Genomic DNA, 72,089 nt, shown 5'->3' with positions numbered 1-72,089 from the left:
CTTTCATTCTATTATGTCATATGGATCATATTCTGGGGTAACTCAGCGAAACGAGCAAAAGTTTTTAGCGTGTAAGAGCGTGTAATAAGACTCATTTGCGCTGTAAATTCAAGAACGTCATGTAGACACCTGTTCGAGGAACCTTGCATTCGAACAACTGATTCTCAGTATATTTGTTCTTGAATGGTTCAAATGGCTCTGAGCACTATGGGACTCGACATCTCAGGTCATCAGTCCCCTAGACTTACAACTACTTAAACCTAAGGACATCATCCACATCCATGTCCGAGGCAGGATTCGAACCTACGACCGTAGCAGCAGCGCGGTTCAGGACTGCAGCGCCTAGAACCGCTTAGCCACCGCGGCCGGCTATTCTTGAATGAAAATTGTTGCAAGTACTATAAGTCTATTAGCAACCAATAGCTCAATACATAGTATCAATACTAGGAATAAGAGCAATCTACATAAAGACTTAATATCCCTTACCTTGGTCCAAAAAGGGATCCAATATTCAGGAACTCCAGAATGAGATTTTCACTCTGCAGCGGAGTGTGCGCTGATATGAAACTTCCTGACAGATTAAAACTGTGTGCCCGACCGAGACTCGAACTCGGGACCTTTGCCTGTCGCGGGCAAGTGCTCTACCAACTGAGCTACCGAAGCACGACTCACGCCCGGTACTCACAGCTTTACTTCTGCCAGTACCTCGTCTCCTACCTTCCAAACTTTACAGAAGCTCTCCTGCGGACCTTGCAGAACTAGCACTCCTGAAAGAAAGGATATTGTGGAGACATGGCTTAGCCACAGCCTGGGGGATGTTTCCAGAATGAGATTTTCACTCTGCAGCGGAGTGTGCGCTGATATGAAACTTCCTGACAGATTAAAACTGTGTGCCCGACCGAGACTCGAACTCGGGACCTTTGCTTCGGTAGCTCAGTTGGTAGAGCACTTGCCCGCGAAAGGCAAAGGTCCCGAGTTCGAGTCTCGGCCGGGCACACAGTTTTAATCTGTCAGGAAGTTTCATTCAGGAACTCACAATAAACTGCCAGCAACCATTAAAAACTTGGTATTAGATAAAGCACAGTTTAATGAGAGTTTGAAAGACCTTTTGATAGTCAACTCCTTCTACTGTATAGATGAGTATCTTAACAGGGACTGTTACATACGCTTACGTAAAAGTGTCAGTTAGATTTCAGTTTTGACAGCTCTTGATCACAACACTCAAGATTAGGTATTCTGTATATGATAAATTTATTGAGAGTGCATAACAATGTTGCATTCTGACAGTGTCTTAATTCTGTAAATATTAGAAGTTGCAGCTTACTGTAATGTATTCACTTACTTTGACAAACTCCTGACAAATGATCAGTGTAGTAAGTACGAGGGCTGACCAGAAAGTAAGTTACTGTCGGTCGCGAAATGGAAACCAGTGGGAAAATCCGGTAAAGCTTCGCACAGATGTGTTGGGCAGTTGTAACAACAACAACTGTACATATAAAAATTTTTCTTCGGATTTTCGATAAATTAGTGTAAGCAATGTTTACATTTCATTTCTTTTTCTTTTCGTGTCATTACGTTAAAGAAACTGTAAGCAACTTTCGGGGTGAATATTAATATTTATGTCAAATTTCAAGCAATGCTATAACAGAATTGAAGTGTAACCCATGTTGAATTTATTGTAACATGTTTGAAATTGTAATTGTGCGCCTGGTCCATACGTAGGCAATGTATTAGGATATGTGGAATGTAAAACCTTTGGTGAATACCCTATCTGTAGGGGAGCGCGGGAAAATGCACACAGGCGGCACGGCATAACGGGCTCAGCAAGTCAGTCGGAGTTGGGCACCGGTCTGAGGAACACGTTCCGGATCGAGGAGGCTATCCTGGAAAAAGTGGTTTCATTGAGCCTCGGATGTGCCGTTTCCGACGACTATACAGCCTGGCTATCTTCTATAGGCACTGCATTGAAAAGGATTGCGACGCTAAGAAGAAACAAAGTGCCGATACAGCAAGAGCCATAGCTGTGATTGTATGTGTGCTGTGCGCCTCGCCATCTCGTTGCCCGCCAACCGTCGCATCGACACGAACAGGTTAAATCTTTAGAATTGTATTCGTGTGGACCAGTGTAAAATTTGTTCCTAACTGTTCAATAATAACTTGACTTTTACCAGAATTGCCCTATCAATTAATTATCCTAATCACTAACCTGGACAGGGTCCTTTCAGCATGTTGTGCAATCCGAGTGTCCCGAAATGAAGATTTAAAGTTCATGTTAATAAGAATTACATGCAGACCTATCTATGCTAGAAAGATGTTTAAGGAGCTTTATTGTTAATGAAAATATAAGCAAAGAACAAAGGTTTGCCAAAGTTGGAAAATAATTTTGGAATTGGTTTAGTAATGAAGCTTAATTAATTTGAGACAAAAAGAAAGGTAGTTAAATGAGGAATTAATAAGACAAAAAGAGTAGTAACACATATATTGTAAATCTTGAGTACTTAATGCTTACGATAGTTAATAGTTTCAACACAGTGATCATAACAGTTTCAGGGTCCCCCCTCCCCTCTTCTGTTTTCTATTCATTTTAAATTCTGAAGTGTACTGAACTGATTTGACCAGCAAAGTTAAAGTCAATATAAAACCTAAATTTATCAGTGTTTCACCCTTATTAAAATTGACATTGTATGTGTGTTTCAAAAGTGCTGTTTCTAGGGTAACCTATGCCCAATTTCAGTCAGATCAATGGACAAAACGCAGTTTGTAGTAATCATTATAGTGTAATGTTGTGTATTTATAGCTTGTCCAAATTAGTACAGAAAAGGAAAATACTAGTTCAGTAGATTTTTCTGGTTCTAAAATTTTCCATATAATGCGGTATTACTACGTGTTGTTATGTTTGTACCTACATCCACTTATACAAGGGAAAAACTCACTTAATGCCTAATTAGGCTGGCGACCGTATTATTAACCATTGGTAGCATCTGCTGTGTATGTTTCTTGCCCGTCCTAACGTGTAGTTGCACTTTATACATGCTTGACGTATCATTGTTGTTACTGACTGGGTATAAGTCCGATTTTGCTTCCATTCAGGTACACGCGGTCAACATATTTACTAAAATCCTTTCTTGTAAGGTGAAGCCCGTCAACTTATCATAGTACAGGCTTTAAAGAGTTAACGTACGCCCGAGCGAGAGCGTTACACAGTGTCTCTAGTATGCCCATAGATCGTGTCGCGTCGCTCTTCTGAGTTTTGAGTGAACAGTGAGCACGTAAAAATGTGTAGAGAATAGCGCCTCCCGCCAAGTACGAGGGCCCGGTTAGAGAGTTCGCCTGTGTGATGCAACCCACATAACACAGCTGTCAAGCAGTTCCTCCTTCGTGCCAATTCTCGGCCGCACACTGCAGGGGCAATGAAGTCGCTCCTGCAGCGTTTCCGATGAGAAGTGTTTGATCACCCACAATACAGTCCGTCATTGGCTCCCCCTGAGTCTCATTTCTGCTCACAAAAACCGCTGGCCATGAAGAAAAAATTTTTCGACATACAACGAGCTGCAGACCTGGCCGAAAGCACAGGCGGCTGCTTTGTATGACGAGGATATTGGAAAGTTGATACAACACTACGACAAAACTCGACGTTAGGGCGGCGACTATGTAGAGAAGTAGGTGGAAGGTGTACCTAACTGTTGCAAATAAAATGTTTCTGGTTTTCACTGTGGTTTCCGTTTCGCGACCAAACGTAACTTACTTTCTGGACAGCCCTCGTATTATATTCAAATGTTGCGGTGTTAAGGGGAGCCGGAGGTGCCTATGCTGCCCATGTTAAAATCACTAACTTTGAGGAACATTTATGAATAAACTACCAAATAGAAAAATTTGAATTTTTTTTTTTTACATATAGAGTGGTTTATTACTGCAGTTATGACAGAGGGATTTTGGAGTATCCTTTCTAGTTTCCTTCCAATTATTTTTTTTATTAATGACCCAAATTTTTTTACAAATAATTGCTTTATAATTAAACTGAAATGAAACTACTGAACATATTGCCAAATGGCTGTGTTTCAATGTAAGTTTGACCAATAGGAGTGCTGTATAAAAATTTCATCTCTCTAGCTTGAGTGGATTTTGAGAAAATGTTCCTTATATTCGAAAAATTCTAATTTACGGGAAATGGCTATCAGACTTTCTCAATACATTCCAGCACTATAGGATGGATTATCAGGGTCTTCTTCTTCATCCTCCAAAAGCTTCCTCTTCTGTCTTCTTTTCTGGCCTGTTGTTCCATCATACTTCATATGCCTTTCTCTTCTTTCTGCTCCTCTTATCCTTTGTCTGTCAATATTACTTAGTGCTCGTACAGTGTTCACCCCAGCTGTAAATCCTAATGCCTTCAGAACTTGACACTTCACACTGTTCCCTTGGTTGTAGGTTGCTATTGCATCATAAATGCCAAAGTGCAGTGTTTTTATGTTTACAAACACCCTTTTAGGAATGACTTTCCAAATAAAATTGTTTACGCTCTCATTAGGGTTCTGCGTCTTTCCGTGTAGACATTTGTGTAACAATTCTGGCTGTGCTAAGTCATGAAAAATATCATCACTGTCACTAGCATATTCACGAAATCTGTCAGTTCCACCAGTCAGCTTCTTGCCAGAAGATGTCACAGGGCTATGGCCGGCCATGTGTTGCTTAGCAGAAGAACGCACTGTTTCAGTAATTGTAGTATCGCAACTTGGTATTAGTGTTAATTTTCTTTCACCTACGTTCTTCCTCTTCTTATATAAACGGTTACTGAAACGTGGCATCGTAACCAGAACAACGCTTTACACAAGAAGTATAATACTACCAACAACAGGCGCAACACTGAACTAATTCGAAACGGTAAACAGCAAAGAGACGATGCTCCGCGCTCTTAGCGCTTCATTTGTCACAGAAAACAATGTAGCCAACGCTTGCACACTCGCTGTATGCGTAACATAAGGCGCTGTATGCGTAACAGGCCGAGAAAATCCCAAGTAGTTCGCCAGGAAGTCACGAGAGGGTGTTAGATGCATTCAGCGCCCGCCCATTTCCTCTGCAGGCGTGGGGGAAAATGGTAATAACTCCACTTCTAGGGCGAGTAGAACAATAATTCAAAGTTGACATTAAAGAGGAATGTTCCAATTAATTTTCGGAAGCAAAAAAAAAAATCGTAATTTTTTGGATTTGACAACCTCCGGCTCCCCTTAACGTCGGCAAATGGACGGGTCGTGGCCTGCGAGGGCCCATCGTTATTAGTGTTCAGATCACTTGAACTCTACCCAGCAATAAAGTCTGACATTAGTTCCACCTCAGTTCGCTGCCTGTTTTGTTTTACCAGTCTGCCCAGCCTCTGTAATGAGGTGTGGCCGTCCAACCCCACGACGTCTGGGTGTGCCTTCACCACAGCACTTCTCGAACAGCCAAGTAGTGCAGTTTCCGAAATGCTTTTGCCGAGCGTCCGGGCCATCACAATCTGCCCTCCGTCAAACTAAGGCAGACCTCCCGCCTTCTCCATTCAACACACGGACAGCACACTCACTGATAGCACATGCACCGTGCGTGTGTCTGACTAGCAGTCATTCCCCGCCAGGTGGCGCTGCTATCTCCTGGACGGCTTTGTATCAGTACTAGATAGATTATGATAAGGCCCCCGGAGTAGACTACATTCCATTGGAACTACTGACGGCCTTGGGAGAGCCAGTCCTGACAAAACTCTACCATCTGGTGAGCAAGGTGTATGAGACAGGCGAAATACCCTCAGACTTCAAGAAGAAAATAATAATTCCAATCCCAAAAAAAGCGGGTGTTGACAGATGTGAAAATTACCGAACAATCAGTTTAATAAGTCACAGCTGCAAAATACTAACGCGAATTCTTTACAGACCAATGGAAAAACTGGTAGAAGCCGACCTCGGAGAAGATCAGTTTGGATTCCGTAGACATGTTGGAACACGTGAGGCAACACTGACCCTACGACTCATCTTAGAAGCTAGATTAAGGAAGGGCAAACCTACGTTTCTAGCATTTGTAGACTTAGAGAAAGCTTTTGACAGTGTTGACTGGAATACTCTCCTTCAAATTCTGAAGGTGGCAGGGGTAAAATACAGGGAGCGAAAGGCTATTTACAATTTGTACAGAAACCAGATGGCTGTTATAAGATTCGAGGGGCATGAAAGGGAAGCAGTGGTTGGGAAGGGAGTGAGACAGGGTTGTAGCCTATCCCTGATGTTATTCAATCTGTATATTGAGCAAGCAGTGAAGGAAACAAAAGAAAAGTTCGGAGTAGGTATTAAAATCCATGGAGAAGAAATAAAAACTTTGAGGTTCGCCGATGACATTGTAATTCTGTCAGAGACAGCAAAGGACTTGGAAGACCAGCTGAACGGAATGGACAGTGACTTGAAAGGAGGGTATCAGATGAACATCAACAAAAGCAAAACGAGGATAATGCATTGTAGTCAAATTAAGTCGGGTGATGCTGAGGGAATTAGATTAGGAAATGAGACACTTAAAGCAGTACATGAGTTTTGCTATTTGGGGAGCAAAATAACTGATCATGGTTTTTAGTGAAATGGAGAGTCATGACACACTCCTTACAAGGGTCCCATTTATATCGGTGCGTTTCGCCATACACATTAACATCACGGACGCTGTAGTTTCAGAGTTATGCGCTAGTGGCGCTGCTGTCCGCTTTGTGACGTCGCAAAAAAAAAAAAAAAAAAAATTGTGAAATCTTAGGGACTTAACTGCTAAGGTCATCAGTCCCTAAGCTTACACACTACTTAACCTAAATTATGCTAACGACAAACACACACACCCATGCCCGAGGGAGGACTCGAACCTCCGCCGGGATCAGCCGCACAGTCCATGACTGCAATGCCACAGACCGCTCGGCTAATCCCGCCCGGCGTGAGGATGCAGCCCTCTAGTTTAAGTACAAGAGGCACTAAGTAATGCTGAATATTTTGCAGAGGATTTCCAACGACTTGTTGAGTCCATGCTGCTCCGAGTTGTTTCATTACTGCGACCAAAAGTAGGTCCGACATGAAAAGTGGCTCTGAACACTATGGGACTGAGGTCGTCAGCCACTACTGAGAACTACTTAAACCTAACTAACCTAAGAACATCACACACACCCATGCCCGAGGCAGGATTTGAACCTGCGACCGCTGCAGCCGCGTGGTTCCGAACTGAAGCGCCTAGAACCTCTCGGTCACCGCGGCTGACGGTCCGACATGATACCAGGAGGTATCCTATGACTCTTTTCACCTCACTCTGATCTGTTTCTCCCAGACGGGCCTGTCTTCCCATAACCGAAAATACACTGCAGTGGGTCATACCACTGCCTTCCTCCAAGTCGCTCAATATGAAGTATTGAAGATGAAAATTGGTTTGAACCTGGAAGCTGTTAGGCAATCTGCAACTGGGACCTTGCACCATGAGTTGGGTTAGCCCTCTCATTTTATAGCTGTTGATGTAGCTGCGAAGATAGATGTAGATGAAGGTGTAGACAAAGCAAGGTGACTTTGCCCTGTAGAGACATACAGGGTGTAATGGGTAAAACTGCAGATGTTTTTGTGTGTGGTACTTGATATGTACACACATGCGTGTGTTGGTTGTCTTTTCTGTGTGTCAGTCTTCCCACAGACACTTCGCATAATTAACTACCTGATGTCTTCTGCATGGTCGTAACTGCAGCACTTCTATATAGACAAACCTGTTTGCGTCCACATGTCCACACTTCAACACCTGACCTGCTGCCCAGGGGAAAATAAGCATTAACTCTTGTCACCTCACTGTGATCTGTTTCTCCCAGACGGGCCCGTCTTCCCATAACCGAAAATACACTGCAGTGGGTCATACCACTGCATCCCTCCAAGTCGCTCAATATGAAGTATTGAAGATGAAAATTGGTTTGAACCTGGAAGCTGTTAGGCAATCTGCAACTGGGACCTTGCACCATGAGTTGGGTTAGCCCTCTCATTTTATAGCTGTTGATGTAGCTGCGAAGATAGATGTAGATGAAGGTGTAGACAAAGCAAGGTGACTTTGCCCTGTAGAGACATACAGGGTGTAATGGGTAAAACTGCAGATGTTTTTGTGTGTGGTACTTGATATGTACACACATGCGTGTGTTGGTTGTCTTTTCTGTGTGTCAGTCTTCCCACAGACACTTCGCATAATTAACTACCTGATGTCTTCTGCATGGTCGTAACTGCAGCACTTCTATATAGACAAACCTGTTTGCGTCCACATGTCCACACTTCAACACCTTACCTGCTGCCCAGGGGAAAATAAGCATTAACTCTTGTCACCTCACTGTGATCTGTTTCTCCCAGACGGGCCCGTCTTCCCATAACCGAAAATACACCGCAGTGGGTGATACCACTGCCTTCCTCCAAGTCGCTCAATATGAAGTATTGAAGATGAAAATTGGTTTGAACCTGGAAGCTGTTAGGCAATCTGCAACTGGGACCTTGCACCATGAGCTGGGTTAGCCCTCTCATTTTATAGCTGTTGATGTAGCTGCGAAGATAGATGTAGATGAAGGTGTAGACAAAGCAAGGTGACTTTGCCCTGTAGAGACGTACAGGGTGTAATGGGTAAAACTGCAGATACTTTTGTGTGTGATACTTGATATGTACACACGTGAGTGTGTTGGTTGTCTTTTCTGTGTGTCAAGTCTTCCCACAGACACTTCGCATAATTAACTACCTGATGTCTTCTGCATGGTCGTAACTCCAGCACTTCTATATAGACAAAACTGTTTGCGTCCACATGTCCACACTTCAACACCTGACCTGCTGCCCAGGGGAAAATAAGCATTAACGAGCTGTTCTTGACACATGCGGATGGAGGTACTAAGCAGTCTAAAAACATACTACTCCAGGCAGCTATAGTTATAAGTCTGCAAATGAAGTAAACAACGATGTAATGGTGTTCATTGCACTATCCTCAGCCACCAGTGAAGATACATGCACTTATCTCATTTACACCCTGTATATACAGAGATACAGAGGAAATAAGGTCATGTATAGAGATCTAGATGTGGAGATAGACACAGATGTAGAAGAATGTGTGTGTGTAGAAAGGTGACTTGCACCATATCGTCACGTATGGGGATGTACATGTTGATGTAGATTAAGTGATGATGATGCTACAAAATATAATATCAGATCAGATATAGAGGAAGGCCAGGTGTGAGGCGATTAAAATATTTGTTGAGAGACTGAATACTGCTGGTAATCGTTATAAAGATCAGTTTATTTGCACCATCAGAGCTGACAAGTATTGCAGCTGTATCATATTAGATGTGTACATACATAAACACCTATTCAAATAGTGGTGTCCCCAGATGTAGCGGGCTTGGAGAATGTCCCATCACGTACTGGGGGGACAAGTCAGAGGTAATTACAATATTTGTTGAGAGACTGAATACACCAAGTAATCGATATAAAGGCCAGTTTATTTATACCATCACAATTCATATGTATTGCACCTGTGTCGTGCCACTCACTCGAATAGTAGCGTCCCCAGATGTGGAGGACTCAATGAATGTCCGATCAGGTACTGGGTAGATAAGGTCGGAGGTGATTAAAATATTTTCTGAGAGAGTGAATACACCAAGTAATCGACGAAGGCAGGTTTATTTGTACCATAAGAGCTGACAAGTATTGCCCCCGTGTGATGCTAGATGTGTACAGAGAGAACCAGCTGCTAGAATAGTGGCCTCTACAGATATGGAGAACTGAAGGGATGTCTGAACAGGTATTGGGGCAGGGGTCAAGGTAAGTGGTGATTAAAATATCTGTTGAGAGAATGAACACAATTGATAAGCGGTATAGAGATCAGTTTATTTGTATCATCAGGGGAGTGTCGTCATAGATGTGTACTGAGAGAAGTAGCCACTTGAATACTAGGGTGCACAAATGTGGAGGACTCAGAGAATGTCTGATGAGGTACTGGGGGAGACAAGTTCAGAAGTGATTAAAATATTTGTTGAGAGAGTGAATAAACCAGGTAATCCATTGTAGTTGTTGTTGTGGTCTTCAGTCCTGAGATTGGTTTGATGCAGCTCTCCATGCTACTCTATCCTGTGCAACCTACTTCATCTTCCAGTACCTACTGCAACCTACATCCTTATGAATCTGTTTCGTGTATCCATCCCTTGGTCTCCCTCTACGATTTTTACCCTCCACGCTGCCCTCCATTACTAAACTGATGATCCCTTGATGCCTCAGAATATGCTCTATCAACCGATCTCTTCTTCTAGTCAAGCAGTGCCACAAATTTCTCTTCTCCCCAGTTCTATTCAAAACCTCCTCAGTAGTTATGTGATCTACCCATCTAATCTTCAGCATTCTTCTGTAGCACCACATTTCGATAGCTTCTAGTCTCTTCTCGTCCAAACTATTTATCGTCCATGTTTCACTTCCATACATGGCTACACTCCATACAAATACTTTCAGAAACGACTTCCTGACACTTAAATCTATACCCGATGTTAAAAAATTTCTCTTCTTCAGAAGCGCTTTCCTTGCCATTACCAGTCTACATTTATATCCTATCTACTTCGACCATCATCAGTTACTTTGCTCCCCAAATAGCAAAACTCCTTTACTACTTTAAGTGTCACATTTCCTAATCTAATTCCCTCAGCATCACCCGACTTAGTTTGACTACATTCCATTATCCTCGTTTTGCTTTTGTTGATGTTCATCTGATATCCTCCTTTCAAGACTCTGTCCATTCCGTTCAGCTGGTCTTCCAAGTCCTTTGGTGTCTCTGACAGAATTACAATGTCATCGGCGAACCTCAAAGTTTTTATTTCTTCTCCATGGATTTTAATACATTCTCCGAATTTTTCTTTTGTTTCCTTTACTGCTTGTTCAATATACAGATTGAATAACATCGGGGAGAGGCTACCACCCTGGCTCACTCCCTTCCCAACCACTGCTTCCCTTTCATGCCCCTCGACTCTTATAACTGCCATCTGGTTTCTGTACAATTGTAAATAACCTTCCGCTCTCTGTATTTTACCCTTGCCTCCTTTAGAATTTGAAAGAGAGTATTCCAGTCAACATTGTCAAAAGCTTTCTCTAAGTCTACAAATGCTAGGAACGTAGGTTTGCTTTTCCTGAATCTTTCTTCTAAGATAAGTTGTACGGCCATTATTGCCCCACGTGTTCCAACATTTCTATGGAATCCAAACTGATCTTCCCTGAGGTCGGCTTCTACCAGTTTTTCCATTCGTCTGTAAAGAATTCGCGTTAATATTTTGTAGCTGTGACTTATTAAACTGATAGTTCGGTAATTTTAACATCTGTCAACACCTGCTTTTTTTTTGGGATAGTAATTATTATATTCTTCTTGAAGTCTGAGGGTATTTCGCCTGTATCATACATCTTGCTCACCAGTTGGTAGAGTTTTGTCAGGACTGGCTCTCCAAAGGCCGTCAGTAGTTCTAATGGAATGTTGTCTGCTCCCGGAGCCTTGTTTCAACTCAGATCTTGCAGTGCTCTGTAATCTATATAAAGGCCAATGTATTTGTAGCCTCAGAGCTCACAAGTAGTGCACCCGTGTCTTGTTAGATGTGTGCAGACAGAACCAGCCACTTGAATAGTGGCATTCCCAGATGTGGAGGACTTAGAGACTGTCTGGTCAAATATCAGAGGAGACAAGGTCAGATGTGATTAAAATTTTTTGGTAAAGTGAATACAACTGGTAATCGGTATAAAGGTTAGTTTATTTATACCATCAGAGCTGACAAGTAGAGCACCCATGTCGTTGTAGATGTGTACAGACAGAACCTGCCACTTGAATAGTGGTGTTCCCAGATGTGGAGGACTTAGAGACTGTCTGGTGAAGTATCAGGGGAAACAGGTCAGAGGTGATTAAAATATTTGTTGATAGTGTGAATACAACTGTTAATCGGTATGAAGGTTAGTTTATTTATACCATCAGAGCTGACAAGTAGAGCACCCATGTCGTTGTAGATGTGTACAGACAGAACAAGCCACTTGAATAGTGGTGTTCCCAGATGTGGAGGACTTAGAGACTGTCTGGTGAAGTATCAGGGGAAACAATGTCAGAGGTGATTAAAATATTTTTTGATAATGTGAATACAACTGTTAATCGGTATGAAGGTTAGTTTATTTATACCATCAGAGCTGACAAGTAGAGCACCCATGTCGTTGTAGATGTGTACAGACAGAAGAAGCCACTTGAATAGTTGTGGCCCGAGATATGGAGGACTCAAATAATGTCCGATCAGGTACTGGGGGAGACAAGGTCAGAGGTGATAAAATATTTGTTGAGAGAATGAATGCAACTGGTAATCGTTATAAAGATCAGTTTATTTGCACCATCAGAGCTGACAAGTAGTGTATCTGTATCGTGATAGGTATGTACAGACAGAATTACCCAGTTGTACAATCGCATCCTCAGATGTGGAGGATTCAGAGCCCACACCTGGCGCTGCCGCCGATGATGTCGCTCAGGTCGATCCTCTCCAGCAGCTCGGTGATGACTCTGCGCAGGGCGGTCTCCACGAAGTCCATGATGGGCCCGCGGAATAGCGTCGTCACCACATCCAGGATCGCATTCCCGATGAAGTCCAGGATGTTGCCCTCGAGGTGGAAAGTCACTTTCCTGTAAGGAACGGAAACGGCAACAAGTAAGATTACTGCAAAGGACGCGGCTCCAGAAATATCCAATGTACGGTAGCAGATCCAACAACAAAACTCCACTACTGGCCATTAGTGCTACAGACGCTAAATTATACCGACAGGAAGACGATGATGTGATATGCAAATGATTAGCTTTTCAGAGCATTCACGCATGACATGAGGAAAGTTTCCAACCGATTTCTCATACACAAACAGCAGTTGATCGGCCTGGTGAAACGTTGTTGTGATGCCTCGTGTAAGGAGGAGAAACGCGTACCATCAAGTTTCCGACTTTGATAAAGGTCGGATTGTAGCATATCGCGATTGCGGTTTATCGTATCGCGACATTGCTGCTCGCGTTGGTCGAGATCCAATGACTGTTAGCAGAATATGGAATCGGTGGGTTCAGTAGGGTAATGCGGAACGCCGTGCTGGATCCCAACGGCCTCGTATCACTAGCAGTCGAGATGACAGGCATCTTATCCGCATGGCTGTAACGGATCGTGCAGCCACGTCTCGATCCCTGAGCCAACAGATGGGGACGTTTGCAAGACAACAACAATCTGCACGAACAGTTCGACGACATTTGCAGCAGCACGGACTATTAGCTCGTAGACCAAGGCTGCTGTTACCCTTGATTCTGCATCACAGATAGGAGCGCCTGCAATGGTGAACTGAAGGACGAACCTGGGTGCACGAATGGCAAAACGTCATATTTTCGGATGAATCCAGGTTCTGTTTACAGCATCGTGATGTTCGCATCCGTGTTTGACGACATCGCGGTGAACGCACATTGGGAGCGTGTATTCGTCATCGCCATACTGGCGTATCACCCGGCGTGATGGTATGGGGTGCCATTGGTTACACGTCTCGGTGACCTTTTGTTCGCATTGACGGCACTTTGAACAGTGGACGTTACATTTCAGATGTGTTACGTCCCGGGCCTTTCTGGATACAGAAAATGTTCGACTGGTGTCCTGGCCGGCACATTCTACAGATCTCTCAGCAACTGAAAACGTCTGGTCAATGGTGGCCGAGCAACTGGCTCGTAACAATACGCCAACTGTGGTACCGTGTAGAAGCTGCATGGGTAGCTGTACCTGTACATGCCATCCAAGCTACGTTTGAATCAATGCCCAGGCGTATCAAGGCCGTTATTACGGCCAGAGGTGGTTGTTCTGGGTACTGATTTCTGAGGATCTATGCACCCAAATTGCGTGAAAATGTAATAACATGTCAGCTCTAGTATAATATATTTGTCCAATGAGTACCCGTTTATCATCTGCTTTTCCTTTTGGTGTAGCAATTTTAATGGCCATTAGTGTATTTGTTAAGCATGTTCAGTGGCCTGTAATATATGTTCCTTTTTACAAAAACTATAAACGTATCATGTGGTTGATACAATATGCTGCTACATTACATTTTGTCGTGTTTTTCTCATTTTTTAGGCTACAATGAGCTTTTGTATCACAAATTGTACATTTTGTCGTGTTTTTCTCTTGCTTTTTAGGTTAAAATCAACTTTTGTAGCTACAAAAGTTGATTTTTTTGTAGCACAAATTCTGCTATAAAAGTTGATTCTAACCAAACACAGCAGCATATTATATCTACCACGTAATACGTTTATTGTACACTCCTGGAAATTGAAATAAGAACACCGTGAATTCATTGTCCCAGGAAGGGGAAACTTTATTGACACATTCCTGGGGTCAGATACATCACATGATCACACTGACAGAACCACAGGCACATAGACACAGGCAACAGAGCATGCACAATGTCGGCACTAGTACAGTGTATATCCACCTTTCGCAGCAATGCAGGCTGCTATTCTCCCATGGAGACAATCGTAGAGATGCTGGATGTAGTCCTGTGGAACGGCTTGCCATGCCATTTCCACCTGGCGCCTCAGTTGGACCAGCGTTCGTGCTGGACGTGCAGACCGCGTGAGACGACGCTTCATCCAGTCCCAAACATGCTCAATGGGGGACAGATCCGGAGATCTTGCTGGCCAGGGTAGTTGACTTACACCTTCTAGAGCACGTTGGGTGGCACGGGATACATGCGGACGTGCATTGTCCTGTTGGAACAGCACGTTCCCTTGCCGGTCTAGGAATGGTAGAACGATGGGTTCGATGACGGTTTGGATGTACCGTGCACTATTCAGTGTCCCCTCGACGATCACCAGTGGTGTACGGCCAATGTAGGAGATCGCTCCGCACACCATGATGCCGGGTGTTGGCCCAGTGTGCCTCGGTCGTATCCAGTCCTGATTGTGGCGCTCACCTGCACGGCGCCAAACACGCATACGACCATCATTGGCACCAAGGCAGAAGCGACTCTCATCGCTGAAGACGACACGTCTCCATTCGTCCCTCCATTCACGCCTGTCGCGACACCACTGGAGGCGGGCTGCACGATGTTGGGGCGTGAGCGGAAGACGGCCTAACGGTGTGCGGGACCGTAGCCCAGCTTCATGGAGACGGTTGCGAATGGTCCTCGCCGATACCCCAGGAGCAACAGTGTCCCTAATTTGCTGGGAAGTGGCGGTGCGGTCCCTTACAGCACTGCGTAGGATCCTACGGTCTTGGCGTGCATCCGTGCGTCGCTGCGGTCCGGTCCCAGGTCGACGGGCACGTGCACCTTCCGCCGACCACTGGCGACAACATCGATGTACTGTGGAGACCTCACGCCCCACGTGTTGAGCAATTCGGCGGTACGTCCACCCGGCCTCCCGCATGCCCACTATACGCCCTCGCTCAAAGTCCGTCAACTGCACATACGGTTCACGTCCACGCTGTCGCGGCATGCTACCAGTGTTAAAGACTGCGATGGAGCTCCGTATGCCACGGCAAACTGGCTGACACTGACGGCGGCGGTGCACAAATGCTGCGCAGCTAGCGCCATTCGACGGCCAACACCGCGGTTCCTGGTGTGTCCGCTGTGCCGTGCGTGTGATCATTGCTTGTACAGCCCTCTCGCAGTGTCCGGAGCAAGTATGGTGGGTCTGACACACCGGTGTCAATGTGTTCTTTTTTCCATTTCCAGGAGTGTATGTATAAAAAGAAACACGGGTTATAGGCAAGTAAAGATGATTCGCAAATAAAAGAACGTAAACGCGTATGGCTATAAACAAACTTCCTTCAATTAGTTACGTAGAAGCAACTTTCCTCCACGAATGTGTTTTTTATTTTAAACTGTAGCAAGGACCGTCCGGTTTTCGGCGTCTTCTCTACGAACTGCTCACTTCGGCACTACATAGCTTGAGATGTATTTGTCAATGAATATGTAAAGTGTTTCAGGCACACATGTTGGTAGTTTGAATCTCAATTTACAGAAATTTCCAATCACGTGCAAAAAATTTGTTATGATTTTCCTGAAGTAACTTTTTCTCAGCCCACCCGAAACACACAACAGAAAGCGCGGATTTATTTGGAAGGTCTCGTTTGTGGTCGTAAGAAGCTACAACCACTGTGACCGTACAGTTTGGTACGGATTTTATAAAGATAGGTATTTAAGACTGGTTCTGTGCGTGCGGGAACGTGGAATAACAGGGGGTGCTCCATATGTGAATAGAACAGGAACAAATCCAAATAACACATACAATCTGTCGTACGCTCTACCACGCACCTCACGGTGGTTTGCATGTATTTGTAGAATCAGGTGCGACGTTGCCAGTTACAGCCTGGGAGGTTAATCGCGGTCCCAGCACTCTCAGAACAAGTCTTAAATATCACCCTCTATAACATCTGTATCACACTGCTCGGTCACATTGGTTGTAGCTCCTTACAAACATAAAAGAGACCTTCAAAACAAACCAATGCGTTCTGTTATACAGGTTGGTTCATTCATCGTGATCGGGCCAAATATCTCACGAAATAAACGTCAAACGAAAAGACTACAAAGAACGAAACTTGTCTACCTTGAAGGGGGAAACCAGATGGCGCTATGGTTGGCCCGCTAGATGGCGCTGCCATAGATCAAACGGATGTCAACTGCGTTTTTTTTAAATAGGAACCCCCATTTTTTTTACATATTCGTGTAGTACGTAAAGAAATACGAATGTTTTAGTCGGACCAGTTTTTCGCTTTGTGATAGGTGGGGCTGTAATAGTCACAGACATATGGCTCATAATTTTAGAAGAACACTTGGTAACAGATAGGTTTTTTTAATTAAAATACAGAACATAGGTACGTTTGAACATTTTATTACGGTTGTTACAATGTGATACATGTACCTTTGTGAACTTATCAGTTCTGAGAACGCATGCTGTTACAGCGTGATTACCTGTAAATATCACATTAATGCAGTAAATGCTCAAAATGATGTCCGTCACCTCAATGCATTTGGCAATACGTGTAACGACATTCCTCTCAACAGCGAGTAGTTCGCCTTCCGTAATGTTCGCACATGCATTTACAATCCGCTGACGCATGTTGTCAGGCGTTGTCGGTGGATCACGATGGCAAATATCCTTCAACTATCCCCACAGAACGAAATCCGTGGACCTCAGATCCGGTGAACGTGCGGGCCACGGTATGGTGCTTCGACAACCAATCCACCTGTCATGAAATATGCTATTCAATACCGCTTCAACTGCACGCGAGATATGTGCCAAACATTCATCATGTTGGAAGTACATCGCCATTCTGTCACGCAGTGAAACATCTTGTAGTAACATCGGTACATGGAAATCAGCATATATTGCACCATTTAGATTGCTATCGATAAAATGGGTGCCAATTATCCTTCCTCCCATAATGCCGCACCATACATTATCCCGCCAAGGACGCTGATGCTACACTTTTCGCAGCCATCGTGAATTTTCCGTTGCCCAATAGTGCATACTATGCTGGTTTACGTTATCGCTGTTGGTGAATGACGCTTCTTCGCTAAATAGAACGCGTGCAAAAAATATGTCTTCGTCCAGTAATTTCTCCTGTGCCCAGTGGCAGAACTGTACACGACGTTCAAAGTCGTCCCCATGCAATTTCTGGTGCATAGAAATATAGTACGGGTGCAATCGATGTTGTAGCATTCTCAACACCGACGTTTTTGAGATTCCCGATTCTCGCGCAATTTGTCTGCTACTGATGTGCGGATTAGCCGCGACAGCAGCTAAAACACCTACTTGGGCATCATCATTTGTTGCAGGTCGTGGTTGACGTTTCACATGCGGCTGAACACTTCCTGTTTCCTTACATAACGTAACTCTCCGGCGAACGGTCCGGACACTTGGATGATTTCGTCCACGATACCGAGCAGCATACATAGCACACGCCCGTTGGGCATTTTGATCACAATAGCCATACATCAACACGATGTCGATCTTTTCCACAATTGGTAAACGGTCCATTTTATCACGGGTAATGTATCACGAAGCAAATACCGTCCGCACTGGCGGAATGTTACGTGATACCACGTACTTATACGTTTGTGGCTATAACAGCGCCATCTATCACAAAGCGAAAAAAGTGGTCCAACTAAATACACATTCATATTTCTTTACGTACTACACGAATATGTAATAAAAAAGGGGGTTCCTATTTAAAAAGACGCAGTTGATATCCGTTTGACCTATGGCACCGCCATCTAGCGGGCCAACCATAGCGCCATCTGGTTTCCCCTTCAAGCTAGACGAGTTTCGTTCTGTGTAGTGTTTTCGTTTGATGCTTATTTCGTGAGATATATGGCCCGGTCACTATGAATGGACCACCCTGTATAGGCGTTGCCGACCGCAGCGTCGTATTCTGCCTGTCTACATACCTCTGTACTTGACTACGAATGCCTATACCAGTTTCTTTGGCGCTTCAGTGTGTATGTTCAACTTTGAAACCAAGTTGCTGCCTATAGCCTTACGAAGAAAAATAAAAACAAGGAAAATATTGGTATAACTCGTTTCGCGGCAGAGCTCTTGGTTTGCTCGTAATGAAAGACTAAACTCGAGTCTCCGTAATGACATATCGAATAGCAGCTCGTTTCACGAGAAGTGTAATGAATTTCGGAGCAGACTGTAAGGGGTCCGTAGGCCCTTACTATAACTTTGCACTCGGCACAGGTCGATAGGGCGAACAATCGATAGTGACGTGTTGCGAGAGCGAGTGTCGAGATGCGCCAGAGTGGTTGGCGGGAATGGTGTGTGTGTGTGGAGGTAATCATTGGAATACAGGGCTTTTAACCGAGAAGGGTGTCACCATCGCCGTGCTTAGACCCCTAAATAATAAATAAATACCGGCAAAGTGACGAAGTATCTTTATAAAAGTGATCAGTGACGTTACTAGTGTCGATATTTGGTTTCGCGTCAACCGCGCCGGCCTAACCTTGGGTTGCAGTGTTGGATGCAGTGATGGATTGGCGTGTGACGATGATGGCAAACGAAGAACGCCCGTGCTGAGATTAGCCGTAATTAGATATGTATGACGAAGGCAGTGGCTGTCTCCTTTTAGTGTTTTGAGAAGAATATAAGTTTGTAATTAGTAAAACTGTGTTGGTGTTCCTTACAAGGGAACCTCCCCATCGCACCCCCTTCAGATTTAGTTATAAGTTGGCACAGTGGATAGGCCTTGAAAAACTGGACACAGATCGATTGAGAAAACAGGAAGAAGTTCTGTGGAACTGTGAAAATACACTCCTGGAAATTGAAATAAGAACACCGTGAATTCATTGTCCCAGGAAGGGGAAACTTTATTGACACATTCCTGGGGTCAGATACATCACATGATCACACTGACAGAACCACAGGCACATAGACACAGGCAACAGAGCATGCACAGTGTCGGCACTAGTACAGTGAATATCCACCTTTCGCAGCAATGCAGGCTGCTATTCTCCCATGGAGACGATCGTAGAGGTGCTGGATGTAGTCCTGTGGAACGGCTTGCCATGCCATTTCCACCTGGCGCCTCAGTTGGACCAGCGTTCGTGCTGGACGTGCAGACAGCGTGAGACGACGCTTCATCCAGTCCCAAACATGCTCAATGGGGGACAGATCCAGAGATCTTGCTGGCCAGGGTAGTTGACTTACACCTTCTAGAGCACGTTGGGTGGCACGGGATACATGCGGACGTGCATTGTCCTGTTGGAACAGCAAGTTCCCTTGCCGGTCTAGGAATGGTAGAACGATGGGTTCGATGACGGTTTGGATGTACCGTGCACTATTCGGTGTCCCCTCGACGATCACCAGTGGTGTACGGCCAGTGTAGGAGATCGCTCCCCACACCATGATGCCGGGTGTTGGCCCTGTGTGCCTCGGTCGTATGCAGTCCTGATTGTGGCGCTCACCTGCACGGCGCCAAACACGCATACTACCATCATTGGCACCAAGGCAGAAGCGACTCTCATCGCTGAAGACGACACGTCTCCATTCGTCCCTCCATTCACGCCTGTCGCGACACCACTGGAGGCGGGCTGCACGATGTTGGGGCGTGAGCGAAAGACGGCCTAACGGTGTGCGGGACCGTAGCCCAGCTTCATGGAGACGGTTGCGAATGGTCCTCGCCGATACCCCAGGAGCAACAGTGTCCCTAATTTGCTGGGAAGTGGCGGTGCGGTCCCCTACGGCACTGCGTAGGATCCTACGGTCTTGGCGTGCATCCGTGCGTCGCTGCGGTCCGGTCCCAGGTCGACGGGCACGTGCACCTTCCGCCGACCACTGGCGACAACATCGATGTACTGTGGAGACCTCACGCCCCACGTGTTGAGCAATTCGGCGGTACGTCCACCCGGCCTCCCGCATGCCCACTATACGCCCTCGCTCAAAGTCCGTCAACTGCACATACGGTTCACGTCCACGCTGTCGCGGCATGCTACCAGTGTTAAAGACTGCGATGGAGCTGAGTATGCCACGGTAAACTGGCTGACACTGACGGCGGCGGTGCACAAATGCTGCGCAGCTAGCGCCATTCGACGGCCAACACCGCGGTTCCTGGTGTGTCCGCTGTGCCGCACGTGTGATCATTGCTTGTACAGCCCTCTCGCAGTGTCCGGAGCAAGTATGGTGGGTCTGACACACCGGTGTCAATGTGTTCTTTTTTCCATTTCCAGGAGCGTATATGACGAAGGCAGTGGCTGTCTCCTTTTAGTGTTTTGAGAAGAATATAAGTTCGTAATTAGTAAAACTGTGTTGGTGTTCCTTACAAGGGAACCTCCCCATCGCACCCCCCTCAGATTTAGTTATAAGTTGGCACAGTGGATAGGCCTTGAAAAACTGGACACAGATCAATTGAGAAAACAGGAAGAAGTTGTGTGGAACTGTGAAAATATAAGCAAAATATACAAACTGAGTAGTCCATAGGCAAGATAGGCAACATCAAGGACATTATGGGCTCACGAGCGCCGTGGTCCCGTAGTAACGTGAGCAGCTGCGGAATGAGACGTCCATGGTTCAAATCTTCCATCGAGTGAAAAGTTTAATTTTATATTTTCAGTTGATGTGACAAACTCTTATGTATTCATCAATTTTTTGGGAGTTATTATCACATCCACAAGAAAATCTAAATCGGGCAAGGTAGAAGAATCTTTTTACCCATTCACCAAGTGTACAAGTTAGGTGGGTCGACAACATATTCCTGTCATGTGACGCACATGCCGTCACCAGTGTCGTATAGAGTATATCAGACGTGTTTTCCTGTAGAGGAATCGGTTGACCTATGACCTTGCGATCAAATGTTTTCGGTTCCCATTGGAGAGGCACGTCCTTCCGTCTACTAATCGCACGGTTTAGCGATGCGGTCGGAAAACAGAGACACTAAACTTATTACAGTGAACAGAGACGTCAATGAACGAACGGACAGATCACAACTTTGCGAAAATAAAATATGTAAACTTTTCACTCGAGGGAAGGCTTGAACTAAGGACCTCTCCTTCTGCAGCTGCTCACGCTAACCACAGGACCACGGTGCTCCTGAGCTTACACATTCCTTTATGTTGCCTATCTTGCGCATGGACTTCTCAGTTTGTACATTTGGCTTATTTTTTTCACAGTTCCACACAACTTCTTCCTGTTTTCTCAATTGATCTGTGTCCAATTTTTCAAGGCCTATCCACTGTGTCAACTTATAACTAAATCTGAGGGGGGTGCGATGGGGAGGTTCCCTTGTTAGTACCACACATTCAGTATTATAGTACTGAACAGGACGAAATGGAAAGTAACAACTTCTGTAGCAGTCAATTCCGATTACCAGCCCCATTAGGTTCACTGTCATGTTAATAATAAATATTGGGCTGCTTTTCGATCAGATCAGGTGGGGATAAAAACGGAGGTGTTACAAGACCACATGCTGCTTCTGCTACTATAGCATACCTAAGGGAACGAAAATGGCGACAGAGAAAAGATGGTTCAAATGGCTCTAAGCACTATAGGACTTAACATCTGAGGTCAATAGTCCCCTGGACTTAGAACTATTTAAAACTAACTAACCTAAGGACATCACACACATCCATGCCCGAGGCAGGATTCGAACCTGCGACCGTAGCAAAAACAGCGCGGTTCCGCACTGAAGCGCCTACAACCGCTGGCGACGGAAGTCAACAGTTTGCAGCGGAGCGACTGCGGGTGAAGTGTGGAGAGACAGACGGAGTACTCACCCGTAGTCGAGGTACTGGAAGTCGTAGAGCGCCAGCTTGAGGTCGGACAGCTTGCCGCCCGCTTCGATGTGCACGATCAGGTTCTCCACCTTGCCGTTCACCGCACCCTCTGGACCGATGCCCATGATCTGCGCCACGTAGTCGTACGATAGCTGCGCACACGACCGACGAGCACGTCACTACAGGTGTCAGCATCTCATCGGACAAACAGTAAAAGCACCAGGTTGGAATGGAATACCGGCAACGTATGGAAACATTCACCTGTGCTTGCATGGGGGCACTGCAGGTTTGGACTACGTGAACATTATTGTCTACCTCCTGCACCCTCGTATATCTGCTGCCTTCCTCAGTAACTATGGAATCTTCCAGCAGGATAACACACTATGTCACAACGCCAGCATCGAGCTATACTGGATTGAGGAACAAGACAGTGAAATCAATATAATGTCTTAGCCACCAAATTCACGTACCGTGGAACATTTATGGATAAGGGTGATAAGTGCATTACAGAAGCGTCCGATTCCACATGTCTGCTTTGACCTATGACGATATCAATATGCCGGAAACGGCAAGTGCTTAATGTGATGGAAGACACCTTGGGTGCTATTCAGTGCCCGCAAACCATGGCAGCATGGGACAATGGCAGCTTTGGACTATGTCAACATTACTGTCGACCTCCTGCACCTTCATATACCTGATGCCATCCTCAGTAGCGATGGAATCTTCCAGCATGATAACTCTCTATGACACAACACCAACATTGGGCTATAGTGGTTCGATGAGCAAGATGGTGATTTCAACATGATGTCTTAGCCATGAAATTCACTTACGGTGGAACATTTATGGACAAGGGCGATCAGTGCATTACAGAAGCGTCCGATTCCACATGTCTGCTTTGACCCATGACGTTATCAATAATGCGGAAACGGATAGTTCTCAATCTGATGGAAGACACCTTGGGTGCTATTCGGTTACTGCAAACCATGGCAGCATGGGACCATGGCAGCTTTGGACTACGTCAACATTACTGTCTACCTCCTGCACCTTCGTACACGTGCTGCCTTCCTCAGTAGCTATGGAATCTTCCAGCAGGATAACACACTATGTCACAACGCCAGCATCGGGCTATAGTGGATCAAGGAGCAAGACAGTGAAATCAATATAATGTCTTAGCCACAAAATTCACGTACCGTGGAAAATTTATGAATAAGGGCGATCAGTGCATTACAGAAGCGTACGAATACAATTCTCTGCGTTTACCCATGACGTTATCAATATGGCGAAAACGGCTAGTTCTCAATCTGATGGAAGACATTTTGGGTGCTATTCGTCACCCACAAACCATGGCGACATGGGACCATGGCAGCTTTGGACTATGTCAACATTACTGTCTACCTCCTGCACCCTCGTACACCTGCTGCATTCCTCAGTAGCTATGGAAGCTTCCAGCAGGATAACGCACTATGTCACCACTCCAGCATCGGGCTATAGTGGTTTGAAGAGGAAGATAGTGAATTCAATGTGATGTCTTACCTTCCAAATTCACGTACAATGGAACATTTATGAATAAGGGCGATCAGTTCATTACAGAAGCGTCCGATTCCACTTCTCTTCTTTTACCCATGACGTTATCAATGTGGCGAAAAGGGCTAGATCTCTATCTGATTGTAGATACCTTGGGTGCTATTCGGCGCCTGCAAACCATGGCAGCATGGGACCATGGCAGCTTTGGACTATTTCAACATTACTGTCGACCTCCAGCACCCTCATATACCTGATGCCTTCCTCAATAGCTATGGAATCTTCCAGCAGGATAACACACTATGTCACAACGCCAGCATCGCGCTATAGTGGATTGAGGAGCAAGACAGTGAAATCAATATAATGTCTTAGCCACCAAATTCACGTACCGTGGAACATTTATGAATAAGGGCGATCAGTGCATTACAGAAGCGTCCGATTCCACATGTCTGCTTTGACCTATGACGATATCAATATGCCGGAAACGGCTAGTGCTTAATCTGATGGAAGAGACCTTGGGTGCTATTCAGTGCCCGCAAACCATGGCAGCATGGGACAATGGCAGCTTTGGACTATGTCAACATTACTGTCGACTTCCTGCACCTTCATATACCTGATGCCATCCTCAGTAGCGATGGAATCTTCCAGCATGATAACTCTCTATGACACAACGCCAGCATTGGGCTATAGTGGTTCGATGAGCAAGATGGTGAATTCAACATGATGTCTTAGCCATGAAATTCACCTACGGTGGAACATTTATGGACAAGGGCGATCAGTGCATTACAGAAGCGTCCGATTCCACCTGTCTGCTTTGACCCATGACGTTATCAATAATGCGGAAACGGATAGTTCTCAATCTGATAGAAGACACCTTGGGTGCTGTTCGGTTACTGCAAACCATGGCAGCATGGGACCATGGCAGCTTTGGACTACGTCAACATTACTGTCTACCTCCTGCACCTTCGTACATGTGCTGCCTTCCTCAGTAGCTATGGAATCTTCCAGCAGGGTAACACACTATGTCACCACGCCAGCATCGGGCTATAATGGTTTGAGGAGCAAGATGGTGAATTTAAGACGATGTCTTAGCCATGAAATACACTTACAGATGAACATTTATGAATAAGGGCGATCAGTGCATTACAGAAGCGTCCGATTCCACCTATCTGCTTTGACCCATGACGTTATCAATATGGCGGAAACGGCTGGTTCTCATTCTGATGGAAGATACCTTGGGTACTATTCGGCGCCCACAAACTATGGCAGCATGGGACCATGGCAGCTTTGGACTATGTCAACATTATTGTCGACCTCCAGCACTCTCGTATACTTGATGCCTTCCTCAGTAGCTATGGAATCTTCCAGCAGGATCACACACTATGTCACAACGCCAGCATCGGGCTATAGTGGATCAAGGAGCAAGACAGTGAAATCAATATAATGTCTTAGCCACCAAATTCACGTACCGTGGAAAATTTATGAATAAGGGCGATCAGTGCATTACAGAAGCGTACGAATACAATTCTCTGCGTTTACCCATGACGTTATCAATATGGCGAAAACGGCTAGTTCTCAATCTGATGGAAGACATTTTGGGTGCTATTCGTCACCCACAAACCATGGCGACATGGGACCATGGCAGCTTTGGACTATGTCAACATTACTGTCTACCTCCTGCACCCTCGTACACCTGCTGCATTCTTCAGTAGCTATGGAAGCTTCCAGCAGGATAACGCACTATGTCACCACTCCAGCATCGGGCTATAGTGGTTTGAAGAGGAAGATAGTGAATTCAATGTGATGTCTTACCTTCCAAAATCACGTACAATGGAACATTTATGAATAAGGGCGATCAGTTCATTACAGAAGCGTCCGATTCCACTTCTCTTCTTTTACCCATGACGTTATCAATGTGGCGAAAACGGCTAGATCTCTATCTGATTGTAGATACCTTGGGTGCTATTCGGCGCCTGCAAACCATGGCAGCATGGGACCATGGCAGCTTTGGACTATGTCAACATTACTGTCTACCTCCTGCACCCTCGTACACCTGCTGCCTTCCTCAGTAGGTATGGAATCTTCCAGCAGGATAACACACTATGTCACAACGCCAGCATCGGGCTATAGTGGTTTGAAGAGCAAGATAGTGAATTAAATGTGATGTCTTACCTTCCAAATTCATGTACCGTGGAACATTTATGAATACGGGCGATCAGTGCAATACAGAAGTGTCCGATTCCAACTGTCTGCTTTGACCCATGACGTTATCAATATGGCGGAAACGTCAGTTTTCAATCTGATGGAAGATAACTGGGGTGCTACTCTGTACCAGAAAACTACAAGCCCTGAATGTACAGCGATTTTCTGACCTGTGCAGAGGTATTTGGTGCTACAACCCTCAGGGAACCTCACCAAGGAAATGTCCAAATCCACGCCATGTTGAATCCCTGTTATGTTGATTTCCAGAGATGGATCAGCTCGCTGTTAATCAGTTCTCGGTAATGTCTTGGTTCACCTCTGTGTGTCCATATAAACATACTTTTCTTAATCGCAGTACAATTGAAGCGGTTGCAGTTGTTGAACAAGCATCTCCACGTCACCAAAACGTACAGTGGAACGATTATGAATAAGGGCAATCAGGGCACTACAGAAGTGTCCGATTCTACCCGTCTGCTTGGACCAATGACGTCATCAGTATGACGGAAACGGCTACTCCCAGCGTATACAACACAACGACAATGACGTTACTACATATATACGCCAACAGACGCTAACAAAAATAAAAATGACACCGTAACGTCTCACTCGAAAAATAAAATGAAACTAACATGAGAACAGCGAAAAATTGGGAATTAAGGGCAGGAACAAGCTTAACATACAACAACAAAAAACCACCTCACCAACCCAGACCAAATAACATAAAAAAATTAAAATTACAACTTTCTGCTACACCAACAAAACAACAGGAATCGGATATTTTCCTTGAACTTAGCTCAACCGCAGCTGTCGATGCCAAAAGTCAACACCTATAACCATAAAAAGTGGAATCGGACATTTCCATTGACCTACAGCTCCAATGAAGCTATCGACACCAAAAAACCAGCACGTGCAACTCCGGAAACGGGGACCAAAACCCCAAAAACTCAGAAACCCAAATACCCCATACTAACAACATCAGTCAAAACGTTAGCTACCTACCAGAAATACACAAAACACAAAGCATCGCAATTGGTGTAGAATAACACCGAAACAAAACCTGCTTATTAACAGAAGCCTCCGGCAATCCTACCTAGGTTGACCACTCCACACACACATATGCACACATGCACCTACAAAGCCATATCTACGTGTCCCTGGTCCGAGGCGCCTGAACTCAAGTCAACCTCATGTTGTTGCCACAAATGTGACACCTAACATATTCAGCAATAAGACCGAACACCTGCAGAAACTGTATGTCGGACATCATATCATCATCCATCTTGGAACGTAATGATACACTCGTGAACTTCATTGTCTTAGCCATACCCAACAAAAAAAAGAAAAAACAATAACAAATTAGACTTTTTCCCGAACATTAAACACCAAACTAATCAGATCTAACAAAACGCCAAACACATAAACAAAAAAAAAAACCTTAATAACTCACTGAAAACACTTTCCACGACCCACATTACCGCACCAACTACCTAACTTCAAAACCACGACGATGACAACCAAAACTCAAATGAACCCAACAACATAGGTCAAACTTAGCAATCCTACGTCCACCACCAGAGGGCACGATCAGATACAACAATACGACATCTAAAAACACAACCAACTCGAAAATTCCGTGCCATAGTGACTTCACACACCAGAACACCGTTATGTCATGGGTCAAAGCAGACGGGTGGAATCGGTTGCTCGGTGAAATGTCAAGATAATTAGAATTAAAAAGGAAACGTTGAAAATGAAGATACATTAGCCCATAAACCTTCTTATGTAATTGAAACAATGAACCACGCTGTGAGATGTAACAACTGAGCGTACACACCAAACAGTAAACTGCCAATGCAGTCAAAACGTGTCAGCTGAGAAAATGATACACGGTCACTATGAGACTCATCGCTGTCAAACACTGTAGCAATCATGTACCTTACCGCATCTCTAACTTCTGGGAACTAACACCATTAGAAACATGTTCAGTAAAAAAGCGAAGTTCAAACTAACCTTCAGACGTACAATTCATATTCGGCTTACATGAGGGTCTCAAATATTGTTATCATTTGTCACTTTGTCGATTAAAATCAAATAAAAAAAAATAATAGCTGATGAAATGAAAGAACAAATTTGCTGTTGCCAGTCACTGTTTATTTACCTCCACGACGCGTTTCAAAAATTAAAACCTGCATCATCAGGTGGTTTTACATTTGTTAATATGACATTTGTGTGTGTATTGTGTTACCATATTTTGGAGGAACTTGTAGCACTGTTTTCAGTAGCCACAGGTTCATTCCACTGTCGTACCACATAACATGTACTCTAATATTTTGTAAATATTTGTTTACCTCAGTTTACCTCAGTTATTAAAATATGGCAGTATACATGTGATGTGTTACGACATTGAAAACGTGTGGCCACTGGAGACAGTTACACAAGTTCCTCCAAAATATCGTATAACAACACACACAAATGTTATATTAACAACTGTAAGTCCACCTGACGATAGAGGTTTAAACCTTTGAAACGCGTCGTGGAAATAAATAAACAGTGACTGCTAACAGTAAACTTGTTGTTTCATTTAATGTCGATAACAATCACGGTAAAGGCTAACCTAAAATGTTCACATTTAAAAATAATAGCTCATACTGAAGAAGTGAAAGAACGGAAATGTCAGCTCTAAATAATATAAACGTTTATCCTCTGAGTCTGTAGTGCTAGCGCACCAAAATAATATCTTCAGTTTTCAAGATTTATCATTTTCAATTAATCATTTGAGCCTTCGAAAGCTGCCGCAACCATCATCATGCGAAGTGCTGGCACCATGCACTGGCTGACATCACTCGGTCCTGTGGAAGGACACACTTGCTCAGAGCACAGCCCTTCCTGAAGGTTCTCGACACAATGGTACCGAGCAAATTTAAGCAGAAAGCTCTGACAGGAGCAGCAGTCAGTTGTTTTTTGGTGCTGATGACGATTGCAGAGGCAGGTGCTGAAAGCTCAAGTCTCTTACTCGAAGTGATGAGGCTTGACAACTGGAAAGATTTTATTCAGTGTAATACTACTGGAGAAGATACAGATCAGTTAGCTTCAGCTGTGTGGCTTGGCGTGGCACTCACCGCCACGTCTGGGAACGCCAGGCTGATGCTGATGTTGAGCTCCAGGTCGTCGTAGCTGACGTAAGCATCTCCACTCCTCTGGAAGAGCGACAGGTCAGTCAGCCAGCCAGTCTTGAGCCCCAGTTCTCCAGTCCATTCGATACCCAGCAGGTCCGTCTGAAAAAATAAAGAAACCAAGCTGAATGGTCAATCCAGCTCACTCCTCACCACCTCATCTACATCTACAACCAGATCATGTGAACCAGCTGGTCTTGAGCCGCAGGTTGCAACTATATTCAACACCCAGAATGTCTGTCTGGAAAATAAAGAATCGAAGCTGAATGGTCACTCCAATTCATCCCTCAGCACCTCATCTACTTCTACATCCAGACCAAAGGTCTTGAGCCCCAGATCGTCCTGTCCCAAGATGCTCAGCAGGACTGCCAGGAAGAACGCCCAACCCAAACGTCCACTTCAGTACTCACCACATCATCTACATCTACATCTACATCTGATGAGCCAGCTAACGTTGATCCCCAGCTCGCCATGCTCCATGATTTCCAAATAGGCCATCTGGAAAGAACTCCAATCCAAATGGCCACTCCAGTTCACTCCTCACCACATTATCGACATCTACACAACCGGCCATTAAAATTGCTACACCAAGAAGAAATGCAGATGATAAACGGGTTTTCATTGGACTAATATATTATACTAGAACTAACATGCTTTTTGGAGAGGGTCCTGCCTCAGTTCTTTGTTTTTCTTCCTGACAAATTCAACAGCCACCATAGAGGTCGAACCACCGAAAAGTCGAGACCAGTTAGCTGAGTACTTTGTTGTTGTGGTCTTCAGTCCAGGGATTGGTCTGATGCAGCTCTCCATGCTCCTCTATCCTATGCAAGCTTCTTCAATTGCAAGTAGCTATTTCAACCTACAGCCTTCTGAATATGTTTAGTGTACTCATGCCTTAGTCACCCTCTACGAATTTTACCCTCCGCACATCCCTCCAATACTAAACGGGTGATCTCTTGATGCCTCAGAACATGTCCGACCAACCACTCCCTTCTTCTAGTCAAGTTGTGCCACAAACTCCTCTTCTCCCCACTTCTATTTAGTATCTCCTCATTAGTTATGTGATCTACCAATTTATCTTCAGCATTCTTCTGTAGCACCACATTTCGAAAGCTTCTATTCACTTCTTGTCTTAACTATTTAACGTCCATATTTCACTTCCATACATGGCTACACTCCATAAAAATACTTTCAGAAAAGACTTTCTATACTCGATGTTAACAAATATCTCTTTTTCAGAAATGCTTTTCTTGCCAATGGCAGTCTACATTTTATATTCTCTCTACTTCGATCATCATCAGTTGTTTCACTCCCCAAATAGCAAATCTCATCTACTACTTTAAGCATCTCATTTCCTAACATAATTCCCTCAGCACACCTGATTTAATTCTACTACATTTTGTTATCCTAGTTTTGCTTTTCTTGATGTTGATATTAGATCCTCCTTTCACAACGCAGTCCATTCTGTTCAATTGCCCTTCCAGGTCCTTAACCATCTCTGACAGAAATACAAGGTCATCGGCAAACCTCAAAGTTTTTATTTCTTCTCCATGGATTTTAATTCCTACTCCAAATATTTCTTTTCTTTCCTATACTGCCTTCTCATTATACAGATTGAATAACGTCATGGATAGGCTACAATCCTGTCTCACTCCCTTCTCAACCACTGCTTCTCTTTCGCACCCCTCAGCTCTTACAACTGCCATCTGGTTTCTGTTCAAATTGTAAATAGCATTTCGCCTCCTAATGTTTGTTGCCTGCCACCTTTAGAGTTTGAAAGAGAGTATTCCAGTCAGCATTGTCAACATTGCCTAAGTCTACAAATGACAGAAACGTACGTTTGCCTTTCCTTAATCTACCTTATAAGATAAGTCGTAGGTTCATTATTCCCTCACGTGTTCCAGGATTTCTATGGAACTCAAAAATCTTAGCAGTAGCCCAAACACTTTTGTCTAAACTGAAGAGTTTCCTTATGGCTCACTCCTTCTATTCTGTCGAGGAGCTCCTGGAAGGGCTGAAAAATTAAGCATATTCCAATGTTACATTGTTGATTTTCTTTTATCTAAACTTACGATTTGTTCCCTGAATATGTTTCTTATATTTTATTTTATGTGTTTCTATCATCGTGTTATAATTCCATGTATTGACTCGTTCCATGACGATGAACACTTCTCCTTAATTTGGTCCCACGGAATAATAAATAAATAAATAAATAAATAAATAAATAAAAAGAATCCAAATTGATCTTCCATGTGATCGGCTTGTATCAGTTTTTCCATTCGTCAGTAAAGAATTCGTGTTAGTAATTTGCATGCTTGACTTATTAAACTGATAGTTCGGTAATTTTCACACCTGTCAACACCTGCTTTCTTTGGGATTGGAATTAATACATTCTTCTTGATGTCTGGGAGTGTTTCACCAGTCTCACACATCTTGTTCACCAAATGGTAGAGTATAGTCACGGCTGGCTCTTCCAAGGCTATCAGTAATTCTAATGGAATGTTGTCTACTCCAAGGGCCTTGTTTCGACTTAGGTCTTTCAGTGCTTTGTCAAATTCTTCACACCGTATAGTATCTTCCATCTCATTAAGTCCTCTTACACTTCAATAATATTGCCCTCAAGCACATCGCCCATGTATAGACCCTCTATATACTCATTCCACCTTTCTGTCTACCGTTCTTTGCTTAGACCTGCTGACAATAACAAGATTAAACTGTTATGTGTGGTTTGTGAAGAGCAGTGTGGCGCAGCTCATTGTTGTATATACTGTAGCAAAGGTGTGCATGCAATTGGTGGAAGAAGTAATAAAGCAGATGAAGGATATGGGTGGAAAATTATTTGGAATCTATGCAATAACTAGCGATAGATTTACGAGGAAAAGGGCAGGGGCACACGACAATTTGCGAGCACAAATGGCGAAGATGCTTAAAAATTCATGTGCAAAATCCCCACTTGCAAAAGTTGGAGACTATGTTCGCATTCGTACATCAGACGTTGACGCAGGATGCGGAAGCGTTCTTGCAGTCTTTATGAAAGTCGATGGCGCTTTCTGCAGCCTGGAAAGAGAACATGGAGTCCTCAAGCAGCAACTGTATTCCAGAAACGAGTTGTCTATTCTCTTAGAGAAACTGCCCACGCTGGGCAAAGAAGAAAAGTCACCACGAACCATATCGTCTTCACAGTCACTGAGCAGTGGCCAATTATGCAGTCGATGCAACTGCTCTCCTAAATGATCCGCAAATCGCTGCAAATGCAGATATAACAAAATACTGCGGAATTGCAAATGTCATAAGAGTTTTACTTGTAATAAGTAAATACCTGTTCTGCTAAAGAAAGATTTATAAAGTGCATGCAAAAAGTTTATATTTTTTATAAGTGAGATTGATAAAGTAAATAGACTGCACGCAAATTAAACATATTCGTCCACTCTTTATTTATCTTCCAATTCTGGCCGATCTGTCTACGCCACTAGCCAAACTAGCCGGCGAGATCCCGAACTGAAGAAAAGATACAGAGTTTGAAATTGCTCGATCAAATCTGCTTTGCTTCTTTATTCAGAGTTTGAGGGTCCCAGACACTTGGTGAAATGGCCGGCCGATTCAACAATTTGAAGCGACATTGGCCACTTCGCGACTTTGCCGGACAGTTCACGCTTTGGCCAATTTCGGACTTTGGCCGTAACATACACGTTCAGTATCTCTTTTGATGCCTGCAGCTCATATTCTGGTTGTGAGCATTGTGGCTTCTAGACTGTAGAGCCGTTTGTCCAATTTCGTCTCCAAGAAGTGGGTGTTCTGGTGTCCTGATTATCATTTCGTTATCATCGATACACAAGTCGTCGAAGTTCTACTAAACAGACCTCTACATGGCCAACTACCCCAGACGGGGAATCATGGCCAATAATGACATGTGATAACTGCATCTCCTTTAGTCCTGATTGGCACCAGTTCCACAAACTTGACCAGTATTCTAGGAGGGTTGATAAGAGTGCTTTGTAAGCAGTTTCCTTTGAAGACTGATTGAGTTTTCCTTGTATTCTAGCAATAAACTGAAATTTTCCACTCGCTTTGCGAATGACTTAGTCCATGTGATTCTTCCATTCCATACCCCTACAAGTTGTTACACGCAGCTACTTGTGTGAGTTGAACGATTCCAATATTGTCTCGTTGATATTGTCGTCACACCATGCTAAAAGTTTTTCGTTCTGTGAATTACAGAATTTTACTTTTCTGAGCGTTTGAAGCAAGTTACCAATGAAACTTCCTGGCAGATTAAAACTGTGTGCCGGAGCGAGACTCGAACTCGGGATCTTTTGCCTTTCGCGGCCAAGTGGTCTACCAACTGAGCTACCAAAGCACGACTCAGGACCCCTCCTCACAGTTTTACTTCCGCCAGTACCTCGTCTTCTATCTTACAGACTTCATAGTAGCTTTCCTGCGAAACTCACAAGACAAGCACTTCTGGAAAACAGGGTATTCTTCGACTGATATCCTTTGATTTTGAAGTGACTGATGAGCTTGAACATTTATATGAATTTGGACATTTACGACGTAGCTTACGACCACGACCAAATTATTACGAGGATAGAATTTAATGCCAGTTAATCCAAACAAATACATTAATTACCATTTCCATGAATGTGCTAACTTGTACGCCAGAACGAACTGTGTTTTCCCAGTCGACTCTGCATGGTTTAAACTGACTAGCGCTACTGAACTGTGATACGAAGAATGAACTCAAAACAGTAAAATCTGACGTACAACACTTTTTCATTCCACATCTCCCAGAGTTTAAGTGTAGCACTTTGTCCTGTGATACCCACCGTAATCGTATTTGTTTGGGCCACAAGGGAAACTGTTAGGCGTAAATATGATTAACGGGGCGGAGCCTGTCAATCATCTGGCGTTCAACTTGATAACCACTAACAATGTATCAGTCCAAGGACTTTACAAGGTTAATGCCGTTTTATCTTATCTGCATTACAGAAAGTAGAGAGCATCAGATACACGGGTCGATCAAAGAACAATAGCCACTCGTAATCAAAGCACCACTGGTATACCACAGCGTATCATTTTTTATAGTGTGATTTTGTACATGCATCGTGAGGATATGCAAAATCTGTTATTATAGCAGATGATACTAGTGTACCAATAAAAAGCAGCTTACAGAAATGGATCTAATGGGATTCTTGAACACTAACGCACGATTTAAGGTAAACGGGTTATTATTAATAATTTATAAGTCTCAATACAAAAATTTCATACAGAAGACAAGGACATAACAGTCAACTAACAAAATACATGAAATGGATTGTGTTAAACTATATCGACTATCGGCAGATGACAGCTATATTTGGAGAAAACGCTCATTAGAATTAATGAAGCGGCTTAGTTGAGTGGTGTTTGCAGTAAACATGATCGTCACTGTAAACTACTTAAAATCGAAGAAACTAGATTAATTCGCATACTTCCATTTTCTAATGACTTACACGATAATGATTTGGGGAAACATAATTAAAAGAAAGGGTATTCCCAGAGCAGAAGCATATTTAAAGAAAGCATGTAGTATTAGATTCAGAATATCTTCAAAGTAGAGAGTATCTAAAATATAGGTTGGCAATGTCAAGAAAAGTGTTTCTGATGAAGAAGAATTTGTTAAGATTGAATACAGACTTAAGTGTAAGGAAGTATTTTCTGAAGGTAATTGAGTGGAGTGTACCCCTGTATGGAAGCCAAACGTAGTCGATAAACAGTTTAGACAAGAAGAGAACTGAAGCTCTTGTAATATAGTCCTACAGAACAATGATGAAAATTGGATGGGTAGATCAAGTAACAGATGAGGAGGTACTGAAGAGAATTAAGGAGTCAAGAAACGTGTCGCACGAATTGTCTAAAACAAGGGATCAGTTGGTAGGATACATTCTGAGACACCAAGGGATCACCAGTTTAGTACTGGACGGTTTTGTGTGTTGGGGGCGGGAGTGGGGGGGCTTGGGAGTGGGGTAAAATAACTGAGGGAGAGGTTCAAATGGCTCTGAGCACTATGGGACTTAACATTTCAAGTCATCAGTCCCTCTAGAACTTAGAACTACTTAAACCTAACTAACCTAAGAACATCACACACATCCATGCCCGAGGCAGGATTTGAACCTGCGACCGTAGCGGTCGCGCGGTTTCAAACTGAAGCGCCTAGAACCGCTCGGCCACCAGCGGCCAGCAATTGAGGGTGAGAGAGAGATAGATGAATACAGTAAGCACATTCAGAAGGTTGTAGGTTGCAGTAGTTAGTCGGATATAAAGAGGCTCACACAGCATAGAGAAGCATGGAGAGCCGCATCAAATCTGTCTTCGGACTAAAGAGCTCAACAGCGAAAACAACAAATACAACAACAACCACCTCTTCAAAAAACTGTTTTACGAGATATTAAAGACGTTTATCATTGCCAGCTGTTATCGACTCTGAAAACTGAAAAGTGCAGAATGTGAATTTAATACTAGTACTATACCCAATCTCCGTAAGTTACATACTAGGCTCATCTGCCTTCAGCAGCCTGTCAGGACGTCTTCTGATGGATAATCCGTCCTTCTCTATTGGAAATTATCTTCACAGACACTATTGAAATTATTGTTTTAGAAATCTTCTAATTAATATTAGGACAACAAGACAGTAACTTTTAATTATGTTGATTCATTTCATAATATTGCACCCATACACTTGAAGAGTATTACAAGCTAGTTGTTTATTTACAGACAAACTATAGTTCCCTGCTACCATGTAATGAGTCAAAGCCTGTAGTTTGCTTTAGGTACAACTGAGTGTATGTGACTGTTTCGCTTTGTGTAGCCACAAATACTTACAACCGGTTATTTGTATGAGACGACATATGGTACCTTCAGCTCATTAAGACCAACTCCCACTTCGAGAAGCCTTGTATACATTTCCCCACTGTGGAATTGTTGGACATACGAAGTTCAAATGGTCAAGTGGCTCTGAGCACTATGGGACTTAACATCTGAGGTCATCAGTCCCCTAGAGCTTAGAACTACTTAAACCTAACTAACCGAAGGACATCACACACATCTATGCCCGAGGCAGGATTCGAACCTGCGAACGTAGTGGTCGCGCGGCGCCAGACTGAAGCGCCTAGAACCGGTCGGCCACACCCGCTGGAGACATACGAAGTGGAGCAATCAAATGAAACTAGGTGTATATGATTTCTGTGACTTCATTATTCATGGTTGTTGGGAAAGTCTCATCTCAGGTCTTGTGTAGGTGTAGATCCAACTACAAACGCCCAGTCCATAGCCTTGGTATTGATGTAGATGAAGCTACGAATCCTCAGTTATGAAACTGTAGTATAGAGGTATGGGCAAATAGTTGCAGCTACCAAAGTCAAATATCAGACACTAGACATAGATGTAGGCATAGCTACAAACGTCAAGTTTGGGTGCGCTGAGATATATTTAAATTTAGCTACAAGATTCTACTCTCAGAGTCCAGATAAAGATGCAGACACAGCTACAAACATCTTGGACATGTTTAGACATAGCTACTAACGCCTAGTCTCAGAAAATTAGTTTAGAAGTAGTCAGTTCCTACTAAAAATATTTGTGTTACTGATAAATCAGTCTTTAACAATCATTTATTAATCATTGCTGGAGAATTAAATAAAAATCATACAATTCTCTTGGGAAATGCCTTTCCGAGACTGATGTCTGATGCACTCAGCTGTGATACAGACAGGAGTGGAGAACGACTTAGTAATTAAATCACTGAAGACTAAGGACTCTCATGGATATGATGGAGTGCCTAGCGGAATATGAAAGTACTGTGCTGCACATGTTAGCCCTGTACTTAATCACATTTGTAAGTTTTCCTTTAGAAATGGTCAGTTTCCTCAACGATTAAAGTACTCGGTAGTAAAGCCGCTTTTTAAAAAGGGAGAAAGGGATAATGTAGATAATTTTAGACCTATTTCTATACCATCAGTATTTCCTAAAGTTACTGAAAAGGCAATGTGTGTAAGGATAATTTATTATTTTATATCACATAATTTGCCATGAAATGTACAGTTGGGCTTTAGAAATCGTTTAACAACTGACAAAGCTACATTCTATTTTCTCTGTTAGGTACTGGATGGGTTCCGACAGCTCCGCATATTTTTTGGTTTAAGTAAGGCGTTTGATTGTGTTGATCACAAAGTATTGATCCAGAAGTAGAACAATTACAGAATATGCTGAGTAGCTCACAATTGGTTTACCTCTTACTTTATGAAGAGACAGCAAAAGGTCATTATTGACAGTTTTGAGAATGGCTGTGATGTGGGATGTGAGTGGGGTGCAGTCAAATGTGGGATGCCCCAAGGATCAGTGTTGGGGCCACTCCTGTTCCTTATCTATATAAATGATATGCCCTCTAGTATTACGGATAACTCCAATATATTTCTGTTTTCTGGTGACACTAGCTTGGTAGTAAAGGATGTTTTGTGGAACATTGGCTCTGTTTCAAACAGAGCAGTTCATGACATAAGCTCATGGCTTGTAGAAAATAAGCTAACGCTAAATCACAGTAAGACAAAGTTTTTACAACTTCTAACACACCATTCAACAAATCCCGATGTTTTAATTTCACAGACTAGGCATATGATTAGTGAAACGGAACGGTTAAAATTTCTAAGTGTTCAGATAGATAGTAAACTTCCGTGGAAACCCAAATTCAGGATCTTGTTCAAAGACTTAATGCTGCCATTTTTACTATTAGAGTGGTATCTGAAGTAAATGATCGTTCTACACGAAAATTAGTCTACTTATTTTCATTCGCTTATGTCGTATAGTATTATATTTTGGGGTAACTCATTCCAATCCAAAAGGATATTTTACTCTCAGGGAATACGGGGTGTAGGTTCTCGAACCACTTGTCAACCCTTGTTCACTAGTCTGGGTATTTTGACATTAGTCTCTCAATATATATATATATATATATATATATATATATATATATATATATATATATATATATATATGTATTCTTTACTATCGTTTCTTGCTAACAGTATCAGCTTATTCCCAAGAAGTAGCAGCTTTCGCTCACTTAATACTAGGCACAAACCCAACCTGCATTTGGATCGCACCTCCTTAACTCTTGTGCAGAAAAGCGTGCAGTATGCTGCTGCATCCATTTTTAAAAAAAACTACTGCAACAATTTAAAAATCTTTCCAGTAATCAACGTGCTTTGAAATCGAAACTGAAGGGTTTCCTCATGGGTGACTCCTCCCATTCTGTTGAGGAGTTCCTTGAGAATTAATCCGATTCCTAGTTATATTTTTGTTTGCTTTTACTTAAACTTATGGCTTGACTTTTTTTTGGGTTCGTAAACATTTTATTTTTATCTGTTATTACTTTTATGTTGTAATTTCATTTGGAGATTTGCTCCTCAATTTGGTCCTACAGAACTTTGACGTGTAAATAAAAATAAATAAATAAAGACTAGCTACAGATGCCCAGTCCAGAGGCCTGATATACATACAGATCTAGCTACGAAATGTAAGGCCAGAGTCCTGATACAGGCGTAGATGTAGTTACTGATGCCCAATCTCGAAGTCTTGGTACACAATTAGATGGTTCAAATGGCTCTGAGCACTGTGGGACTTAACATCTGGGGTCGTCAGTCCCCTAGAACTTAGAACTACTTAAACCTAACTAACCTAAGGACATCACACACATCCATGCCCGAGGCAGGATTCGCACCTGCGACCGTAGCGGTCGCGCGGTTGCAGACTGTAGCGCCTAGGACCGCTCGTCCACCCCGGCCGGCACACAATTAGATATAACTACAAGCACACAACCTCAGAGTCGTAAGACCAGATGTAGCTACAGCTACCGACGTCTTGTCTCAGACGCCTGGTATACACAACAGATTCAGCTACAAGCGGCCACACATAGACTCCTGCTGTGTACTTCTCATAATGCTGGGGCTACCATCTCACAATGAAGACTCACCACGCTGAAGTTCTGGACGAGGTCTGGCAACTGCAGAGGGTCGAGTCCCGCCGTGATGAAGAAGTCCTTGATCTGGGGCGTGAGCTCGTCGAAGTAGTCGTTGATGTTCGCTTGCGTCCTTTTCATCCTGCAAAGGACAACGGCATTGAAGTCTCACACAGAAATGAGTAAAATTTGAGCACACATCAAACAGTAACTGAACAAGTGTCTGTTATTTCGGGAACGGATTTTACAACTCTGGTATACACTATGCGATCAAAAGTATCCGGAGACTCCCAAAAACATACGCTTTTCATATTAGGTGCATTGTGCTGCCACCTACTGTCAGGCACTGCATATCAGCGACTTCAGGAGTCATTAGACATCGTGAGAGAGCAGAATGGGGCGCTCCGCGGAACTCACGGACTTCGAAAGTGGTCAGGTGACTGGGTGTCACTTGCGTCATACGTCCGTACACGAGATTTCCACACTCCTAAATATCCCTATGTCCACTGTTTCCGATACTGAAGTGCAAACGTGAAGGGACACGTACAGCACAAAAGCGTACATACTGACCTAGTCTGTTGACTGATAGAGACCGCCGACAGTTGAAGAGGGTCGTAATGTGTAAGAGGCAGATATCTATCCAGACCGTCACACAGGAATTCCAAACTGCATCAGGATCCACTGCAAGTACTATGACAGTTAGGCAGGATATGAGAAAACTTTGATTTGATGGTCGGGCGGCTGCTCATAAGCCACACATCACGCCAGTAAATGCCAAACGACACCTCAGTTGGTGTAAGGAGCGTAAACACTGGACGATTTAACAGCGTAAAAACGTTGTGTGGACTGACGAATCACGGTACACAGCGTGGCGATCCGATGGCAGGGTTTGGGTATGGCGAATGCCCAGTGAACGTCATCTGCAAGCATGTGTAGTGCCAACAGTAAAATTCAGAGGCTGTGGTGTTATGGTGTGGTCGTGTTTCTAATGGAGGGGCTTGCACCCCTTGTTGTTTTGCGTGGCACTATCACAGCACAGGCCTACATTGATGTTTTCAGCACCTTCTTGGTTCCCACTGTTGAAGAGCAATTCTGAGAAGGCATTTGCATCTTTCAACACGATCGAGCACCTGTTCATAATGCACGGCCCGTGGCGGAGTGGTTACACGACAATAACATCCCTGTAATGGACTGGCCTGCACAGAGTCCTGACCTGAATCCTATAGAACATCTGTGGTGTGTTTTGGAACGCCGGCTTCACGCTAGGCCTCACCGACCGACATCGATACCTATCCTCAACGCAGCACTTGGTGAAGAGTGGGTTGCCATTTCCCAAGAAATCTTCCAGCGCCCGACTGGCCGTATGCCTGCGAGAGTGGAAGCTGCCATAAAGGCTAAGGGTGGACCAACACCATACTGAATTCCAGGATTACCGATGGAGGGCGCCCCGAGCTTGAAAGTCATTTTCAGCCAGGTGTCCGGATACTTTTGATCACATAATATACACTCCTGGAAATGGAAAAAAGAACACATTGACACCGGTGTGTCAGACCCACCATACTTGCTCCGGACACTGCGAGAGGGCTGTACAAGCAATGATCACACGCACGGCACAGCGGACACACCAGGAACCGCGGTGTTGGCCGTCGAATGGCGCTAGCTGCGCAGCATTTGTGCACCGCCGCCGTCAGTGTCAGCCAGTTTGCCGTGGCATACGGAGCTCCATCGCAGTCTTTAACACTGGTAGCATGCCGCGACAGCGTGGACGTGAACCGTATGTGCAGTTGACGGACTTTAAGCGAGGGCGTATAGTGGGCATGCGGGAGGCCGGGTGGACGTACCGCCGAATTGCTCAACACGTGGGGCGTGAGGTCTCCACAGTACATCGATGTTGTCGCCAGTGGTCGGCGGAAGGTGCACGTGCCCGTCGACCTGGGACCGGACCGCAGCGACGCACGGATGCACGCCAAGACCGTAGGATCCTACGCAGTGCCGTAGGGGACCGCACCGCCACTTCCCAGCAAATTAGGGACACTGTTGCTCCTGGGGTATCGGCGAGGACCATTCGCAACCGTCTCCATGAAGCTGGGCTACGGTCCCGCACACCGTTAGGCCGTCTTCCGCTCACGCCCCAACATCGTGCAGCCCGCCTCCAGTGTTGTCGCGACAGGCGTGAATGGAGGGACGAATGGAGACGTGTCGTCTTCAGCGATGAGAGTCGCTTCTGCCTTGGTGCCAATGATGGTCGTATGCGTGTTTGGCGCCGTGCAGGTGAGCGCCACAATCAGGACTGCATACGACCGAGGCACACAGGGCCAACACCCGGCATCATGGTGTGGGGAGCGATCTCCTACACTGGCCGTACACCACTGGTGATCGTCGAGGGGACACTGAATAGTGCACGGTACATCCAAACCGTCATCGAACCCATCGTTCTACCATTCCTAGACCGGCAAGGGAACTTGCTGTTCCAACAGGACAATGCACGTCCGCATGTATCCCGTGCCACCCAACGTGCTCTAGAAGGTGTAAGTCAACTACCCTGGCCAGCAAGATCTCCGGATCTGTCCCCCATTGAGCATGTTTGGGACTGGATGAAGCGTCGTCTCACGCGGTCTGCACGTCCAGCACGAACGCTGGTCCAACTGAGGCGCCAGGTGGAAATGGCATGGCAAGCCGTTCCACAGGACTACATCCAGCATCTCTACGATCGTCTCCATGGGAGAATAGCAGCCTGCATTGCTGCGAAAGGTGGATATACACTGTACTAGTGCCGACATTGTGCATGCTCTGTTGCCTGTGTCTATGTGCCTGTGGTTCTGTCAGTGTGATCATGTGATGTATCTGACCCCAGGAATGTGTCAATAAAGTTTCCCCTTCCTGGGACAATGAATTCACGGTGTTCTTATTTCAATTTCCAGGAGTGTATATGAGTCTGGCTGGGACAGATGTAGCAACACCATAGTCTTTTCATAACGAGTATGTGAACTATAGATATCCTCTGACGTCAATGACATGCTGTCCGCAAAAACAAAAGACGGTTATTATCATAAGTAGTTTAAGAAGTCAAAGAATTGCTATTTTGACAGTTTTAAGGGTCTAGGCAAGATTGTTTTGAGACAGTTAGCATTTCGAACACGATGCCGTATAATATTCTGGACTCTTCTCTTAATACGTGGTAGAGTAGGAAGTGCGTGCTTGGAATTACAGATGTTGAATTGGGTGTTTGAGTATAATTTGCAAAGTATTGTTTAAAGTGATAGCGGGAGTCTCTAACGGATGATTCAATACAACGCACGCAAAGGGAAGAAGAACGTTATTTTGGGTGTGTCAGTGACAGAAATGTATAGAAATAATTCCAAATTTCGTTTTATATATTTTTTGTTTATATTGGTAGGAGGCGTAGGTACAAAATGCTAAAGAATCAATGGTATTTTCAGATATTTCTGTGAGTCAACACTTCGGCAGCCAGTGTTCTAATGTATATAAATAAAACAGAAAATAAATAAATAAATAAAAGAGTTCCAGTGTACCTTGCTCAATATTTGTACAGGGAAAAAAGATATATTTATTACCGCCAATACGGTTTTAATATCTTTGTTGCAGTGTGGTAAAGGTTTAAATGAAAACCAGGTGAAGCAACATCATTCAGGAACTGTAGTGAGATGCAAAAGAAACTTTAAAATATGGATTTTGCATCATTCATACCTGGGTGGATGACGTAAGTTTGGTTGCCTATTTTTATAGGCATGAAATATTTTCTGGACGGGGTTAATTTTGTCCACCGTGTACATGAGATGCTGTTGCGGCTATACCCGCAGTTTGTAACACCATAGCTTACACACTACATACCTTTTGTTGATTCATATAGCTTTCTATTTTGTTGAACATCTCATCGTTGAACTTCTGTAATTGGTGTATGATTGATTCGATACTATAATGAAGTGTAAACTCTGTAATATGCACAATATGAGCAAATGATATGTTTTGTCATTCTCACATAATCTCTTTGGTTATCTTTGAGGTTGAATAATTATATACAGTGAAATGTCAGTATGTGCAAATGTACTGTTTTATTTAATATGTGTGGTTGCTGTTATGTAAACTGCCGACGTTCACTTAGGGTTCTTAGTTATTTCGTATGTAAAAGGTTTTGTGGTTATCCTCGGGAACGGAACTTTGTAGCGAGCGCAAACTGTGGTTGGTATGGACAGAGAGGTGGATTAAGTCAGTCGAGGATGAGTTATTGAGCCACCAACAGCTCATGGAAATGTTGTGAATTGTGCTGGTACCGAGAGGAGATTTTTGTGCAGTTTTCCAATGTGCCAAAGCCTCGGGTGGATGCAGTAACTAGCTGGAATTATGTTGAAAGTGATATCTATCATCGCCACCAAGAAATGACAGAGCCCAGAAATTCTACCTGAAAATCCACCTACTAACATGCACTCGCCACCACATTGTGCAATCATTGTATAGAAATGTACAGTAAAGGATCAGCTCATTGGATTTAATAGTGTACTCAGATATAAGGTAAATTATAACTGTTGTACCTACCATGATTTATCCTCAGTCACATATATACTTGAGGTCCCTCTCACGCTAAAGTGATTACCGAGTGTCCTTTATTGAAAGCATATTAAAATTAATATGGCAATCGAGTGTGCTAAAATCAATATTGTTTGTAGAAAGGATCTTACAAGTATCTCAATTTTGTGTTTCACTGCAGTAAAAGTTCAGAACTGTGACTGTTGAGAGTTACATGTTTGCTAAGTGCTTGTTTCACTAATGTAATGAAAGTGCGTTTATTTTGCTCTAATATAGTAGTCAAGATTAAGCCGCCCCCCCTCCCCACCATTGAATGTAGTCCAAATGCACAAAGTTACTTAATTGTAGAAAGTTTCAATTACTCTTGGTATTGCTGTCAAGTTCTATACCGTATTGGGTTTCTTTTCTATGTTGAAGGTGCTTATTAATAGTGTAACAGGACCCACAGTTTGTTCATTGTGCTAATCTAAATAACGATTAATATAAAGACCACTATCTATGATAAAAAAGGTGGGAATTTAAGGAGATGGGACCTGGATAAACTGAAAGAACCAGAGAGTGTACAGAGTTTCAGGGAGAGGATAAGGGAACAATTGACAGGAATGGGGGAAAGAAATACAGTAGAAGAAGAATGGGTAGCTTTGAGGGATGAAGTAGTGAAGGCAGCAGAGGATCAAGTAGGTAAAAAGACGAGGGCTAGTAGAAATCCTTGGGTAACAGAAGAAATATTGAATTTAATTGATGAAAGGATAAAATATAAAAATGCAGTAAATGAAGCAGGCAAAAAGGAATACAAACGTCTCAAAAATGAGATCGACAGGAAGTGCAAAATGGCTAAGCAGGGATGGCTAGAGGACAAATGTAAGGATGTATAGGCTTATCTCACTAGGGGTAAGATAGATACTGCCTACAGGACAATTAAAGAGACCTTTGGAGATAAGAGAACGACTTGTATGAATATCAAGAGCTCAGATGGAAACCCAGTTCTAAGCAAAGAAGGGAAAGCAGGAAGGTGGAACGAGTATATAGAGGGTCTATACAAGGGCGATGTACTTGAGGACAATATTATGGAAATGGAAGAGGATATAGATGAAGATGAAATGGGAGATACGATACTGCGTGAAGAGTTTGACAGAGCACTGAAAGACCGGAGTCGAAACAAGGCCCCCGGAGTAGACAACATTCCATTGGAACCACTGACGGCCCTGGGAGAGCCAGTCCTGACAAAACTCTACCATCTGGCGAGCAAGATGTATGAAACAGGCGAAATACCCTCAGACTTCAAGAAGAATATAATAATTCCAATCCCAAAGAAAGCAAGTGTTGACAGATGTGAAAATTACCGAACTATCAGTTTAATAGGTCACAGCTGCAAAATACTAAAACGAATTCTTTACAGACGAATGGAAAAACTAGTAGAAGCCAACCTCGGGGAAGATCAGTATGGATTCCGTAGAAACACTGGAACACGTGAGGCAATACTGACCTTACGACTTATCTTAGAAGAAAGATTAAGGAAAGGCAAACCTACGTTTCTAGCATTTGTAGACTTAGAGAAAGCTTTTGACAATGTTGACTGGAATACTCTCTTTCAAATTCTAAAGGTGGCAGGGGTAAAATACAGGGAGCGAGAGGCTATTTACAGTTTGTACAGAAACCAGATGGCAGTTATAAGAGTCGAGGGACATGAAAGGGAAGCAGTGGTTGGGAAGGGAGTAAGACAGGGTTGTATCCTCTCCCCGATGTTGTTCAATCTGTATATTGAGCAAGCAGTAAAGGAAACAAAAGAAAAATTCGGAGTAGGTACTAAAATCCATGGAGAAGAAATAAAAACATTGAGGTTCGCCGATGACATTGTAATTCTGTCAGAGACAGCAAAGGACTTGGAAGAGCAGTTGAATGGAATGGACAGTGTCTTGAAAGGAGGGTATAAGATGAACATCAACAAAAGCCAGCCGGCCGCGGTGGTCTAGCGGTTCTAGGCGCGCAGTCCGGAACCGCACGACTGCTACGGTCGCAGGTTCGAATCCTACCTCGGGCATGGATGTGTGTGATGTCCTTAGGTTAGTTAGGTTTAAGTAGTTCTAAGTTCTAGGGGACTGATGACCACAGATGTTAAGTCCCATAGTGCCCAAAACCATTTGAACCATTTTTGAACAAAAGCAAAACGAGGATAATGGAATGTAGTCGAATTAAGTCGGGTGATGCTGAGGGAATTAGATTAGGAAATGAGACACTTAAAGTAGTAAAGGAGTTTTGCTATTTGGGGAGCAAAATAACTGATGATGGTCGAAATAGAGAGGATATAAAATGTAGACTGGCAATGGCAAGGAAAGCGTTTCTGAAGAAGAGAAATTTGTTAACATCGAGTATAGATTAAGTGTCAGAAAGTCATTTCTGAAAGTATTTGTATGGAGTGTAGCCATGTATGGAAGTGAAACATGGACGATAAATAGTTTGGACAAGAAGAGAATAGAAGCTTTCGAAATGTGGTGCTACAGAAGAATGCTAAAGATTAGATGGGTAGATCACATAACTAATGAGGAAGTATTGAATAGGATTGGGGAGAAGAGAAGTTTGTGGCACAACTTGACCAGAAGAAGGGATCGGTTGGTAGGACATGTTCTGAGGCATCAAGGGATCACCAATTTAGTATTGGAGGGCAGCGTGGAGGGTAAAAATCGTAGAGGGAGACCAAGAGATGAATACACTAAGCAGATTCAGAAGGATGTAGGTTGCAGTAGGTACTGGGAGATGAAAAACCTTGCACAGGATAGAGTAGCATGGAGAGCTGCATCAAGCCAGTCTCAGGACTGAAGACCACAACAACTAGAACAATCTATGATAACAGTGAGAAAGTGTTTTCTTTGGTGAAATACATTTCACTTTCATTCTAAACAGAAAAGTATTTAGCTGAGAGAGACTTAACCTATGCCCAGTTCATTATTTTGCAGTGAAGTACATTTACAGTATTTTTGTCTGATAGGAGAACGTTTGAAAAGTAATATTGAACCTATGTCCAATTTATGATTCTACAGTGAATATTAATAGTAATGATATTGAGACCATTCATTTTGACTAAGTCCTGAAGGAAACAGTGTGTATCGTTATCTGTTATATTTATGCGAATAGTTTGTTCTGCTCTGTCAGCTCCAACCTTAAGTGAAAATATGCAGGTGCCAGAGTTCATTGCACTCTCGTGTGACAAAGTATAGGCTGTGTTAGCCCATCGAAGTTACTTATTTTCAGTTTCTTGAACAAGAATTTTACTCATTTTTTTGCCTAATTATGCTGGCGACCGTTTTTATTATCATTTGGACACTGTGGATAGGTAAATTATTGTTTGTTACCGTTTAAATATTTATGTAATTCTGACTTTCACTTCCTATAAGCCACCTCCGTTAGGTATATCACGGTCAACACAACTAAATTCCTTTCATAGGGGAACACCACACAGTTGCTTTATACCATAATTGCCTTAAAAAGACAGTTTCATTATACGATCTGCCTCCAACTATAGGTTATGGTATAGCAGTAGCAGCAGACGGTAGTGTTATAAGTTCAGGCCTCGCAATTCACTCGGCGAGCTGCATACAAAGTACTACTGTGCCAAAGTACTGCTGGCACAGTACTGTGCCAGGACGGTTTGCCCGACTTCCGCAACCTACGACTCAACACTGCACTTCTTTGATCACTTCTGTCACAAAAACGGCTGGGCAGAGCAATTACAAATGGTCGGCACTGACCCCTCCGCAGTTCTTGTAATTTTTACTATGGTGGGTGTGGGACTTCTGGCTATAGTTGATGCTCACAATCTCCATGCGAGCAGACAGCCCCATGTTGTTCATGTTGCTTCGACTCAGGTTTGCAGCCTCACTGGCCTAGCCAACAGTCTACAATCCACCACTACACCTGATGGCTGTGGGTGTCGGGCTAGTGCCACCAACGAAAGACCTCATCGAGGATGTCTTTGGCACTCCATGTGACTCAAAGGGTGCTGAGATTTGGCACAGGGCATATGTTATCTGTGGCCACTGCGTCGAGAGCCACTGGCTACCAGAAGTGCTGTGCTAGCGATGGCCATCCACTGAGGCATCGAGATGTTGTTTACACACATACTGCTGTGACCTCAGCACGTGGCTGGGAATTGTGCTGAGGCAGCAACCACTGCTCGGGCGACAACAAACTCCACCGAGATTCTATCTAAAATCCATATACAAAAGTTTTCCAGCGCAAAATATGCTATTTCTGACTTAGCTATCTCGATTCTGTACTTGCCATTAAAACCGGTAGAACGCAAGTGCCCGTAGTTGCAATTCTGCTGCACAAGTGACTCTTGTAGGTGATAATGCTGTCTGTACTGTGCAATACCATTGTGATGTGGATTCCATTTCGCCACCAAATTAAACACTACCAACGAGCTCAGTGGTAAGGAAGAGACCTGCCGATATAGTGTTAGCATCTGTACCTGGGCAAGTATATCTTCCCACTCTGCAGGAAATAGAGCTGATAATGCTGTCTGTACTGCACAATACCATTCCGACATGGATTCCATTTTGCCACCAAATTAAACACTATCAATGATCTCAGTGGTAAGGAGGAGATCTACCGGTATAGAGTTAGCATCCGTGCCTGGGCAAGTATATCTTCCCACTCTGCAGGTAATAGAGCTGATAATGCTGTCTGTACAGCACAATACCATTCCGACATGGATTCCATTTTGCCACCAAATTAAACACTATCAATGATCTCAGTGGTAAGGAGGAGATCTACCGGTATAGAGTTAGCATCCGTGCCTGGGCAAGTGTATCTTCCCACTCTGCAGGTAATAGAGCTGATAATGCTGTCTGTACTGCACAATACCATTCCGACATGCATTCCATTTTGCCACCAAATTAAACACTATCAATGATCTCAGTGGTAAGGAGGAGATCTACCGGTATAGAGTTAGCATCCGTGCCTGGGCAAGTATATCTTCCCACTCTGCAGGTAGTAGAGTTGATAATGCTGTCTGTACCGTGCAATACCATTCCGATATGGATTCCATTTTTCCACCAAATTAAACACTATCAACGAGCACAGTGGTAAGGAAGAGACCTGCCGATATAGTGTTAGCATCTGTACCTGGGCAAGTATATCATCCCACTCTGCAGGAAATAGAGCTGATAATGCTGTCTGTACTGCACAATACCATTCCGATATGGATTCCATTTTGCCACCAAATTAAACACTATCAATTATCTCAGTGGTAAGGAGGAGATCTACCGGTATAGAGTTAGCATCCGTGCCTCGGCAAGTATATCTTCCCACTCTGCAGGAAATAGAGCTGATAATGCTGTCTGTACTGCACAATACCATTCCGATATGGATTCCATTTTGCCACCAAATTAAACACTATCAATTATCTCAGTGGTAAGGAGGAGATCTACCGGTATAGAGTTAGCATCCGTGCCTCGGCAAGTATATCTTCCCACTCTGCAGGTAATAGAGCTGATAATGCTGACTGTACCGTGCAATACCATCCCGATATGGATTCCGTTTTGCCACCAAATTAAACACTATCAATGAGCACAGTGGTGAGGAAGAGACCTGCTGATATAGTGTTAGCATCTGTACCTGGGCAAGTATATCTTCCCACTCTGCAGGAAATAGAGCTGATAATGCTGTCTGTACTGCACAATACCATTCCGATATGGATTCCATTTTGCCACCAAATTAAACACTATCAACGAGCACAGTGGTAAGGAAGAGACCTGCTGATATAGTGTTAGCATCCGTACCTGGGCAAGTATATCTTCCCACTCTGCAGGAAATAGAGCTGATAATGCTGTCTGTACTGCACAATACCATTCCGACATGGATTCCATTTTGCCACCAAATTAAACACTATCAATGATCTCAGTGGTAAGGAGGAGATCTACCGGTATAGAGTTAGCATCCGTGCCTGAGCAAGTATATCTTCCCACTCTGCAGGTAATAGAGCTGATAATGCTGTCTGTACAGCACAATACCATTCCGACATGGATTCCATTTTGCCACCAAATTAAACACTATCAATGATCTCAGTGGTAAGGAGGAGATCTACCGGTATAGAGTTAGCATCCGTGCCTGGGCAAGTATATCTTCCCACTCTGCAGGTAATAGAGCTGATAATGCTGTCTGTACTGCACAATACCATTCCGACATGGATTCCATTTTGCCACCAAATTAAACACTATCAATGATCTCAGTGGTAAGGAGGAGATCTACCGGTATAGAGTTAGCATCCGTGCCTGGGCAAGTATATCTTCCCACTCTGCAGGTTGTAGAGCTGATAATGCTGTCTGTACCATGCAATACCATTCCGATATGGATTCCATTTTTCCACCAAATTAAACACTATCAATTATCTCAGTGGTAAGGAGGAGATCTGCCGATATAGTGTTAGCATCTGTACCTGGGCAAGTATATCTTCCCACTCTGCAGGAAATAGAGCTGATAATGCTGTCTGTACTGCACAATACCATTCCGATATGGATTCCATTTTGCCACCAAATTAAACACTATCAATTATCTCAGTGGTTAGGAGGAGATCTACCGGTATAGAGTTAGCATCTGTGCCTGGGCAAGTATATCTTCCCACTCTGCAGGAAATAGAGCTGATAATGCTGTCTGTACTGCACAATACCATTCCGATATGGATTCCATTTTTCCACCAAATTAAACACTATCAACGAGCACAGTGGTAAGGAAGAGACCTGCCGATATAGTGTTAGCATCTGTACCTGGGCAAGTACATCTTCCCACTCTGCAGGAAATAGAGCTGATAATGCTGTCTGTACTGCACAATACCATTCCGATATGGATTCCATTTTGCCACCAAATTAAACACTATCAATTATCTCAGTGGTAAGGAGGAGATCTATCGGTATAGAATTAGCATCCGTGCCTGGGCAAGTATATCTTCCCACTCTGCAGGTAATAGAGCTGATAATGCTGTCTGTACCGTGCAATACCATTCCGATATGGATTCCATTTTGCCACCAAATTAAACACTATCAACGAGCACAGTGGTAAGGAAGAGACCTGCTGATATAGTGTTAGCATCTGTACCTGGGCAAGTATATCTTTCCACTCTGCAGGAAATAGAGCCGATAATCCTGTCTGTACTGCACAATACCATTCCGATATGGATTCCATTTTGCCACCAAATTAAACACTATCAACGAGCACAGTGGTAAGGAAGAGACCTGCTGATATAGTGTTAGCATCCGTACCTGGGCAAGTATATCTTCCCACTCTGCAGGAAATAGAGCTGATAATGCTGTCTGTACTGCACAATACCATTCCGATATGGATTCCATTTTGCCACCAAATTAAACACTATCAATGATCTCAGTGGTAAGGAGGAGATCTACCGGTATAGAGATAGCATCCGTGCCTGGGCAAGTATATCTTCCCATTCTGCAGGAAATAGAGCTGATAATGCTGTCTGTACTGCACAATACCATTCCGATATGGATTCCATTTTGCCACCAAATTAAACACTATCAACGACCACAGTGGTAAGGAAGAGACCTGCTGATATAGTGTTAGCATCTGTACCTGGGCAAGTATATCTTCCCACTCTGCAGGAAATAGAGCTGATAATGCTGTCTGTACTGCACAATACCATTCTGATATGGATTCCATTTTGCCACCAAATTAAACACTATCAACGAGCACAGTGGTAAGGAAGAGACCTGCTGATATAGTGTTAGCATCTGTACCTGGGCAAGTATATCTTCCCACTCTGCAGGAAATAGAGCTGATAATGCTGTCTGTACTGCACAATACCATTCCGACATGGATTCCATTTTGCCACCAAATTAAACACTATCAATTATCTCAGTGGTATGGAGGAGATCTACCGGTATAGAGTTAGCATCCGTGCCTGGGCAAGTATATATTCCCACTCTGCAGGAAACAGAGCTGATAATGCTGTCTGTACTGCACAATACCATTCCGATATGGATTCCATTTTGCCACCAAATTAAACACTATCAAAGAGCACAGTGGTAAGGAAGAGACCTGCTGATATAGTGTTAGCATCTGTACCTGGGCAAGTATATCTTCCCACTCTGCAGGTAATAGAGCTGATAATGCTGTCTGTACTGCACAATACCATTCCGACATGGATTCCATTTTGCCACCAAATTAAACACTTTCAATGATCTCAGTGGTAAGGAGGAGATCTACCGGTATAGAGCTAGCATCCATGCCTGGGCAAGTATATCTTCCCACTCTGCAGGTAATAGAGCTAATAATGCTGTCTGTACCGTGCAATACCATTCCAATATGGATTCCATTTTTCCACCAAATTAAACACTATCAACGAGCACAGTGGTAAGGAAGAGACCTGCTGATATAGTGTTAGCATCTGTATCTGGGCAAGTATATCTTCCCACTCTGCAGGAAATAGAGCTGATAATGCTGTCTGTACTGCACAATACCATTCCGATATGGATTCCATTTTGCCACCAAATTAAACACTATCAATTATCTCAGTGGTAAGGAGGAGATCTACCGGTATAGAGTTAGCATCCGTGCCTGGGCAAGTATATCTTCCCACTCTGCAGGAAATAGAGCTGATAATGCTGTCTGTACTGCACAATACCATTCCGATATGGATTCCATTTTGCCACCAAATTAAACACTATCAACGAGCACAGTGGTAAGGAAGAGACCTGCTGATATAGTGTTAGCATCTGTACCTGGGCAAGTATATCTTCCCACTCTGCAGGAAATAGAGCTGATAATGCTGTCTGTACTGCACAATACCATTCCGACATGGATTCCATTCTGCCACCAAATTAAACACTATCAATGATCTCAGTGGTAAGGAGGAGATCTACCGGTATAGAGTTAGCATCCGTGCCTGGGCAAGTATATCTTCCCACTCTGCAGGTAATAGAGCTGATAATGCTGTCTGTACTGCACCATACCTTTCCGACATGGATTCCATTTTGCCACCAAATTAAACACTATCAATGATCTCAGTTGTAAGGAGGAGATCTACCGGTATAGAGTTAGCATCCGTGCCTGGCCAAGTATATCTTCCCACTCTGCAGGTAATAGAGCTGATAATGCTGTCTGTACCATGCAATACCATTCCGATATGGATTCCATTTTGCCACCAAATTAAACACTATCAACGAGCACAGTGGTAGGGAAGAGACCTGCCGATATAGTGTTAGCATCTGTACCTGGGCAAGTATATCTTCGCACTCTGCAGGAAATAGAGCTGATAATGCTGTCTGTACTGCACAATACCATTCCGATATGGATTCCATTTTGCCACCAAATTAAACACTATCAACGAGCACAGTGGTAGGGAAGAGACCTGCCGATATAGTGTTAGCATCTGTACCTGGGCAAGTATATCTTCCCACTCTGCAGGAAATAGAGCTGATAATGCTGTCTGTACTGCACAATACCATTCCGATATGGATTCCATTTTGCCACCAAATTAAACACTATCAACGAGCACAGTGGTAAGGAAGAGACCTGCTGATATAGTGTTAGCATCTGTACCTGGGCAAGTATATCTTCCCACTCTGCAGGTAATAGAGCTGATAATGCTGTCTGTACCGTGCAATACCATTCCGATATGGATTCCATTTTGCCACCAAATTAAACACTATCAATTATCTCAGTGGTAAGGAGGAGATCTACCGGTATAGAGTTAGCATCCGTGCCTGGGCAAATATATCTTCCCACTCTGCAGGAAATAGAGCTGATAATGCTGTCTGTACTGCACAATACCATTCCGATATGGATTCCATTTTGCCACCAAATTAAACACTATCAATTATCTCAGTGGTAAGGAGGAGATCTACCGGTATAGAGTTAGCATCCGTTCCTGGGCAAGTATATCTTCCCACTCTGCAGGAAATAGAGCTGATAATGCTGTCTGTACTGCACAATACCATTCCGATATGGATTCCATTTTGCCACCAAATTAAACACTATCAATTATCTCAGTGGTAAGGAGGAGATCTACCGGTATAGAGTTAGCATCCGTGCCTGGCCAAGTATATCTTCCCACTCTGCAGGTAATAGAGCTGATAATGCTGTCTGTACCATGCAATACCATTCCGATATGGATTCCATTTTGCCACCAAATTAAACACTATCAACGAGCACAGTGGTAGGGAAGAGACCTGCCGATATAGTGTTAGCATCTGTACCTGGGCAAGTATATCTTCGCACTCTGCAGGAAATAGAGCTGATAATGCTGTCTGTACTGCACAATACCATTCCGATATGGATTCCATTTTGCCACCAAATTAAACACTATCAACGAGCACAGTGGTAGGGAAGAGACCTGCCGATATAGTGTTAGCATCTGTACCTGGGCAAGTATATCTTCCCACTCTGCAGGAAATAGAGCTGATAATGCTGTCTGTACTGCACAATACCATTCCGATATGGATTCCATTTTGCCACCAAATTAAACACTATCAACGAGCACAGTGGTAAGGAAGAGACCTGCTGATATAGTGTTAGCATCTGTACCTGGGCAAGTATATCTTCCCACTCTGCAGGTAATAGAGCTGATAATGCTGTCTGTACCGTGCAATACCATTCCGATATGGATTCCATTTTGCCACCAAATTAAACACTATCAATTATCTCAGTGGTAAGGAGGAGATCTACCGGTATAGAGTTAGCATCCGTGCCTGGGCAAGTATATCTTCCCACTCTGCAGGTAATAGAGCAGATAATGCTGTCTGTACCGTGCAATACCATTCCGATATGGATTCCATTTGCCACCAAATTAAACACTATCAACGAGCACAGTGGTAAGGAGGAAATCTACCGATATAGAGTTATCATCTGTACATGGGCAAGTATATCTTCCCACTCTGCAGGTAATGGAGCTGATAATGCTGTCTGTACTGTGCAATACCATTCCGATGTGGATTCCGTTTTGCCACCAAAGTAAGCACTGGCAGGCAGAGCTCAGTGGTAAGAAGTAGATATACCGATATAGAGCTGGTGTCCATACCTGGGCAAGTACAAGGTGATTATAATTAAAGTTAAACTTTCAAAACACTATATAAAAATTTCACTGCTCAGAATGACGTCAAATTGTAACGGAATGTTATCGTATAAGGGAGAAAACGTATGGCAGAAGAAAAAAAAGTGTGAATATTGATCAATAGATGGCGCTCCATGTGTCGGTATACGTAAATGAAAACACATCATGTACACGACCAATTGAAGTTGCTATAAACACGCCAGGTACACGGCTTTTCCTTCTTTCGCGTCTGCAGCGTTCAAATAGGTCAAACGGCTCTGAGCGCTATGGGACCTAACTTCTGAGGGCATCACTCCCCTAGAACTTAGAACTACTTAAACCTAACCTAACTAACCTAAGAACATTACACACATCCATGCCCGAGGCAGGATTCCAACCTGCGACCGTAGCTTAAAAATGTTCAAATGTGTGTGAAATCTTATGGGACTTAACTGCTAAGGTCGTCAGTCCCTAAGCTTACGCACTACTTAATCTAAATTATCCTAAGGACAAACACACATACCCATGCCCGAGGGAGGACTCGAACCTCCGCCGGGACCAGCCACACGGTCCATGACTGCAGCGCCCTAGACCGTTCGGCTAATCCTGCGCGGCTGCGACCGTAGCGGTCGCGCGGTTCCAGACTGTTGCGGCTAGAACCGCTCGGCCACCTCGGCCGGCCTACAACGTTCGCCATGACTGTCTCAATGCCGGATCGCGCTCTGCTTGTAAGGTTGTATTACAAGAACGATGACTGTGCACACGTCGCTCTGCAGAAGTTCCAGAGACTGAAGGCTTTGCAAAAAGGCGTTGGTCCAATGACTGCCGTGGGTCTGAAGAAAATGATTCCGAAATTCAAAAAGACGAGTTCTTTTGGTGTGCATCCTGGTAGGGGGAGGAAACGAATTGATTCGACGTCAGTGGAAGCAGTGGCCACGGCAATGCAGGAGGAGACGAGTGGTGGTGTGCAAACGTGTAGTGCACGGAGAATTGCCTGAATATTGGGAATATCGATGAGCACGGTGCGTAGAGTCCTGCGAAACATCCTTCTCTGCTATCCATTCAAATTACCCATGTGCACGAATTGCTCCCTGTTGACCTGCCACTGAGAGAGATCTTTGCTCTTTGCTTTAGAGTTTCTTGCTCCCGTGGAAGTGGACAGTGATTGGCTGTGGAAGATTTTGTGGACAGACGAAGCCCACTTCCATCTGACTGGATACACTCCTGGAAATGGAAAAAAGAACACATTGACACCGGTGTGTCAGACCCACCATACTTGCTCCGGACACTGCGAGAGGGCTGTACAAGCAATGATCACACTCACGGCACAGCGGACACACCAGGAACCGCGGTGTTGGCCGTCGAATGGCGCTAGCTGCGCAGTATTTGTGCACCGCCGCCGTCAGTGTCAGCCAGATTGCCGTGGCATACGGAGCTCCATCGCAGTCTTTAACACTGGTAGCATGCCGCGACAGCGTGGACGTGAACCGTATGTGCAGTTGACGGACTTTGAGCGAGGGCGTATAGTGGGCATGCGGGAGGCCGGGTGGACGTACCGCCGAATTGCTCAACACGTGGGGCGTGAGGTCTCCACAGTACATCGATGTTGTCGCCAGTGGTCGGCGGAAGGTGCACGTGCCCGTCGACCTGGGACCGGACCGCAGCGACGCACGGATGCACGCCAAGACCGTAGGATCCTACGCAGTGCCGTAGGGGACCGCACCGCCACTTCCCAGCAAATTAGGGACACTGTTGCTCCTGGGGTATCGGCGAGGACCATTCGCAACCGTCTCCATGAAGCTGGGCTACGGTCCCGCACACCGTTAGGCCGTCTTCCGCTCACGCCCCAACATCGTGCAGCCCGCCTCCAGTGGTGTCGCGACAGGCGTGAATTGAGTGACGAATGGAGACGTGTCGTCTTCAGCGATGAGAGTCGCTTCTGCCTTGGTGCCAATGATGGTCGTATGCGTGTTTGGCGCCGTGCAGGTGAGCGCCACAATCAGGACTGCATACGACCGAGGCACACAGGGCCAACACCCGGCATCATGGTGTGGGGAGCGATCTCCTACACTGGCCGTACACCACTGGTGATCGTCGAGGGGACACTGAATAGTGCACGGTACATCCAAACCGTCATCGAACCCATCGTTCTACCATTCCTAGACCGGCAAGGGAACTTGCTGTTCCAACAGGACAATGCACGTCCGCATGTATCCCGTGCCACCCAACGTGCTCTAGAAGGTGTAAGTCAACTACCCTGGCCAGCAAGATCTCCGGATCTGTCCCCCATTGAGCATGTTTGGGACTGGATGAAGCGTCGTCTCACGCGGTCTGCACGTCCAGCACGAACGCTGGTCCAACTGAGGCGCCAGGTGGAAATGGCATGGCAAGCCGTTCCACAGGACTACATCCAGCATCTCTACGATCGTCTCCATGGGAGAATAGCAGTCTGCATTGCTGCGAAAGGTGGATATACACTGTACTAGTGCCGACATTGTGCATGCTCTGTTGCCTGTGTCTATGTGCCTGTGGTTCTGTCAGTGTGATCATGTGATGTATCTGACCGCAGGAATGTGTCAATAAAGTTTCCCCTTCCTGGGACAATGAATTCACGGTGTTCGTATTTCAATTTCCAGGAGTGTATGTCAACACACAGAAGTGTCAAGTTTGGGCAACAGAACATCCACACGCAAATCAACCAGTACCACTTCACCCTGAAAAGGTCACAGTGTGGTGTGGGTTCACTGCATCGTTTATCATAGGGCCACATTTTTTCGAAGAGACAGGTGCTTCCAGTCCTGTTTCCTGTACCATCACTGTGGTAAGGCTATGAGTGTCTTTTGCGCAACCACCGCATTCCAGCTCTCCAGCAGCGTGAATATGTGGATGGGATAATTTTTATGCAAGATGGCGCATAACCGCACATTGCAATCAAGTTAAGCAGCACTTAAGCGCAATTTCGGATATGCTAGAATTATGAATCGCCATTTCCCTACAGCCTGGCCGTCTCGATCACTTGATCATAAACTGCCTGAGTTCTGGCTGACCGAGCGAGGTGGCGCAGTGGTTAGCACACTGGACTCCCATTCGGGAGGACGACGGTTCAATCCCGCTTCCGGCTATCCTGATTTAGGTTTTCTGTGATTTCCCCAAATCGCTCCAGGCAAATGCTGGGATGGTTCCTTTGAAAGGACACAGCCGACATCCTTCCCCATCCTTCTCTAATATGATGAGACCGATGACCTCACAGTTTGGTCTCCCCCCCCCCCCCCCCCTCCCAAATCAACCCAACCCAAATTCTGGCCGTGGGGCTATCTGAAAGATGTTTTATTCAGTGTTCCGATTGCAAACTTAGCTGCATTGAAAGCACGCATTGCGCAACACATTCTGAATGTGACCCTGGAAATGCTTCGATCAATTGTGGAACATGCTGTTACTGTATTTCAACGTGTTGCAGAAAAGTGTGGACAGCATATTGAATGAGTTTTGCACCAATCTCACGGAAATAAATAATCCGATTTTGATACGGTTTTTGGCCTCAAGACTCTTAAAAAACGCTTTTTTCCATCCTTTGTTATATGACCTTGCCGTGGTTGATGAGCTTACGTAACTAACAATACCACACCTGTACACCCATGCACAGAGTAGTTTGTTTAATGTGAAACGTACACCTTGAGCATTGGTATATAATTCGTTTGTCATTTGTAGTCGACCACTATTAAATTATGACGCTTACTGCGCGGTCTGTTGCTACATTTTATAACTACTCGTATTTATTTTTCTCCTGCCATATGTTTTCTCCCTTCTCCGACATTATTCCGTTGAAAGTTGACGTCATTCCGACCAGTGCAGTTATTTCTCCAGTGAAACTTTAGTTTTCTATATCTACATTTATACTCCGCAAGCCACCCAACGGTGTGTGGTGGAGGGCACTTTACGTGCCACTGTCATAACCTCCCTTTCTGTACCAGTCGCGTATGGTTCGCGGGAAGAACGACTGCCGGAAAGCCTCCGTGCGCGCTCGAATCTCTCTAATTTTACATTCGTGATCTCCTCGGGAGGTATAAGTACGGGGAAGCAATATATTCGATACCTCATCCACAAACGTACCCTCTCGAAACCTGGACGGCGAGCTACACCGCGATGCAGAGCGCCTCTCTTGCAGAGTCTGCCACTTGAGTTTGCTAAACATCTCCATAACGCTAGCACGCTTACAAAATAACCCTGTGACGAAACGAGCCGCTCTTCTTTGGACATTCTCTATCTCCTCTGTCAACCCGACCTGGTACGGATCCCACACTGATGAGCAATGCTCAAGTATTGGTCGAACGAGTGTTTTGTAAGCCACCTCATTTGTTGGTAGACTACATTTTCTAAGTACTCTCCCGATGAATCTCTACCTGGCACCCGCCTTACCTACAATTAATTTTATATGATCATTCCACTTCGAATCGTTCCATACGCATACTCGCAGATATTTTACAGAAGTAACTGCTACCAGTGTTTGTTCCGCTATCATATAATCATACAATAAAGTATCCTTCTTTCTATGTATTCGCAATACATTATATTTGTCTATCTTAAGGGTCAGTTGCCACTCCCTGCACCAAGTTCCTATCCGCTGCAGATCTTCCTGCATTTCGGTGCAATTTTCTAATGCTTAAACATCTCTGTATACTACAGCATCATCCGCGAAAAGCCGCATGGAACTTCCGACACTATCTACTAGGTCATTTATATATATTGTGAAAAGCAATGGTCCCATAACACACCCCTGTGGCACGTCAGAGGTTACTTTAACGTCTGTAGACGTCTCTCCATTGAGAACAACATACTGTGTTCTGTTCTCTAAAAACTCTTCAATCCAGCCACACAGCTGGTCTGATATTCCATAGGCTCTTACTTTGTTTATCAGGCGACAGTGCGGAACTGCATCGAACGCCTTCCGGGACTCAAGGAAAATGGCATCTACCTGGGAGCCTGTATCTAATATTCTCTGGGTCTCAAAATGGTTCAAATGGCTCTCAGCACTATGGGACTTAACTTCTGTGGTCATCAGTCCCCTGGAACTTAGAACTACTGAAGCCTAACTAAGCTAAGGACATCACACACATCCATGCCCGAGGCAGGATTCGAACACGCGACCGTAGCGGTCGCGCGATTCCAGACTCTAGCGCCTAGAACCGCTCGGCCACTCTGGCCGACACTCTGGGTCTCATGAACAAATAAAGCGAGCTGGGTTTCACACGATCGCTGTTTCCGGAATCCATGTTGATTCCTACAGAGTAGATTCTGGGTCTCCAGAAATGACATAATACGCGAGCAAAATACATGTTCTAAAATTCTACAACAGATCGATGTCAGAGATATAGGCCTGTAGGTCTGTGCATCTGCTCGACGACCCTTCTTGAAAACTGGAACTACCTGTGCTCTTTTGCAATCATTTGGAAGCTTTAATTATAATTACCCTGTATATCTTCCCACTGTGCAGATAGCAGAGCTCGATAATACTGTCTGTACCTTGCGATACCATTCCGATATGGATTCCATTTTGCCACCACAATAAACGGTAGCAGACAGAGCTCAGTGGTAAGGAAGAGATCTACCGATATAGAGCTAATGTCCGTACCTTGGCAAGTGTATCTTCCCACTCTGCGGATAGCAGGTGGTCGCGCCAATGGCGGCCAGCACGACCACGACCACGAGCAGCCTCGACGACGCCATTGGAGCTCTGCGCGGGTCCCTTCAGGTAGTCCAACACCTGCGGCGCGCAGATGCGTCTGGTTATATACGGGGGAGCCCCAGGTGGGGGTCGACTATCTGGACGGCAGAAAGCACCACCTGTGGCGCCGGACGTGCTGCTAATCTCTGGAGAGGCTCTCGAGCACCTTCCGTCAGGCGATAGCTCAAGTGGATCAGTCGTCACCATCACATGGTGTGTGAGCAGATGTTGATAGGCGCGACTGACCACTCGTGATAAGTTTGGTATCCAAGGACTTTGCCTCCCAACACCCAGTGTGTGATTTGTGCTTTTACCAGTGGGGGGGGGGGGGGGGGATGTCTCAGGGGGTAAGTATAGTTATAAATGGTACCAGCTTGGACCGTGGCGTTAACCATGGTTAAACAGTTATTTATAAACAGATCTTAATGCCGAAACTCACTATTCACGCGTATGCACTATCATAAAAGCCATCCCTTGTTATATCTTTGAAACTACATTATAGGTAAAGCTTATTTACAAAATCATCCACATACAGGCACATTTGTGAAAAACTGTACTTATTCTGATAATGTTGTTGTTGTTGTGGTCTTCAGTCCTGAGACTGGTTTGATGCAGCTCTCCATGCTACTCTATCCTGTGCAAGCTTCTTCATCTCCCAGTACGTACTGCAACCTACATCCTTCTGAATCTGCTTAGTGTATTCATCCCTTGGTCTCCCTCTACGATTTTTACCCTCCACTCTGCCCTCCAATACTAAATTGGTGATCCCTTGATGCCTCAGAACATGTTCTACCAACCGATCCCTTCTTCTAGTCAAGTTGTGCCACAAACGTCTCTTCTCCCCAATCCTATTCAGTACCTCCTCATTAGTTATGTCATCTACCCATCTAATCTTCAGCATTCCTCTGTAGCACCACATTTCGAAAGCTTCTATTCTCTTCTTGTCTAAACTATTTATCGTCCATGTGTCACTTCCATACATGGCTACACTCCACACAAATACTTTCAGAAACGACTTCATGACACTTATATCTATACTTGATGTGAACAAATTTCTCTTCTTCAGAAACGCTTTCCTTGCCATTGCCAGTCTACATTTTATATTCTCTCCACTTCGACCATCATAAGCTATTTTGCTCCCCAAATAGCAAAACTCCTTTACTACTTTAAGTGCCTCATTTCCCAATCTAATTACCTCAGCTTCACCCGACTTAGTTCGACTACATTCCATTATCCTCGTTTAATGGCCAGTAGTGTACTTATGCGTTCAAACTGCTGAGGTCATCGGTTCCTGGGCTTTCAACCTACGTAATTTAACATAAACTAACTTACGCTAAGAACAACACACACACACACACACACACACACACACACACACACACACACACACACACTCACACACACACACAAAAGCCCCTGTGAGGTCTTGAACCTCCGACTCGGGGAGCAGCACTAACCGTGACAAACGCTTGAGACCGCGTAGGTACACCGCGCGTCGATGAGGTAGATTTAGTTTACTTTACTTGTCGCTATGATTGCCCTGTTGTACCGTATTTTACATTGTCCCATCAGATAACGTGCTGTCAATCAACGACGGATCTTTCAATAAAATTCTTCAGGGTATCAGACCGCATCGTCATAATTTAAAATGCGCATTTTAAATTATGACGATGCGGTCTGATACCCTGAAGAATTTTATTGAAGAAGACAACGGCCGCGGAAGCCTACGCTTATAAACGACGGATCCATTCATGCCTCACAAGGGAACCTCCCCATCGCACCCCCTTCAGATTTTGTTATAAGTTGGTACAGTGGGTAGGCCTTGAAAAACGGAACACAGATCAATCGAAAAAACAGGAAGAAGTTGTGTGGAACTATGAAAAAAATAAGCAAAATATACAAACTGAGTAGTCCATTGGCAAGACAGGCAACATCACGGATAATGTGAGCACAGGAGCGCAGTGGTCCCGTGGGTAGCGTGAGCAGCTGCGGGACGAGAGGTCCTTGGTTCAAGTCTTCTCTCGAGTGAAAATTTTACTTTTTTATTTTCGCAAAGTTATGATCTGTCCGTTCGCTTATTGACGTCTCCGTTCACTGTAATAAGTTTGGTGTCTGTGTTTTGCGACTGCACCGCAAAACCGTGCGACTAGTAGACGAAAGGACGTGCCTCTCCAATGGGAACCGAAAACATTTGATCGCAAGGTCATAGGTCAACCGATTCTTCCACAGGAAAACACGCCTGATATATTCTATACGACACTGGTGACGGCATGTGCGTCACATGACAGGAGCATGTTGTCGACCCACCTAACTTGTACACTTGGCGAATGGGTAAAAAGATTCTTCTACCTTGCCCTATTTAGGTTTTCTTGTGGCTGTGATACTCACTCCTAAAAAAGTGATGAAAACATAACGGACGGACAGATAATAATTGTCTGAAAATAAAGAGCTAAAGGTTTCACTCGAGGGAAGACTGGAACCAATAACCTCTCGTTCCGCAACTGCTCACGCTAACCACGGGACCACGGCGCTCCTGAGCTTCGACTGTCCTTGATGTTCCATATCTTGCAGATGGACTACTCAGTTTGTATATTTTGCTTATTTTTTTCATAGTTCCACACAACTTCTTCCTGTTTTCTCGATTGATCTGTGTTCAGTTTTTCAAGGCCTATCCACTGCGCCAACTTATAACTAAATCTGCGGGAGGTGCGATAGGGGAGGATCCCCTGTCAGTGCTATTTAGAGACGTACGATGGAGTAGGATGGACCAGTACCTATAACGTTTCGCAGAACTTACTGGCATCCACCATATGTGTGGGGCAGTGCGTTGCAATGCTCTTTCTGCTGTAAGGTCGGTAAAGGGAAAGATTTCCTGACAGGCATCATTCGTCACTATGAGTGTTTATTTCTCCCGATCGACGAATGCGGGAGACTGGTTGACTGGAAAGAAGAGACGAGGGACCTGGCAACATGAGGACCACTCGCACGGCCGATTTTGATGAGATTCTGAAACGTGTTGCAGCGGACCCTACTACAAGTACTCGTCGTATAGAGCGTGAATTAGGCGCTGCACATACTAGCGTGCGGAGAGTACTCCACGAACAACAGTTACACCTGGGTCACTCACAAAGAGTCCATGCAATGCTTGCACCCTGCGTCGCGTTGTCTCAGTGGCTGTTCCAATTGATTGATTTATTGATCGACGGGATCTCCTCCAGATCGAGCTGTTTACCGACGAGGCGGCATCTGATCGTGATGGTATTTCCAACAGCAAGGACAGCCATGTCTGGGATGAAGGAAACCGTCACGCTGTAGTAGTCACACCATTAAGTAAGTTTTGCTGTGAGGCATTGTAGGCGACAATCTCATCGGGCCATATCTTCCACCCCTAGTCATGGACTGTGCGGCTGGTCCCGGCGGAGGTTCGAGTCCTCTCTCGGGCATGGGTGTGTGTGTTTGCCCTTAGGATAATTTAGGTTAAGTAGTGTGTAAGCTTAGGGACTGATGACCTTAGCAGTTAAGTCCCATAGGATTTCACACACACCATATCTTCCACCTGGTTATCTCAATGGCCTCCGATACTTGAGGTTCGTGCAAAGTCTTCTACGTGAGTTGCTGGGGGATGTACCCTTGGCTGTTCGTGAGAGGATATGGATACAACATGACGGTGGGCCGGCTCACTTCAACGAGGAAGTCCAGTACCATCACAGTGCTGTATTCCCTGGTCACTGGACTGGAAGGTGAGGTCCAATTCCATGGCCTTCGGGGTCACCTGACCTGAATCTCCTCGATTATTGCTTATGGGAATATGTAAAGTTATTTAAAATTATTCGTGTATGAGACCCCAGTGGATACGTAGATAGAAATAGTTGCCACAATTCTGACTGCCTCTGATGTGCTTCGAAACACACCAAGGATGAAACTTCCTGGCAGTTTAAAACTGTGTGCCGGACCGAGACTCGAACTCGGGAGCTTTGCCTTCCGCGGGCAAGTGCTCTACCAACTGAGCTACCCAAGCACGACTCACGCCCCGTCCTCACACCTTTACTTCCGCCAGTACCTCGTCTCCTACCTTCCAAACTTTACAGAAGCTCTCCTGCGAACCTTGCAGAACTAGCACTTCTGAAAGAAAGGATATTGCAGAGACATGGCTTAGCCACAGTCTGAGGGGTGTTTCCAGAATGAGATTTTCACTCTGCAGCGGAGTGTGCGCTGATATGAAACTTCCTGGCAGGTTAAAACTGTGTGCCAGACAGAGACGCGAACTCGGGACCTTTGCCTTCCGCGGGCAAGTGCTCTACCAACTGAGCTACCCAAGCACGACTCACGCCCCGTCCCCACAGCTTTACTTCCGCCAGTACCTCGTCTCCTACCTTCCAAACTTTACAGAAGCTCTCCTGCGAACCTTGCAGAACTAGCACTTCTGAAAGAAAGGATACTGCGGAGACATGGCTTAGACACAGCCTGCGGATGTTTCCAGAATGACATTTTCACTGTGCTGCGGAGTGTGCGCTGAAAGGTCCCGAGTTCGAGTCTCGGTCCGACACACAGTTTTAATCCGCCAGGAAGTTTCATATCAGCGCAAACTCCGCTGCAGAGTGAAAATCTCATTCTGGAAACATCCCCCAGGCTGTGGCTAAGCCATGTCTCCCCATATCGTTCCTTTCAGGAGTGCTAGTTCTACAAGGTTCGCAGGAGAGCTTCTGTAAAGTTTGGAAGGTAGAAGACGAGGTACTGACGGAAGTAAATTTGTGAGGACGGGGCGTGAGTTGTTCTTGGGTAGCTCAGTTGGTAGAGCACTTGCCCGCGAAAGGCAAAGGTCCCGAGTTCGAGTCTCGGTCCGGCACACAGCTTTAATCTGCCAGGAAGTTTCATATCGGCCCACACTCCGCTGCAGAGTGAAAATCTCATTCCGGAAACACCAAGGATGTTTGTCAGGGTGCACCAGAATCGTATTCGTGGGTGTCATGCTTGAGTTGAAGTGAGGTCGATGCCCATCAGTTTTAGCACATTTCTTAAGATATAGTACAATTGGCGCGTTCATTATGTCAGTAATGGAATTTGCAGTTAACTGATGTAGATAAAAAAGTAGACTATAATATGATTTTATTCCTATTATCTCCTTAAGCTAGCTTCTGCGACCCGAGGTTCCCTGCCTGAAATTGTTCAGTGGGGCATCCTCTATGTCATGTTAAATATTTGCACGCCCTTACGAAAACACTGTCTTTATGGGAACTTATTTCGTGTGATCAGACATTCCTCAACAGTCTACATTGTGGCACCGTGTCAAATACTTTCAGGAAATCTAGGAATACGGATTCTGCTTGTTGTGCTGTGGTACGTTTCACAGAATGTCATGGGAAAACAGTGCAAGTTATGAGTAGTAAGAGCGATGCCTTCTGAGTCTGTGCTGATATGTGGTGTTCTGTCTCAAGAAAATTTGTTATATTTGAACTCAGAATGTGTTAAAAAATATGGAGCAAATTTATGTTAAGGATATCAGTCTGCAATTACGTCGGTCCTTGCTTCTCCGTTCCTTTATGCGGAAGTCTGCTGCGCTTTTTTTATAGTCGCTTTGGACTTTGCCTGGGCGAGACATTCGCGGTAAACGCAAGATAGGTAAGGGGCCAAACCGACCTGGCACTCCATTTGGACGCACAACTTACTTGTTTTCAACTCTTTCAAATGGTTCATATGGCTCTGAGGACTATGGGTCCTAACATCGGAGGCCATCAGTCCCCTAGAACTTAGAACTACTTAAACCTAACTAACCTAAGGACATCACATCCATGACCGAGGCAGGATTCGAACCTGCAACCGTAGCAGTCGCACGGTTCCGGACTGAAGCGCCTAGAACCGCTCGGCCACCGCGGCAGGGTCAACTCTTTCAGTTGCTTCTCTTTTCCAGGGGAGACTATTTGCAATCCTCCATGAGTGAGTCCGTGCGCCAGTGAAGCGACGGTACGTTTGTATGATCCGCCTGCGTGATTGATCTCCTAAACGTGAAATTTAAACGTCCGCGTTTCCTTTCGATATTTTTATTGCCACACTAGTTTGTTCAACGAGTGACTGGACAGAAGCGGTATTACGTAGGACCAGAGTTTTCTCGGTTATCATTTAGCCACTTTGCTCAGGTATGATGGCGGTACTAGTTGTATGCTTGACTCATAGATCTGGTCACGGACGTACGAATTTCTGCTACCTATTACCTGTCGACATTTGCGAGTCCTTTGTTGAACTATGAGTGGCACATTCTCTGCTTCCTCACCATATTTCCGAATTTTATTGTTAAGCTACGGTGAGTTACGGACAGCAAAATGTCACAACGAGAATATTATAAAATGAGAGGGTGAAAGAAGGGGGGGAGGGGGGGCGGAAATGGGTGGGGAGGGAACGGGGGAGCGGAGAGCGGGTATACGGAAGGTTGCGGTCGAGGGGATGACGGAAGTAATAACAGGGTTGCTGGTAGGGGAAGTGAGTATAAACTGTACATTACTTTGGGACAGAGCAAAGAACCGACTAAAGCGAAAATCGAATTGTTCGTTCAACACTTTACCTGGCTCCTTTATTTTGCTCTTAAAAATCCTAAATTCCTCCAAAATCTCCAACTGCATACCTTTCGATGCCTGATTCAAAAACTTCGGTGTGTTATCTACAGCGTGATTCACAAAGATATCGAAATATTTTAACATTTTATTCTACAAGTAAAGCTAAACAAAAAGGTTCAAATAAACAGAGGTCCACAAATGTTTACAATAATAAAAGAGACTGCCTGAAATGTAGCAACTTTGCAAATAGGAAGCCATCGCAGAACTGTACGAGGTTAAAGCAAAGCGTGATATCCTTTTATTTTGTTGTTATTGATCTCGTGTATCTAATGAAACATGTCCCAGACGTGTACCTGCATTAGTTTTCCAGAACATTCAGGGAAGCTAAGAAGTAGCTTCGTAAAACTTTTGATTTATTAACTACTTGGCCCAAATTGTTTTTTAAATTCCAGACAATTGCACAAAGTTTTCAACAGAAGTTGTGGAGAATTTAACTTTGGAAAAATGATGGTACTAACGATAACTGAAACTGTATGAATGTGTCAGATGATATACCGGGTGATGAAAAAGGCAGTATAAATTTGAAAACTGAATAAATTACGGAATAATGTAGACAGAGAGGTAAAAATTGACACACATGCTTGGAATGACATGGGGTTTTATGAGAACCAAAAAAAAAAAAAATACAAACGTTCAAAAAATGCCCGACAGATGGCGCTTCATCTGATCGGAATAGCAACAATTAGCATAACAAAGTAAGACAAAGCAAAGATGATGTTCTTTCAGGAAATGCTCAATATGTCCACCATCATTCCTCAACAATAGCTGTAGTCGAGGAATAATGTTGTGAACAGCACTGTAAAGCATGTCCGGAGTTATGGTGAGGCATTGGCGTCGGATGTTGTCTTTCAGCATCCCTAGAGATGTCGGTCGATCACGATACATTTGCGACGTCGGGTAACCCGAAAGCCAATAATCGCACGGACTGAGGTCTGGGGACCTGGGAGACCAAGCATGACGAAAGTGGCGGCTGAGCACACGATCATCACCAAACGACGCGCGCAAGAGATCTTTCAAGTGTCTAGCAATACTTTTCTTTTTTTTGTTTTTTTTTGTTCTAATAAAACCCCATGTTATTCCAAGCATGTGTGTCAATTTTTACCTCTCTGTCTACATTATTCCGTGGTTTATTAAGTTTTCAAATTTATACTGACTTTTTGATCACCCGGTATTTTTATCAATACCATAGCACACCTGTATTCATGTTAAACCGGAAAAAGTTCAGTGTTAAGGAAGTTGTACAGTGTACATACATTTTCACAATACATTCACAATAAATGTTGTAAAGTGCCTCCACCGAGTTCAATGCATTTAACTGCGCGTGTATGAACAGATTTTCTCGCTCGTTTCAGTTTCACATGGTTGTTCTTAATTTCGCCTACTTCTCTGGATGTTCTGGAAAACTACTGCAGATACACGTCTGGGGCATGTTTTATTAGATTCACTAGAAAAATAAAAAAGAAAATAAATGGAATTCGTAGCTTTAACATCGTACAGTTTTGCGAAGGCTTCATATTAGCGAAGTTTCTAAATTTCAGGTAAAATCTTTTACTAGCCGTAACTCCGTAACTAAACATTTGCGGACCTATATTCACATGAGCCGGCCGAAGTGGCCGTGCGGTTAAAGGCGCTGCAGTCTGGAACCGCAAGACCGCTACGGTCGCAGGTTCGAATCCTGCCTCGGGCATGGATGTTTGTGATGTCCTTAGGTTAGGTTTAACTAGTTCTAAGTTCTAGGGGACTAATGACCTCAGCAGTTGAGTCCCATAGTGCTCAGAGCCATTTGAACCATTTTTATATTCACATGAACTTTTTTCTTTAATTTTACTTTTACAATAACATATTAAAATATTTGCATATTTTGTGGGTCACCCAGGATAGTACCAACCCTATGAGCCCCAGTTTTTAGATGCTTTCCAAAGGCTATGAGAAGGACCCACACGTTCTTTAAAACGATGGTTACAGAAGGTTTTAATAAGTGCAGGAGGTTTTCTATATCCTGATAGGACGGCCCCTTCCCTAGGATTGCTTATGACAACGGAAGGAGTAGACTGCCAGTTACGCACATGCGTTGTAACCGTTCGTTTCCACAATTTTGACGTGGTTTTTGCATTTTCGGAAATGCCATTTTTGACTATGTTACGTAAGTCTTGAAACGATATGTTAAGTATTTTTGGCATGTGCTTAAAAAAAGGGAAATTGGTAGCACCTCTATTTTACATGAGTGTAAATTTGGTTTTCTGCCCTGTAGGATAATTATATTGACAGAAACTAGTCGTCGAGTGAATACAAAAAGTGAAATTTGCAACTCTGGTTGGTTTTTAGTTGTACGGATTAACAGAGGTTGCTGGCCCACAGCCATTCCAGCACGCCGGAGGTTCGTAAATATGAGCCACGTCAGACTTTATGGGATATGTATGCCTATGTGGACAGAAGGCTGAAATTGGCAAAAGCATGTGCGAAGATACAGTTCAGTCGAAGATGTCTCCAGAATGGAAATATTCCGAAATATGCGAAGACGACTGTCGGCAACAGGTCACGAACTGCAGTGCCATGAGGTTTAGGAGTGAGACTAGGATGGCCCATGGTACACAAGACGAACATAACCGAGAGCTTTATTTTTTGCATTTGAGATGCCGCTTACTTTGCACATACGCCTCCAGAGCGCGATGTACAAACAGTTTAAACTTTTCCCATAAATCCACTACGTCTCTCATTTTGGAACTAAATGATTCCAACAACTGGTTATCTGCCCTTTCTGTGGTGAATAATCTCCCAGCCATCTTAACAGATTTGACACCATAACCAGTAATACCTGTCGCTATATTGACACTGTCTATAAAATGAGGTCAGTTTGTCGTGTCCTATTGACTTCAACACTTCCTCTTAAATGGCAAATATGTACGTTTACTCTCTGTATCCTCTCAATTCAAAGTTTCACTGTCTCGTTGTGCTTTTGTGAAATTGTACTCAGTTGCTGCCGGAAAATCCTCGCGCATTGCTGAATACCTTGTTTTAATCGCTCACATGTTAGTGCGTTCGTCAACTCTTCATTATATTGAATAAACGCTTAGCTATTCGCAACAGGTGGTCATCCGTCGAAAACCTGATCTTTGCCGCTCCTTCCAGATCGTCGAAGAAAGACAATACGTCCTCAGTCAATTTTGCCAATGAGTTGTGATTACATTGGAGGTGACTGGATCCTCCAGTGGAGTAGCCAAACTGGATGACTACCTGTCTTCCCACATAGCAACCATTTGTCTACTCGGGCATGGATGTGTGTGATCTCCTTGGGTTAGTTAGGTTTAAGTAGTTCTAAGTTCTAGGGGACTGATGACTTCAGCAGTAAAGTCCCATAGTGCTCACAGCCATTTGAACCATTTGTCTATACTTCCTTGCTTAATCGGGCTTCAACTTAGCTACCTGACTTATCAACGAATCACTGTGGACTTTTCACCAGCAATACACATCCAGGTACACTACAAACCGCACTGCTGTTATTTAGACTGACGACATCATATTGTAGGACATCTAGTCCTACCACCTCGATGCAGAATACAGATGGAAACCATTTCTGATGCGCTACATTGTAGTCTGAATCAAAGCTTGTAGGACATCTAAGGACTGGCGATATCAACGTCCCAGAATTGCTCAATCGATAGCAAAAGTAGTGAAGTATTCTTCGTTCACAGACTCCAGCACTTCCAGAAAAATTTGAAATTACGTGCTATGGCTAGTGTAGATTATCTAAAAAAAGCAAAACGCATTTGAAATGATATTTTCACTCTGCAGCGGAGTGTGCAGTGATATAAAACTTCCTGGCAGATTAAAACTGTGTGCTAGATCGAGACTCGGACTCGGGGCTTTTGCTTTCGCGAGCAATTGCTCTACCAAATGAGCACCCCAGACAAAACTCACGACTTCTCCTTACAGCACCTTGTCTCCTACCTTCCAGACTTCACAGAAGCTATTCCACGAACCTAATATCGTTCTTGAAACATCCCCTAGGTTGGGCTAAGCCATGTCTCTGCTATGTCCTTTCTTCCAGGAGTGCTAGTTCTGTTAGGTTCGCAGAAGACCTTGTGTGAAATTTGGAAGGTAGGAGACGAAGTATTGTGAGGAGAGGTCGTGAGTCGTGCTTGGGTAGATCAGTTGGTAGAGCACTTTTCCGCAAAAGGCAGAGGTCCCAAGTTCGAGTCTCGGTCTGACACACAGTTATCATCTGCCAGGAAGTTTCAAAACGAATCTAGGTTGTAGCTTCTGCTTTCTTTGTTTTACATCGCCACTGACTTTATGTAAATACGTTAGAATCAAGACAATGTACAGGACGGGTGGGCTAATGCAACACGTATGTCAGTATTCTTTACCGATGTGTGATATACCAGGTGTAACTTTGAGAGTTTATGGCGCCCACAAACACATGTGCGATAAGCTACGAGATATCTGCACACGTGAAAGGTCATGAACTAAGATTCGATTTCTTACTCATCGATGGAAGGAAATTGAGATATGAGGTGGTATCTCAGATAACACAGATCAAAACAACAGACACCTGCTTGGGCGAGGTTTTGTTTGTGAAAAGCGTTATTTGTTCCCACAAAGTGATTATGGCCAATGAAAGTGAATCAAAAAGACAATTGCACAGAACACTATTCCTGTTCCACATGGTTCGATATTAGGTCCACTGTTATTCACAATGTGATTAAAGGCTCAGGTCGAAAGACATAAGCATGACCTCTTAAAGGAGAACATAAATAACATGCAAATATTGATGCAGTTTTATGAGTATGTGTGGTGTCACAGCCAGACACCACACGTGCTAGGTGGTAGCTTAAATCGGCAGCGGTCCTGTAGTACATGTCGGACCCGCGTGTCGCCACTGTGTGATCGCAAACCTAGCGCCACCACAAGGCAGGTCTCGAGAGACTGACTCGAACTCACCCCAGTTGTACGGACGACAGAGCTAGCGACTAGACGTACGAAGCCTTTCTCTCTCATTAGCCGAGAGACAGAATAGCCTT

The 72,089-nt window shown here is 44.2% G+C and overlaps 1 protein-coding gene and 1 non-coding gene across 2 annotated transcripts; one reads left to right on the top strand and one right to left on the bottom strand.

Moving 5' to 3' along the window:
• The first annotated feature begins 921 nt into the window (after positions 1-921).
• On the top strand, positions 922-996 carry Trnas-cga (transfer RNA serine (anticodon CGA)). Its single transcript has one exon. It is a non-coding gene; the product is annotated as a tRNA-Ser (tRNA).
• An 11,357-nt stretch (positions 997-12,353) lies between these two features.
• On the bottom strand, positions 12,354-60,524 carry LOC126215294 (mite allergen Der f 7-like). The gene is made up of 5 exons (XM_049941980.1): positions 60,368-60,524; positions 39,168-39,294; positions 29,114-29,269; positions 22,272-22,423; positions 12,354-12,669 (listed from the first exon to the last, which is right to left on the bottom strand). The coding sequence occupies exons 1-5, from the start codon at positions 60,460-60,462 to the stop codon at positions 12,477-12,479; spliced, it is 723 nt and encodes a 240-aa protein (XP_049797937.1). The 5' UTR covers positions 60,463-60,524; the 3' UTR covers positions 12,354-12,476.
• Positions 60,525-72,089: the final 11,565 nt, after the last annotated feature.

This window comes from Schistocerca nitens, chromosome 12 (genome assembly GCF_023898315.1).
Source record: "Schistocerca nitens isolate TAMUIC-IGC-003100 chromosome 12, iqSchNite1.1, whole genome shotgun sequence".
Classification (NCBI taxonomy): Eukaryota; Metazoa; Arthropoda; class Insecta; order Orthoptera; family Acrididae; genus Schistocerca; species Schistocerca nitens.
This window is presented reverse-complemented; position numbering and strand designations above follow the sequence as displayed.

Coding starts and splice junctions, on each gene's coding strand:
- LOC126215294 (XM_049941980.1), bottom strand. CDS start 60,462: ATGGCGTCGTCGAGGCTGCTCGTGGTCGTGGTCGTGCTGGCCGCCATT. Junction 29,270..39,167: donor TCGTCCAGAACTTCAGCGTG/GTGAGTCTTCAT, acceptor TTATTTTTTCAG/ACGGACCTGCTGGGTATCGA. Junction 22,424..29,113: donor TGGCGTTCCCAGACGTGGCG/GTGAGTGCCACG, acceptor TCGTGTGCGCAG/CTATCGTACGACTACGTGGC.